This window comes from Henckelia pumila, chromosome 3 (genome assembly GCF_033568475.1).
Source record: "Henckelia pumila isolate YLH828 chromosome 3, ASM3356847v2, whole genome shotgun sequence".
NCBI classification, from domain to species: Eukaryota; Viridiplantae; Streptophyta; class Magnoliopsida; order Lamiales; family Gesneriaceae; genus Henckelia; species Henckelia pumila.
In genome coordinates this window covers 42,405,649-42,476,979 of record NC_133122.1, presented here as the reverse complement: position 1 = coordinate 42,476,979, position 71,331 = coordinate 42,405,649, and the positions used below count along the sequence as shown (strand labels likewise).

The 71,331-nt window shown below is 33.0% G+C and overlaps 8 protein-coding genes across 14 annotated transcripts; 6 read left to right on the top strand and 2 right to left on the bottom strand.

The window, feature by feature from the left end:
* Window positions 1-15,318: 15,318 nt before the first annotated feature.
* On the top strand, window positions 15,319-17,512 carry LOC140891492 (small ribosomal subunit protein uS14z/uS14y/uS14x). Its single transcript, XM_073300008.1, has 3 exons — window positions 15,319-15,521; window positions 16,616-16,715; window positions 17,253-17,512. Exons 1-3 carry the CDS (start codon window positions 15,460-15,462, stop codon window positions 17,259-17,261), a joined length of 171 nt encoding a protein of 56 aa, XP_073156109.1. The 5' UTR covers window positions 15,319-15,459; the 3' UTR covers window positions 17,262-17,512.
* A 7,041-nt stretch (window positions 17,513-24,553) lies between these two features.
* LOC140886793 (probable amino acid permease 7) lies at window positions 24,554-27,775 on the top strand. 6 transcript variants are annotated; one of them, XM_073293644.1, is made up of 7 exons: window positions 24,554-24,956; window positions 25,832-26,068; window positions 26,228-26,321; window positions 26,397-26,611; window positions 26,714-26,847; window positions 26,964-27,191; window positions 27,267-27,775. In XM_073293644.1, the coding sequence occupies exons 1-7, from the start codon at window positions 24,851-24,853 to the stop codon at window positions 27,654-27,656; spliced, it is 1,404 nt and encodes a 467-aa protein (XP_073149745.1). In that variant the 5' UTR covers window positions 24,554-24,850; the 3' UTR covers window positions 27,657-27,775. The 6 variants fall into 6 exon arrangements, with proteins under 6 accessions (XP_073149745.1, XP_073149747.1, XP_073149746.1 ...); XM_073293646.1 differs by adding an exon at window positions 25,573-25,721 and having other exon boundaries at window positions 26,228-26,611; XM_073293645.1 differs by having other exon boundaries at window positions 25,573-26,068.
* A 6,013-nt stretch (window positions 27,776-33,788) lies between these two features.
* Window positions 33,789-34,804, top strand: LOC140886795 (zinc finger protein ZAT6-like). The gene has a single exon (XM_073293647.1). It carries the CDS (start codon window positions 33,871-33,873, stop codon window positions 34,696-34,698), a length of 828 nt encoding a protein of 275 aa, XP_073149748.1. The 5' UTR covers window positions 33,789-33,870; the 3' UTR covers window positions 34,699-34,804.
* Window positions 34,805-36,400: 1,596 nt separating this feature from the next.
* On the bottom strand, window positions 36,401-38,127 carry LOC140893251 (GDSL esterase/lipase At5g03980-like). Its single transcript, XM_073302320.1, has 5 exons — window positions 37,837-38,127; window positions 37,531-37,737; window positions 37,294-37,442; window positions 36,827-37,088; window positions 36,401-36,700 (listed from the first exon to the last, which is right to left on the bottom strand). Exons 1-5 carry the CDS (start codon window positions 38,102-38,104, stop codon window positions 36,483-36,485), a joined length of 1,104 nt encoding a protein of 367 aa, XP_073158421.1. The 5' UTR covers window positions 38,105-38,127; the 3' UTR covers window positions 36,401-36,482.
* A 2,564-nt stretch (window positions 38,128-40,691) lies between these two features.
* Window positions 40,692-43,432, top strand: LOC140892310 (uncharacterized). Of its 2 annotated transcripts, XM_073301158.1 has the most exons (6): window positions 41,510-41,527; window positions 41,618-41,677; window positions 42,081-42,139; window positions 42,409-42,496; window positions 42,829-42,911; window positions 42,989-43,432. In XM_073301158.1, exons 1-6 carry the CDS (start codon window positions 41,525-41,527, stop codon window positions 43,248-43,250), a joined length of 555 nt encoding a protein of 184 aa, XP_073157259.1. In that variant the 5' UTR covers window positions 41,510-41,524; the 3' UTR covers window positions 43,251-43,432. The 2 variants fall into 2 exon arrangements, with proteins under 2 accessions (XP_073157260.1, XP_073157259.1); XM_073301159.1 differs by lacking the exons at window positions 41,510-41,527; window positions 41,618-41,677 and adding an exon at window positions 40,692-40,911.
* Window positions 43,433-52,712: 9,280 nt separating this feature from the next.
* LOC140888570 (uncharacterized) lies at window positions 52,713-54,442 on the top strand. The gene is made up of 5 exons (XM_073296259.1): window positions 52,713-53,198; window positions 53,338-53,589; window positions 53,715-53,780; window positions 53,954-54,019; window positions 54,338-54,442. Exons 1-5 carry the CDS (start codon window positions 52,713-52,715, stop codon window positions 54,440-54,442), a joined length of 975 nt encoding a protein of 324 aa, XP_073152360.1.
* Window positions 54,443-57,522: 3,080 nt separating this feature from the next.
* LOC140886319 (vacuolar-sorting receptor 3-like) lies at window positions 57,523-64,978 on the bottom strand. Its single transcript, XM_073292862.1, has 12 exons — window positions 64,487-64,978; window positions 62,365-63,057; window positions 62,201-62,289; window positions 62,011-62,080; window positions 61,856-61,939; window positions 61,694-61,770; window positions 61,541-61,622; window positions 60,082-60,164; window positions 59,927-59,993; window positions 59,313-59,441; window positions 58,952-59,061; window positions 57,523-57,873 (listed from the first exon to the last, which is right to left on the bottom strand). The coding sequence occupies exons 1-12, from the start codon at window positions 64,794-64,796 to the stop codon at window positions 57,775-57,777; spliced, it is 1,893 nt and encodes a 630-aa protein (XP_073148963.1). The 5' UTR covers window positions 64,797-64,978; the 3' UTR covers window positions 57,523-57,774.
* Window positions 64,979-66,227: 1,249 nt separating this feature from the next.
* On the top strand, window positions 66,228-67,985 carry LOC140891583 (F-box protein SKIP22-like). The gene has a single exon (XM_073300158.1). It carries the CDS (start codon window positions 66,343-66,345, stop codon window positions 67,864-67,866), a length of 1,524 nt encoding a protein of 507 aa, XP_073156259.1. The 5' UTR covers window positions 66,228-66,342; the 3' UTR covers window positions 67,867-67,985.
* The last annotated feature ends 3,346 nt before the right edge of the window (window positions 67,986-71,331 follow it).

The window sequence follows — 71,331 nt, the reverse complement described above, 5'->3', positions numbered from 1 at the left end:
TTTTATAAAGCCGCTCAGGGCTGCTCACGGCCGCAGCACAAAGGGAAATAGGGTTTCGGGTTTTAAGGTTATAGGTGCTTTCCGGGTCGGGTCATGGGTCCGGGTCGGTTTCAGTAAGACATGGGTCAATTCTAGTGGGTCCAGGTCCGGGTTAAGTTAGTCGGGCTCGGGTATTTTATTTTTAAGTTAATTATTAAGTTAAAGTGTTTTAATTGGGCTAATTAGATTAATTAAATTAATGGGCTACATTTAAGTTTTTTAATGAGCTTGAATAATTATTTTAAGTTAGTCCAATAATTTTTATGGGCTTTGGAGCCCACGGAAATTATTGGGCCAGTCTTTGGGCTTTTAGGCCCATTGGACCAGATTAAGTTGTTATTGGGCCAAGTATGTGCTAATGGGCTTTAATTGATTTATTGGACTTAGAAAGGTGTTAATGGGTTTAAGTATGTTAATGGGCCAGTCTCAATGTTAATGGACCAGAATTTAAGAAAATGGGCTTGAGTGTTAGGGCCAGCAGTTCAGTACAACCCATGAGAAATTGCATGTGTCCTGAATATATATTTAATTATTTTTATGCATGGAAGTTATTTTTATATCTATATGTTAGTATGAAATTAAAATTAAATATATATGAAGGACACACATTTTATTTAAGTACATGCATTCATGAAATAATTTTTTTTATGCATGATTTAATGTTTAAGGTTGAGCAAAAGAAAATATTTTATGTTGGAAGTTGAAGTAGTGTGACAATTTAAGGGGGATTCGTCCCCATATGTGAACTATTGAAGGGCAGTTTACTGCCAATTTAAGAGGTGATTCGTCACCGCCACGTACGTTGGTTTCCACGCTGATCAGTATTTAATGTATGATTTAAGGTTACACTATGGATACAACCATGCGATGTTAGAAAATAATTTGCTCAACAATGTTTATGTATTATGTATGATTATGATATTTAAGTTAATTTAAGTTATGTTATGTCATGATATTTTTTAAGCATGCTCATTCATGTATATGTTATGTATTAGTATTAAAGTGATTTAAATTATTTTTAAACCCTTGTTATGTTAGCATGTTGGGCCTCTAGGCTCACTACACTGGTATGGTGCAAGTGAGTACGTAGAGGATGACGTAGTACCCACCGGCGGCAAGGACATATGAGCGGACATGCAGTGACCCCGTGACCGTGATAGTCGTCTGAGTCTTTATGCATGTTTTGAATATTTTAACATGTTATACATTTATTTATTTATTTTCAGTGGTTGACAGTATGAGATATTTTATTTAAATATTTTCAGTGCATGCAAATTTTATTTATTTTTGCTTATGTCAGTATTTTATTAAATGTTTGACTCAGATATTTAATTTATTAAAGGTTGCATTTTTTTTATTTAGTTTATTTATTTTTAAATCTATTTATTCTGTGCATATATGTATGGGCATGTATGTACATACCTTTACTTAGTAAGTATATAAAAAAAAAAATTCCGCATATTTATTTATATTAGAGAGTTAGGGTCGTTTCAGCAACTTTCCCAAAGATCTCTGAAATTTCAATGAACTCATTTCTAATAAATAATTCAGAATGGTGAGTATTAGAAAGATCATAAGAAATTTGATATGTAATAGAATATGGTCTATTACCTTCCTTCATTAGTCTTTTTTTCTTGAAGTTTTGATGCAAAGTCAAGGCTCGACTAAAATCTCTATCAGCTAAATTGTAGGCTATTCTTGGATAAATAACTCCTACAATTTTTCCTGCACATAAATTTCCCGAGATAGTTTCTAGAACCGCATCTTGTATATTTTCCATTCTTTTATCGCATACTACGATATATATAGGTGAATCTATTCCCTCTTTAAAAATAGCCTTGATCATAATCTGGATTGCTCCAATATGAATCCAAGACATTGCCTTTGCTACTTCTGATTTTAATTTCTGTAATTCTTCTCGAATTTCTTCAAAGGAAATTAACTGCATTTCAATTTGATTACTGGTTAATTCCATAGGGATCGTTATTTCCCTTCTGGATACCTTATAAATCAAATTATGTCTTCTTTGTCTTAGTCCTAGGTTTCCTAAGACTCTTTCAACTTGTCCTGCCGAAAATCCTTGGTACTTCTGTAATGTTGGATTTTCTCTCATAATTCTTTGGACCATATTATGAGATATCGTGGTTTGGCTAAAGAACCCAGCCAAACTTTCATGTGTTTCATGGCGAAACACTTCCTCTTTACTCTGATTCTGATTCTGATTCATTCTCAGAAACTTCTCGACTAAACAATATCTCTTCTTCGTATATGCTTTCATCTGAGGGGATATCCTCAAATTGATATACTTGGACTAGATATTGAAAGAAGACTGCATCATCCATATCTGGTGTTGCTTCAAAGAGTTTAACTCCTTTTTTCTCGTTTTCTGGACAATTTGTAGATATATGTCCTCTTGCTCCACATGTCCAGCAGTTGCAATCCTTGAAACTTTCACTTGCTCTTGTATGAGTTCTTCTGAAAGTTCTTCTTGATGGTGTTCTTCCTCTGCTTTGTGATGAGCCTATTGCTGGGGATGTTCTTGTAGGTCCACTTCTTCTACCTGATCTATAGGATCTGGCCTTTTGTTTGGACCAAAATGTTCTTGGTTTCCAAGAACTTTTCATTCTTTTATTATAGGGATTATTTCTGAATTTCTTCCTTTTAAATCCCTGTGATCTGTTTCCAATGATCGTTGAAAGATCATTTTCTCTACAACACAAAGGTGTACGCTTATCTATACCCCTTATTTTCTTGTAGTTCTTCTGTAATGCTGTCATATGACACCATTCTGCTAATTTTCCTTTCTAAAAGGAGGCACGTCTTGCCAATGTATCAACATTGCCAGGAACATATTCTTTAATCAGCATTTCTCTCCAGGGACTTGAAATTTTTGCACAAAATAGCTGAATAGCTATATTTTCCTCAACTCTCGAATTTCATCTGTATTTAGTGAATAACATAATGTATTCATCAACTAAGCATATATCATGTAACTCGAGGCTATAAAGAGCTTGAGTATATCTTCTCTTTTTATCTGTATCTTGATTATTGAAATTGTCCACCCCTATGAATTGTGCTTTAAATAGGGTGGCCATTCTTTCTCCAATCTCGCTGAGGGATTCTCCTGCTAAGATTGATTCCTTAGTTTCTGGCATAGTCATCTCCCATGCGATCTTAACAGATCCCATTAAACTCATTTCTAGAAGTTTAATGAATCCTTCTTTATTGAGATCTAATGTCCCTGCTGCTATTCTCATAGCTGACATCCAATCATCTATAAGATCTTCTCTGTTTTTGAAGTCCAATACATCAAGGTTTAACATAACCCCGTAAGGATGTATTGGATCTAAAACAGTTTTTCCGTAAGGAGTTTGATGGAGAGGGATTTTACTTCTTCTTGATCTGGTTCCTACTGGATGTGAATTTTCTCCAACCTGAAACTCACTATATGGTTCTTCTGTTTTAACCACATATCTTGGGGGATTCCCTATGGGTTGTTCACCCTCAGGGAAATTCATTTTTAGATCTACTACTTTGAGATTCGCAAAAGAATCCGCAAGATCTTGTAGATCCTCGAGATTAATCTTTCTAAAGTAGTCATCAGATAGTGTTTTTTTCTGATACTGCTTTTATAAGATTAATCATCATTTCATCATTGGTTAAAGGTTTTTGGACCATTTTGGTTTTACCTTTCTGATGTAACAAAGGTTCGGTTCCAAATGAGAGTGGTAAATGTAGTAGCCCGGTTCCATTTTACAAGATTAAGTGATTTTAAACATGTTAGAAAATGACATATAATTTTAAAAGTGTCAAAACATGTTTAAGGAGTCCTTATTTGGTTAAAATAAATGGAAAATCAGATCCGGAACGTCCGAAAATGGTGGGGTAGGTCCCGGGGGTCCCGGAGGACCAAAACCAGTTCGGAAGCATGAGAAACAGTTCGGAGCTACCGGGCAGTTCGGAGCTTCCGATCCGAGAACGGAGCTTCCGATCTCAACCAGAAACAGGTGTCAAGGAGATTGAAACACGTGACCAGATGCAGGAGATCGGAGCTTTCGATCCTGCGATCGGAGCTTCCGATCTCGGCCGTCCAAAACGTGGCAAACATGCACCGATCGGAGCTTCCGATCAGGAGATCGGAACTTCCGATCGTGGCCTATAAATAGGTGTCTGAATCCCTCATTTTTAAGTGCAATTTTCCCTCTCCTCTCCCGATAATCGCTCTATTTAAGGGCTTCGGGACTCTTTCTTTAAGAGTTGGAGTAGGAAATAGTTTATTTTATAGCGGACAGTGTCCGCAGTAGCAGCCAGGCGGCGGATCCCTGGCGAGGCGTCTAGGAGTCGTAGCTAGGCTATGCCCAGGCTCTGGGGCATGCGACATCAGCGGGCTGACGATGGACGAAGGTATGGCTTTGGTTCCCTATAGTAAATAAGGAGTAGGCTATAGTTTAATTAAGGCTTTTAGAGCCTAGTAGGTGATGTTTGGCATGCTAGGTAATGCATGGTTATTTATGTTATAGTGTTGCATGGTAGGCTTGGACCTAGATGGAAGCTTCTAGGATCTGCCTTAGAAAGGTACGAAAGTATTATTCGAGATATCCAGATTGAGTATGCATGTATTATGTGTTTGCATGGATTATGTGATTGCATGTTTTATATGCCTTTATATACAGCATGTCATGACTGTATGTTGCATACATGAGCATATTGAGATTTTACCTTAGAGGTATCCTGTAGTAGGGCGCTCACCCTACGAGTTTGTGGATGGTTGGATACATAATTCTTGTGTCAGGTCACCTTTATGGTTGGACACATGTACTAGTATCAGGTCATCATTATCCACTGGGTATATGAGCCACCTCCTGATGCGACGGCGCAGCGTGTTATATACCCTGGGCCCGGTCTATGAGCTTGTTTCTTGACCTAAGAGTCTTGGTACCCAATTCACTTGCATACATGCACACATAACACCGTATACTCATACTCTTGTACAGAGCATGTTAGGCTCACTTCCGGTTATTTTCTGTTGGCTGGATGCCCTATTCCATGGGGCAGATGCAGGTAGTTCTCCCGGAGACAGGGAGGTTAGGTGGTGACCAAGGCTGGATAGCGGGGTTGACCACTAGATTTTGCTTACCTGGTATTTGACTTACTTTAATTCCGCAGTTTCTCTGATTAAGATTATTTTATTAATTAATTGCATGCTTAAGTTTTGATTAGTAGGTGATCACGGTGCGGGTCACTACATTTATGGTATCAGAGCATGCAATAAGATTATTTGGGACATAGTATTGATTTTGGGTTATCTTTGTAGGATTACAAGTTGGATTCAATAACGATTGCAGTATCAGGAATTGGAATAGAAGGATGTCTAGGCTTTTCCAAGATCGTCATTGCCAAGGTTGGCAGCGGAGGATCGTATTATGTGGATCCCAGCAGGATGGAGCTGGAAGAGAAGATTCAGTTTTCAACGCCAGGCACTTCTCCAGGTTGAACGGAATGTGTGACATGTAGTTATCCATTCTAAGTCGACCAAGGAAGCCACCCCGGAAGACTCTTCACTAGTAGTTGGAGAGATTGACGGGAAAATCTTGTCTCATATACCAGATAAGGAACCCAACAATATTGGAAGGATCCGGTAGATTAGCAAGATTTTATCTTAGAGATCTTGCGACGAAGAAGGTCTGCTGACCTGAGGAAAACTTCATGTTCAAGATCAGTATACGGAATGAAAGACTTCCGCTGGAGTTTAAATACTGTATTCTCTTGTAAACAGTATTTCAGTTGTAATCAGATTTATTAAAGATTTTAGTATTTGATGTACTCAGTTATTATTGTATTGTACATCTTTTAGTGTAATCTTTTGGTTATGTTATATATTACATGGGATTGTAATAAAGATTATATTAGAACCTGGATTTGTGGTTCAAGTGTTGTAATCTTTGAGATTAACTTGGTTATTTTGAATAAAAGAATGATCATTGTTTTAATGAGTACTTGGGATTTTGCATGTTTTCAATGAATAGTTCTAGATGTTTTACCTAGAATATTCTAGTAAATCAAGTGTTTTCAGAAATGATGTGATTCATCAGGATGCATGAATGTTTGTTCTAGACGGATTTATTTAGAACAATTGGTTGTTTTGATCTTTTAGGTTGTTACCTAGTGATGATGGATTTTCATCAGGATGACAGACTAAGTAATACCAAGATTTGGGGATTGTGACCAGTACTAGACATGAGGGGGCGCCACCCTTAGTCGATTATTCCTCTAGAAGGTTCTATACTTCAGAGATTTTTTGGAGGCCTTGGTGCTCCAGGGACTATATAGGAAAGACTACTCAGTTTGGAAATTTGGCAACAGCCACAACAGGGTATGACTTTGGATAGGACAGATACCAGGTGTGGTATCAAGGTTTAGTTATCGTTTATTTGAGATAAAGATGTTCCGTTGTCAGAACAGTCTTGGAATGGATTTTTCCTTGACAAGTAATTGTTCTGAGTAGATAAGTTTTTGATCTTGATTTGTGATATCGGGATTTAATCCAGGAGATTATTTGAATTGATATTCAACAGGATTTAATTATCAGATGCTTGCAGACTCGGGATTTGAGTTGTGCCTCTACAAAGAATTTTCCTTGACCAATGATTTTGGTCCAGAAAAGAATGATTGCATAATATCAGAGACTCATGGATGAGTTATGCCAGGGTGCTTTTGACTGTCGGGTTCCGAGACGGTATAGTAAGTGCGACCTTATGTCGGTCTACTCTGGAAGGATTCTTTTGTTCCAGTTTGGCATTATAGAAAGACTTACCTTAGTCTCGTTGTTTGTATAGTCATAGCAATGAGTATAACTATCAGGAGAATATTCAGGATTTATTTGAGTCTTCTGGAGTTATACTTGGTACTGGATTAGTTCCAAGGGATTTGAGTTATCGTCTGACTTCATCAGAGATATAGACTTTCATTTCCGTGGACAGAATAGTCTTGGAAAGGATTCCTTGACAAGTGAATATTCTGGACGGGTAGTTCTCGCACGTGATACTGGGGGAGAACCAGGAAGTTTTACCAGTATTGTCTGATTCTATCAGAGGTAATTTAGTGATCAGGATCTTGATTACGAGATGAACAGGAAATTCTAAGTTATGAGTTTACTTAGGTAAATTTTCCTATAAGAATTGGAATTCGATCGATGGATTGTCAAGCAAATAAGAATTTTATCAGGGCACTGTGATGACTTATACTAGGAGACGTGAACTGTGATCAACGATAGACATGGGAGAGTATATTTCCATTGATATTCTGGAAGTCTTTCGTACTTCAGGAAAGGATGAAAAATTTACTCAGTCTAGAGATCATTGCAACAGTTACGTTAAAAATATAGTTTGGTGTCAGTTTGATAACCTTGAAAAGATACTCGATTCTATTGACAGATGTCATGAGCCTGCTAAGTTACAGCATGGATTCATCAGTATGAGAATTCACTTGGTTAGTGAAAGCTGGGCACTTAGGTGTTCATGTATGTTTCAAAATGGTCAGTTAAATTGGTGCAAGTTTGGTGCCAATGACTATTTGCAACTATTTGTCTGAGTTAGATACAGATGTTATAACCCCGTGATGGAGGAGCTAAATATTCTTTTGCATAAAGAACGATTGGAATTATTCAATTTTTGGTAGACTGATAAGATGAGTATAGTACTCAGATATTCAGTTCTCAGGAATGATTTGAAGTAATTCTCGGACTTCAGTGACAGAAATTGATCTAGCAAGCATTTGAATTTTAATGAATACTAACAGGATAACATCAAGTGTTTAGACATGGAAAAAGGACAGCAGCTGAGATCTAAGGTTATCAGATCCAGCGAGATTGTTGTCACTGATTTTTCAGGATGTCTAATGGATGCATTGATAAGTCTGATTCGATGAGATCGATTCAGGGGTTTTTGCTAGGTTGTATTGGTTTTAGGACTTTGCCTAAGAGGGATGAAACAGTTTTGTTCATCTTGCACTAATCGATTTGTTAATCAACAGAATAATTGTATTGATGTTTTCCAAGAAGAGAACCTGAGAGGTTCAAGAAATCAAGAATTGTGGACAACGACGTTGTCACAGGTGTTATGACAAGTGTTAGTCATAAAGTATGCGAATCTTTTCGGTGTAGAAAGATTTGCGTCTGAGGTTCTTTCTGGTGGAAAGGAATGAAGAAAAATGTATATTAGTATGCTTCTATATGTTTGGTGTATCAGTAGGTCAAGGCAAAACACTGACAACTTGGAGGATTGCTTCACAGTTTATCCATTCCTGATTGGAAATGAGAGTTGATCATGATGGACTTCGTGACCCATTTACCGGTGAGCTCGAGGAATTATGATGCTATCTGGGTTGTGATGGACCGAATCACCAATTCAGCACATTTCATTCCTTATAACCTAGACTTCAGTTTTGATAGGATGGCACGATTGTACATCCAGGATATTGTTCGATTGCACGGAGTGCCTGTGAGCATAGTCAGCGATCGAGATCCCAGGCTTACTTCCAGGTTCTTGGGGAGTCTTCAGCGCGCTATGGGTACTACTCTTAGTTTGAGTACAACATATCACCCAGAGACTGACAGACAGTCAGAGCACACGATTTGTACTCTTGAAGATATGTTGCGAGCATGTTCTATGGATTTTGGTCCAGCATGGCAAGATCAGTTGCCATTGATTGAGTTCGCATACAACAACAGTTACCATCGCAGTATTAGGATGGCTCCGTTTGAGGCGTTGTACGGGCGATGATGTCATACTCCACTGTTCTGGGAAAAAGTGGGACAGATCAAGAAGAAAATTAAGGTTGCGCAGGATCGAAAAGCTAGCTATGCGAATGTCAAGCGCAGACCTTTACAGTTTGAGGTGGGTGAGAAAGTATTCCTGAAAGTCTCACCATTTCGCAGGATTTTGAGATTTGGTTAAGCTATCTCCTAGGTTTATTGGTCCATTTGAAATATTGGAAAGTGTTGGAGATCTGACTTACAGGTTGGCTTTACCCCGTATTTGTCTATTATCCATGACGTGTTCCATGTTTCACTGTTACAACGATATGTGGCGGATGAGTCTCATATCTTACAGCCATCTGAGATACAGTTGGACTCGGATTTGACATACGTGGAGAGACCTTTGCGTATCATAGGTCACAAGGATAAGGTGTTACGCAACAAGTCCATTCCTCTTGATTCCTCTTGTTCTAGTTCAGTGGCAGCGCCGAGGCACTAAGGAGGCCACTTGGGAACTTGAGAGTTGTATGCGTACAGATTATCCAAAGCGATTTTGAATTGTTGTACTTTCAGATTGTAACTTGTAATATATAGATATTTATTACTTCTATAAGAATTATTAAATTCAATTTAATAATAAAGACCAATTCATAATAATTACAATTTTGAATTATAATTATTGTAAGATATGATATAAAAAAAATAATAACAGGTGCAAATAGTAAATTGAGGTACCCCATTTTATGACAACTTTCACTTTTCCCTCTGTTTTTGTGCCTTTAGTGGGCCTAGTATTTCCGGCAATTGCAATGGCTTCTTTATTTCTTTATGTTCAAAAAAACAAGATTGTTTAGATCTGAGGGGATCCCACCTCATCCATTTTTTTTTTGAACTTCTACTTGCTAGCATAACACAGATATTTATTTCTTTCGGGAAATGGAAATATGGTATGACATGTGATTTCTAAAGGAAAAAGCTATTATGCCTGCAGAAAATGATCTATGGGTAAATAAATTCCAGCTAGTTTCAAATAGAGCAGGATTGTTGGATACCTAAAGTTGGTGGATCTATCTGTAATATGTATATTGGGATTTAAGGAAGGGTATGTTATTAGTTTAGATCTAACCAATTTGATAAATTACTCCTAAGGGTTCACATCAACTAGCACTAGTTTGATGTGAACTAGTGCTAGTTTGATGAGAGTTCCTTCGGAAATAAAAAAAAGTAAAGTCAAAATAATTTGGGGTGTTCTCTCAATTCCAATAAAATGAAATCGGATGAAGTATGAGTTGGCGATCAGAACATATATGGATAGAACTTATAACGGGGTCTCGAAAACTAAGTAATTTTTGCTGGGCCCTTATCGTTTTTTTAGGTTCATTAGGATTCTTATTGGTTGGAACTTCCAGTTATCTTGGTAGAAATTTGATATCTTTTGTTCCGGCTCAGCAAATTGTTTTTTTTCCACAAGGGCTCGTGATGTCTTTCTACGGGATCGCTGGTTTCTTTATTAGTTCCTATTTGTGGTGCACAATTTCCTGGAATGTAGGTAGTGGTTATGAAATGAATCAGTTTGAATAAAAGATGTTTATTCAGTATTTTACTGCATTCAATACTTAAGATTGTTCGAGGACGAAATATCTTAAGTAGGGGGAGAATGTAATAGCCCGGTTCCATTTTACAAGATTAAGTGATTTTAAACATGTTAGAAAATGACATATAATTTTAAAAGTGTCAAAACATGTTTAAGGATTCCTTATTTGGTTAAAATAAGTGGAAAATCAGATCCGGAACGTCCGAAAATGGTGGGGTAGGTCCTGGGGGTCCCGGCGGACCAAAACCAGTTCGGAAGCATGAGAAACAGTTCGGAGCTACCGGGACCCCCGGGCGGACCAAAACTAGTTCGGAAGCATGAGAAACAGTTCGGAGCTACCGGGGAGATTGGAGCTTCCGATCCGAGAACGGAGCTTCCGATCTCAACCAAAAACAGGTGTCAAGGAGATTGAAACACGTGGCCAGATGCAGAAGATCGGAGCTTCCGATCCTGCGATCGGAGCTTCCGATCTCGGCCGTCCAAAACGTGGCAAACATGCACCGATCGGAGCTTCCGATCAGGAGATCGGAGCTTTCGATCGTGGCCTATAAATAGGGGTCCGAATCACTCATTTTTAAGTGCAATTTTCCCTCTTCTCTCCCGATAAACGCTCTATTTAAGGGCTTCGTAACTCTTTCTTTAAGAGTTAGAGTAGGAAATAGTTTATTTTATAGCGGACAGTGTCCGCAGTAGCAGCCAGGTGGCAGATCTCTGGCGAGGCATCTAGGAGTCGTAGCTAGGCTATGCCCAGGCTCTAGGGCATGCGACATCAGCGGACTGACGACGGACGAAGGTATGGCTTTGGTTCCCTATAGTAAATAGAGAGTAGACTATAGTTTAATTAAGGCTTTTAGAGCCTAGTAGGTGATGTTTGGCATGCTAGGTAATGCATGGTTATTTATGTTGTAGTGTTGCATGGTAGGCTTGGACCTAGATGGAAGCTTCTAGGATCTGCCTTAGAAAGGTACGGAAGTATTATTCGAGATATCCAAATTGAGTATGCATGTATTATGTGTTTGCATGGATTATGTGATTGCATGTTTTATATGTCTTTATAGCATGTCATGACTGTATATTGCATACATGAGCATATTGAGCTTTTACCTTAGAGGTATCCTGTAGTAGGGCGCTCACCCTACGAGTTTGTGGATGGTTGGATACATAAGTCTTGTGTCAGGTCACCTTTATGGTTGGACACATGTACTAGTATTAGGTCGCCATTATCCACTGGGTATATGAGCCACCTCCTGATGCGACGGCGCAGCGTGCTATATACCCTGGGCCCGGTCTATAAGCTTGTTTCTTGACTTGAGAGTCTTGGTACCCAGTTCACTTGCATACATGCACACATAACACCGTATACTCATACTCTCGTACTGAGCATGTTAGGCTCACTTCCGGTTATTTTCTGTTGGCTGAATGCCCTATTCCATGGGGCAGATGCAGGTAGTTCTCCCGGAGACAGGGAGGTTAGGTGGTGACCAAGGCTGGATAGCAGGGTTGACCACTAGGTTTTGCTTACCTGGTATTTGACTTACTTTAATTCCGCAGTTTTTCTGATTAAGATTATTTTATTAATTAATTGCATGCTTAAGTTCTGATTAGTAGGTGATCACGGTGCGGGTCACTACATAACCTTCCTCCTGTATTTCTTTTTCTAGAACTCGAAGTGTGTTCTAGATTTATGATTTTATTTTGAAGATCTTTTAGGTTTCCAAGAATTTCTTCTTGTTTCTTAAGGACTTCTTCAATTTTTCGAGGTATTTCATACAGCTGATTGCTGTAATATTGTACCGTCTTTTGAATTTCTCTAAAATCTCCGGAGAGTTTAGAGGAATCTGGGGTAATCTCTAAAAATTGAGAGTTAGAAATCATTTTTTCTTTATCTCTTCAAAATTAAGAGCATTAATCACAACCTGTTGTAAGTAATCTATTGTGAATAGATTAACTTGTTTATAGGATTTCATATGAATAAAATCCTCTTGATTCAAACCTTTGTTTGAAGTCATCTTAAAAAAAAAAAACTTCTCCTCAACAAAGAAAAACATGAATTAACGAATAATATTATGTCTGAATAATTAACCTAAGGCTCTGATACCATTTTTGCGGATAATTCTTTGTACCATGAATAAGCACAAAATCTTCAGATTTTAGCATAAAGTCTTTAGATTTTTAGCATAAATCCAGTACAAGAATTAAACAATTAAATATTCAAGTTTTGGTGTTCTAGGGAGCTATTGCAAAGAATCTTATGAGTAGAAAGATAGGGCAAAGTCAAGTTTGAATTTGGGAATTTATCACCAATTTGCTCATCCAAATTTTCTCACTTCTCCTTGATTGAAAATAAATAAATAAAACTAATAACAATATTAAAATGAAATAAAACCCCCCACGTCCTCCGAAAAATACGGAAATACGATTATTTTCTTTGATTATCTGTTTAGGACTTAGGTTGTCTTTGTATTGAAAAATTTGAAATTCATTTTGACTAATGTAATTATATTATAAATAACTATGAAGATTAATTTGAATTTCTTTTGTATACGTAATCCAAATAATAAATATACACATTTAATAAGTTTTGTATCATCTTTGCTTTGAGCTATTTTTCTGCGAGACTTAATATTGAAATTATTTGAAATATATTGTGATTAGTATAACTAAACTGTAAACGGAACGTTATTTGATTTTCCTCTATTTAACAATGAAAATAAATTCGAAATCATGGATTTCAAACGACCACTCCAAATACAACCTTAAAATCATTTTCCAAATTATCGTATTAGTTTATTACACTGTAATCCATTACATACATCAGACATAACATGATCCATTCTCGTATTTACACAAAAAAAATTATATGCCCTAATTTTGTTTATCAAACAGACAAGTTATTAACTATTGACCTGCCCACATGCTAGATCAGATCACTGATCAAGTCTATGATTTTTTTTTATTTTTTTTTTTTTGATCAAGCCTATGTGAGTGTGTGTGTGACCAATATAAGGACTGTGAATCATATAGTTGATATTTGACACGTCGAATTTTCCTACGATAAGGGGTGACGTTATATTTTAATTTTTTTTGTGACTTTTAAAATTGTACATATTTTTTTTTGGAATAAAAACTGTACATAATAATTATTAAAAAAATTATCTTTATTTTTGTTGTTAGAATTCATTTATGTTGCTATTTGTCGATATTCCAACCAAAGTTTCATCGATTAATCGAATGGAAAAAGAATATTTGAATGATAGTTTAATTATTTATATTAAAGTAGATATATTTCGTAAATTGTTGACTACATTTATTATTAATGATTAATTAGAAAGTTTCAAGTTTGAGGGTTAAATTAAATATGAATAAAAATATATATATTATTTATATTTAATATATTTTAAAACATTTTTATGGATGATTATATATATATATATATATATATATGAAAAATGCTAGATTTACACCTTGCAGTGTACACTTTGGCTTACACCTATTTATAATTAACCTCATTAAATACAAAACTATCCATGATTTGAAATAAATATCTTGTTGATCAAGGAAAGTTTTGTAATTAAGAAGCAAATATGTAAACCAAGGTGTACACTAAGGTGCTATATATATATATATATATATATATATATATATATATATATATATATAGAGTTTCTTTCAAGTGCCCACCTACCATGCCCACCAATGATGTGGCACTATTCTATTGGATGTGATAAAGATGTGATAAATTGTAGGTCCAATAGAATAGTGTCACATTATTGATGGGCATGGTGGTGGGCATGATAGTTGGGCACTTGAAAGAAACTCTATATATATATATATATAGAGTTTTGCTATCCTGCCCATCCACCGTGCCCACCTAATGTGCCTACCATGAGGTGGCACTCAACTATTGGACGCACAATTCATCACATCCAATAGTTGAGTGTCACCTCATGGTGGGCATATTAGGTGGGCACGGTGAGTGGGCATGATAGCAAAATTGTATATATATATATATATATATATATATATATATGAATCAGCCTCTTTTGACGTTTGCGATCTCTGGATCTCTACATCTTTAGACCAATGTTTTTGGAGCCGGACCGGACCGGTCGATTCAACCGGTTCGACCGAGAACCGGTCGATTTTCCGGTCCGTTAAATATATATATATTTTTGTCTATTTATATAATTTTGGAGTTTTTAAAATTCAAATATATTATTTATTATATTAAATTATATAAACGGTTTTTCGGTTCGACCGTCCGATTAAAACGGTCTGACCGATTGAACCGTTTATTTTAAATAGACCAGTTCAATCACCGATCTAATTATAAAAACACTGTTTTAGACAAAATTTTTAGATCCGTCCTGCTATAAAATTACAACGAGGATCACATCAAATATATAGGAGGTCTGACAAAATTCCTGACCCGCCAAAGTGCGGGCCTCCTCTCGTCCTCTAGCAAATCAAACACAAAATTGGACAGCAACATATGAAATAAATGAATTGGGTTGGTAACATTGCGACCCACGGAATCAAGTCAACATTAGGGTTTGACTTTCGGGAGGCTGGTTTTTCGGTTCGACCGTTCGATTAAAACGGTCTGACCGATTGAACCGTTTATTTTAAATAGACCAGTTCAATCACCGATCTAATTATAAAAACACTGTTCGATTAAAACGGTCTGACCGATTGAACCGTTTATTTTAAATAGACCAGTTCAATCACCGATCTAATTATAAAAACACTGTTTTAGACAAAATTTTTAGATCCGTCCTGCTATAAAATTACAACGAGGATCACATCAAATATATAGGAGGTCTGACAAAATTCCTGACCCGCCAAAGTGCGGGCCTCCTCTCGTCCTCTAGCAAATCAAACACAAAATTGGACCGCAACATATGAAATAAATGAATTGGGTTGGTAACATTGCGACCCACGGAATCAAGTCAACATTAGGGTTTGACTTTCGGGAGGCTCCAGCAATAAGAAGTTGTTCACAGTGTACCAGTATCACGGAGTCTCTCTTCAGCGGCGCCTGAGAAATTTTCGATCGATTCTGAGGAGGAAGATGGGACATTCCAATGTGTGGAATTCTCACCCCAAAACCTACGGCCCAGGATCCCGCACTTGGTACCAATTATCGCTTTTTCTTTATCTGAATTTTAGTTTTTTTAATGCAATTCCCGTTTATTCATGCTTTGATTCATTATTGTGATGCCGATGTTTGCATTTTATTCGTCTGTCTATCTGAATGTTAGCGGAAGTACTAAAATTGTATCTTGATATTTGGATCATTTAATTGTGCTTTGATTTTCTACCGATGACTTTGGGATGGCCAAATTTCTGTTTGTTGGCTGATATTGCGTTGATTCATTAGCTGCTAACATTTATTCGTGTTGAATTTCCTATCCTTGATGCCGGAATTGGCTGGTGAATTTACCTTATGTGTTTTAGCCATTTCTTGTTAATAACCTGTTAAGTACCTTCGTTTTCGTATGGTAACGGACACTTCTTACAAGCTACGCAGTTTAGAGTCAAGTCAACTGCTGGTGAAGTTCATATACAAGGTTTTGAGGGTTTTGTTCAAATGGTTTTAGTTGTTTAACCTGTAATTTGGGATATTAGTGGCTGTTTTTGGTACATCTAAGACTGTTTTTTGTTCCCTGAGTTTTTGTCTACTTATAGAGGTGGTTTTTCACTGGACCCGGAATCTTCATCTAGAGATTGAGAGGCAGGGTGTTGGTGTTATGAGGAAACTACTCTTATTTCTCTCAAATCGTTATTACCCCCTAGCTCAGTTATTCTTGTTGGTTGCTAGATCGTTGTGTTTCCATTTAATTTTTTAAATTCGATATGTTTCTTGCTTCAGATTTTTATATACAAGTTGTGATAAGTCTCAACCCCCTGTTAACTGGATGTCCTTCCCACTTAGAAAAAAAGTTGTAGTAGCTGCTTCCTAACCATTGATTTCTTTATCGTGTCAGTAGGCCCATTTTGAGCTTTTGGGCTATATTCTGTCACAAGGAATCAGTATTCTGGTAATTTTGGTGAAAAAGAAGATTGTTTGTATGACTTTGTGTCATTCACGTATAGTTGTGATGTTCGAATCTTTGCAGTTTTTAGTTCCAGGAGCCTTTATAACACTAGTCACTACAAATTTCTCATCCTTACTGCTGATTCTTGGGTGTTAAATTGAATTGTGTTTTCGTTTTTGTTTTTGGTAGTCGTGTTTGTGGGAATCCTCATGGGATAATTAGAAAGTATGGGCTGATGTGCTGCAGACAGTGCTTCCGCAGCAATGCTAAGGAAATTGGCTTCATCAAGGTATTTTAAGTGCATTTCTTTTTTCTGGTTAATGCCGATAATTTTCTCTAACAAGGTCAAGTTTTGATTCTGTTATGGTTGAATCGATCTTAGCCCAAATTTACTCCTTTACATCTCAACAGCTAACGAATGAATACGTTTAGTTTTTCAACATCTACGTTACAGAATAATATATATTAATCTCATCATTCTCAATTGAAGTAAGAAATAAAAGTGGGGCTTGAATTTAATTTATACAAATTAGGCAAATTTGAAATTATAAAATTTGAGTTGCTTATGTATATTTGGGATCGTAAATACTTAAGATCAGTTACGACCCCACGCGATTTTGGTTCCAAGTTTCTGTTACTGCAAACTGAATTCGAACTGTTATCCCATTAGTTTTAGTTCCAGGTCTAGAGCCGAACCCAAGATATGGTTCCGGTTCCTATTTCAATCGTGATTCGAACTCAACTGTCCATGCCTCTTGTGTCTAACTGATCAAATATCTACTTAAGTTTTCCATTGATTTCTTTTTATTTACTGAATCTTTTGTAGTATCGCTGATCCTTGGAGTTGCGAGAGCTCACGGATGTGTCCGTCCTTTGATGGAATGGTTTTTGAAGAACGCTTGTGTCCAACTTTTGAATCATCTTTTTGACTGCTATATCTCATAAATGGTGTGATGAAATTATGGTTTTGACCTAATGATGGAGGCTTATTTAGTTTTGAACCTACTTTTTTGTAGTATTACGCCATTCTATACCGGTTATTATGCCAACTCTGAGAAAAGATCAGGTTTGAGATCAATTTTTTAACACACAACCTTCACTAGCTTAACAATAACAAAAAATTATATCCATCTACTCTATACTCTCTGTTAAGAATGAGCCTAAAAGAGAGAAAAGTGTTTGTACGGTTGGTGTGGCCTTCTTTTTCCATTTTCTTTTTGTTATTTTTTCATTTTCTTGGTTTTGTTATGTTGTTTTTTCATTTTTTTAAATAATGTGTTATTTCGTGCACAAATAAAAAATGTTGTATTTTTTAATCGTTTTTGTTTTCGTTAAGAAAAAATAGACTCTATAAATACACAATTCGAGTGTCAAAGATGCTAGTATGAAAACGTAGGTGCCGTAGAGGACACTGGCCAATCGTTTTTTTATATCGGTAACAAGTTTTGCACAGGTTTTTTTGAAAAAGAATTGGGCATTCTTTTGTGCGTTTCTCAAAAAAGTTATTATAAAAAATTTAGATTAGATTTTAGATGTAATATATGAAAACATCAGGAGACATTTGAAGGAAATTTAAAAATTTCATAATAAGTTAAAACGTAATGACTAGTGAGTTTGGAGACAAAAGTCGTAACTTAAAAAAGTGGAATAAGTTAGTCTTTTAAAATGTTTTATTTATTCCCTCAAAAAAAAATGTTTTATTCATTATTAAAGAAAACAGAAACGGTTTCTTTCTTTTTTTTTTTTTTTTTTTTGAAAAAGAAAACATGCTGATATTAATTCAGAGAATCCAAAATTACAACATCTGATAGCCATTGAGGCAATCCACCATTCATGAAAATTAAAGAAGATGAAGAAGAAAGTGCTGTCCTAGCTAAAACAGAAACGGTTTCTGCATTTGGATCAATATTGAAATTTTAAGTATTTGTCATTATTTCAAATATTTGTTGATTTGTTATTTATGTAATATATATTTTTTTGTATATTTATGTACTATTCATCATATTTTTTATTTGCGAATCGAACTTTACCGTTATTATACAAAAAACTCATATTTGTTGTGAAAAGTAAAATTTATAAAACTCAAAAACTGAAAATATTCTCAAACTCCACACTTTAAATTTATTCTCTTAAATTATGTTTTTCTACACAAATAGAGAGACCTATTTATAGATCTCAATGGGAGATTAGTCCAAAAATTAAATCAGCATCATCTACATCATCACACACTAATTTTCAAAATAATACAACTCAATTTTCAACAATTCTAATATAATATAATATATTTTCAACACTCCCCCTTGTGATGATGATCGTCATATGATGATTGTCTTTATTACGTGTTTTATGCTGCCTCGTTAAAAACCTTACTAGGAAAAACCCAGTGGGATAAAAACCATAGCAAGGAAAAAAGAGTGCAGCCACGTAAACTCCCCCTCATGTTAATATGAGTGATTCTTCACATATTCCGTAGATTGCGCATCCCAATGTTGTATATATGCTTTCTGAATATCGTCGTGGGAAGTGCCTTTGTGAAGAGATCTGATGAGTTTTCACTTGATTGAATGTAACAGATATCAATATCTTTATTTTTCTCAAGCTCTTGAGTGTAGGCAAAGAACTTTGGGGGATATGTTTGGTTCTATCACTTTTGATGTATCATTCTTTCATTTGAGAAATACATGCAGCATTGTCTTCATACAACGTCACAGGCTTCTTGTCTACTGATAATCCACAAGAAGTTTGGATATGTTGTGTCATTGATTTTAACCACACACATTCACGACTTGCTTCATGTAATGCAATAATCTCGGCGTGATTTGATGAAGTTGTTACGAGTGTTTATTTCTGTGAACGCCAAGAAATTGCGGTGCCTCCACGAGTAAATACATATCCGGTTTGGGAACGTGCCTTATGTGGATCAGATAAATATCCAGCATCAGCATAACCAATGATACTTTGATTGGTGTCTTTTGAGTACAAAAGTCCCAAATCTGTCGTTCCTCGTAGATACGGAATATATGTTTAATTCCGTTCCAGTGCCTCTTTATTGGATATGAACTGAATCTTACCAATAAATTTACAGCAAAAGATATATCAGGTCTAGTGCAATTTGCAAGATACATAAAAGCACCAATGGCACTTAGATATGCTACTTCTGGACCAAGAATAACTTCATCATCCTCACATGGACGGAATGGATCTTTTTCTATGTTTAATGATCTTACAACCATTGGAGTACTTAATGGATTTGATTTATCTATATTAAAACGTTTAAGGATCTTTTCTGTATAATTTGCCTTGTGAACAAAAATTCCACATTCTTTTTGTTCGATTTGCAAAACCAGACAGTACTTGGTTTTTCCAAGATCCTTCATTTCAAATTATTCTTTCAAGTATATCATAACTTCTTGAATTTCTTTATTCGTTCCAATGATGTTTAAATCATCAACATATACAGCAATAATTACATATCCGGATGTTGTTTTCTTGATGAAAACACAAGGGCATATTGGATCATTTACATATCCTTTTTCATCAATTGATCACTTAGCCGATTATACCACATTCGGCCTGATTGCTTCAACCCATATAATGATCTTTGCAATTTTACAGAATAAAATTCTCTGGGTTTTGAACTTTGTGCTTCAGGCATCTTAAATCCTTCAGGGATTTTCATGTATATATCACTATCAAGTGATCCGTATAAGTAAGCTGTAACAACATTTATAAGACACATTTCCAAATTTTCAGACACTGCCAAACTAATCAGATATCGAAACGTAATTGCATCCATAACAGGAGAATACGTTTCTTCATAATCAATTCCAGGCCTTTGAGAAAAACCTTGTGCAACAAGTCTAGCTTTATATCTGACTATTTCATTTTTCTCATTTCGCTTTCAAATAAAAACCTATTTGTATTCAATAGATTTTACACCTTCAGATGTGAGGACTATAGGTCCAAAAACATTACGTTTATTCAGCGAATCCAATTCAACATGGATGGCATCTTTCCATTTAGCCCAATCATGACGAGTTTTACATTCACCAAAAAATTTTGGTTCAGGATCCTCATTTTCATTTATGATGTCACAAGCCACATTATAAGAAAATATCTCATCAATATCTTCTATGTCTTTTCGGTTCCATATTTTTCCAGTATTAATATAATTGATATAGATTTCACGATTCTCGTCAGTTTGTGGTTCTGACAGAACATTTTCATCATCAGGTGTTTCTTCTAGAACACCATTTTCTATTTTATGATCATCGTGCTTCTCTATGCCTTTTCTTTTCCGAGGATTTTTATCCTTGGAACCGACTGGCCTTCCACGCTTCAGGCGTTTAATGACATCATTAGTGTCTTCAATCTGTTTCTTTGGAATTTCAATTCGAGCTGGGGCATTTACAGCATGTATATATGATTTTGTCACCCCTTTTGTGTCTGCAAATGCATCTGGCATTTGATTTGCTATTCTTTGAAAATGTTCAATTTGCTGTACATCTTTTTCACATTGTTTGGTCCTTGGATCCAAATATAACAATGATGGTACATACCATGTGATTTCTTTTTCGATGTGTTTCTTTTCTCCCCCTAACACTGGGAATATTTCTTCATTAAAATGACAATCAGCAAAGCGTGCTGTAAACACATCGCCTGTCTGAGGCTCAAGATATCGAATTATTGATGGACTATCATAACCGATATAAATACCGATTTTTCTTTGAGGACCCATTTTTTATCGTTGAGGTGGTGCAATAGGCACATACACCATACATCCAAAAATTCTTAGATGAGAGATATTTGGTTCTTTACCAAATGCAAGTTGCAATGGATAGAATTTATGATATGCACTTGATCTGATGCGAATTAATGCCGCAGCATGTAAAATTGCATGTCTTCATATAGAAATAGGGAGTTTTGTTTTCATAATCATTGGTCTAGCAATCAGTTGTAGACGTTTAATCAATGATTCAGCTAATCCATTTTGCGTATGAACATGAGCTACATGATGTTCAACAGTGATTCTCATTGACATACAATAATCATTGAAAGTCTGGGATGTAAATTCTCCAGCATTATCAAGTCTTATTTTCTTGATTGTATAATCGGGAAATTGATTTCGCAATTTTATTATTTGAGCCATCAATCTTGCAAATGCCACATTCCGAGTTGACAATAAGCATACATGTGACCATCTGCTAGAGGCATCGATCAATACCATAAAGTATCGAAATGGTCCACATGGTGGATGAATTGGCCCACAAATATCACCCTGAATACGTTCAAGAAATATGGGTGATTCAGTTTGGATTTTAGCTGGTGATGGTCTTATAATAAGTTTTCCAAATGAACATGCTTTACATTGAAACTTATTATTCTGAAAGATCTTCTGGTCTTTCAGTGGATGATGTGTATTTTCAATAATTCTTCGCATCATTGTTGAACCAGGATGTCCCAATCGATCATGCCAATATGTTAATATTGATGAATTATCTATCACCATATTTGATTCAATTGGACTTATATGTGTATAATGCAATCCAGTAGGGAGCATTAGTAGTTTCTCAACTACAAATTTCTTTCCTGATTTATATGTGGTAAGACACATATATTTCTGATTTTCATCAGTCATTGTCTCAGTATCATACCCATGAGAATATATGTCATTAAAAATCAACAAATTTCTTTTCGATCGTGGTGAATATAAAGCATCATTTATCAAAAATTTTGTACCATTAGGTAACAAAAATTTCGCTTTACCAAAACCTTCAATCAAGTCTACAGGACCTGATATTGTATTCACCATTGTTTTTGTTGGTTTTAGTTCCAAGAAATATCTTTCATCTCGCAGAATAGTGTGCGTTGTACCACTATCCGGTATGCATATTTTCATGATATTATTTCCATGTTTGCTCATAGCATTTTTCATATCAAACTTCACAAAAATGTAATAAAAAAAAATTAAGTACAATACAAATGTAAAATATAACATGCTTTATAATACAAAAATGCATAAAAAATACAAATTTATTACAATCTAGTCCCACCAATCTTTTAATCAATGTCTTTAAAATCATTCAAAAAATCTGCAGCACTGAAACTAGTTGAACCAATTAAATGGTCACTATTTTCAACAAAATTGGTCTTTTTTCCTTTTCCCTTTATCGATTCTTTATAGAGCTTACAAAGGTGCTCGGGGGCTCGACAAGTTCGTGACCAATGTCCCGGAGTGCCACATCTATAACAAACACTCTCGGTTCTTTTTTATTGATTTTCATTTTCACTCATGTTTTCATGCTGCCTTTTTAGTGGGTGGTGCGTGACGCTCTTTTGAGATGAGTTACTGAAATAACTATTTCGATTATTTTCATATCCACGACCGCGTCCACGACCACGGTCATTTCTACGTCCATGTCCCCGCCCACGTCCTCGACCTCGTCCACGACCAAAATCTGGTTTATTCCTTTGATTTTTGTTTTCATTTTTCATTACGACATTTGCTTCAGGAAATGCCGTTGATCCAGTGGGTCGGGATTGATGATTTCTTACTAACAATTCGTTGTTCTTTTCCGTCACAAGAAGACATGCGATTAGTTCGGAATATCTCGAAAATCCACGCACTCTATACTGTTGTTGTAGAGTTATATTCGAATGCGTGAAAAGTGGAAAATGTTTTCTCAAGCATTTTCATCTCTGTGACTTCAAGTCCACAGAATTTTAATTGCGAGACTATTCGATACATCGCAGAATTATAATCACTGACTTTTTTAAAGTTTTGGAATCTCAACGTATTTCATTCATCACGGGCGGTCGGGAGTATCACTTCCCTTATATGCTCAAATATTTCTTTCAGCCATTTCCATAAAGTCATTGGGTCTTTTTCTGTGAGATACTCACATTTTAACCCTTCATCAAGATGTCGGCGCAAGAAAATCATAGTTTTTGCTTTATCTTGTAAGGTTGATATATTATTTTCTTTAATGCTTTCACTTAGACCCAATGACTCAAGATGCATCTCAACATCAAGAGTCCATGACATATAATTTTTTCCAGTGATATCGAGTGCAACGAATTCAAGCTTTGCCAAGTTTGACATGGTGGTACTAGAAAAATAACAATGCATTTTATTAGTTAATTTCCATTATTATGAAAATACAAAATAATGGATAAACGATGAGTACAAGTAAGTGTACAAATAGAGAAAAATCATGTGGTGAAAAATTGCTGGTGAGTACAAAACTCGTGAGCATGATGATCATAATCGTTATGAAAAATATCCTTAGAAAAGCCAAAAACTCCATCTTCTTCTTTTTCGAAAAAAAAAACCGAGGAGAAAATGTTTTGAGATGAAGAATCAATTTTGGTGTGATTGAAAATGAGTTTGAGTGAAAATATTTATAGGCCAAAAACTAGCCGTTTGTGACCGTTGGGGGTAAAGAAAAATCGAGTATGTGTTGAATAAAAATTTTTGATAATGATACAATGGATATAATGATAATCATAATTAAATAATTATGTATATCATATCACATTATTATAAGATCGGTGTCATAGACAGCCTTTTATATAATAACATGACATTATACAAATATGATTATAATGTTTAAAAACCTTAGAGGCTTTTATACTTGTCGTATCCCTTACCGGGAGTGTGGGATGTCGTCTTAACATCCTCCCAGGATTTATAACAAGTTTTTTAAAAAATTCATAACATGATATTATATATTAATATATACACAATAAAAATATATAAACAGTAAAATAAAAATTCTTACTTGTTGAATATTTTTGACTTCTTCTTGTATTTTGGAGCGTCGGAAATTATAGAGAATGTTCGAGCGATCGTGCTGATAACGTGTTATGAAAAGTAAAATTTATAAAACTCAAAAATTCAAAATATTCTCAAACTCCACACTTTAAATTTATTCTCTCAAATTGTGTTTTTCTACATAAATGGAGAGACCTATTTATAGATCTCAATGGGAGATTAGTCCAAAAATTAAATCATCATCATCTACATTATCACACACTAATTTTCAAGATAATACAACTCAATTTTCAACAATTTTAATATAATATAATATATTTTCAACAATATTTTATTTTTCGACTCAACCCCAAATTATTGTTTCTTACCCTCAACATAAATCGACTATTTGATTTGTCAAAGGAATGTGGTTGGCTGGTTGCACTTAGTCAACGTGTTTTTTTACGATACTCCAACCTTTATTTATGATTTTTTGCTCCCTGATTGTAGGCATTTCTTTAAATTAATGAAGATTTGATTTGTTTGCCAAAAGAAAAAAAAAATAAAATTAAGACTTAGGAAACACCTCACAAAAAAAACCATAATCCTGCCAAAAATGAAGTGAGAGAAGGACCTTGAAAAGTTGTGGCATTTGTTCTTGGCCAGTGAACATGGATTCCGCAGGTGGTTATGATAATCTGAGCACATTACTGTTAACGCACTCAAATATTCCTCCATTATCATCCTCTGCAATCATGAGGCATCCCCACAAGCAAGGTGAGTCAATTTCTTGGCTTTTTCCACACTAGCAGTAGACTAGTAGTTGTGTATTTCTTTCGACTTTTATTTTCTATCTGTAGCTATAATTCTCGTTTCTCAAATTCCTGGAAAATTTTCAGTTTAGGGTTGGGAAAATCAACGACTTTATTAACCAGCAGAACGAGTCAAAGAATCCAGTGTTTCATCTGGGTTTTTCCCTTTTTCTAATGTTTCTCGTTTCTCAAATTCCTGGAAAATTTTCAGTAAAATCAACGACTTTATTCACCAGCTGAACGAGCCAAAGAATCCAGTGTTTCATCTGGGTTTTTTTTTTTCCCCCTTTTTCTAATGTTTACGCTGTTTGAATTTGTTGAGGAAGATTGAATGCAAGTGCAATGTAGGTAAAGATACAAGAAGGCTCAAGCTTTTCAAATCTTGGCTGTAGGATTTTCAAAACTTTCTTTCTTTCTTTCTTTGTTTGTAATTTTGTTTTCAATGAAGATCGAAAAAGGCCTGATCTTTTATCTATATTGGCTGTAGGATTTTCTACACTCGTCTGTTTATTAGTGCTGTAGTCATAATCGAATTTGCCCTCTACCAAACTTGTAGTTTGATTGTTTTTTTCCTGGTCAAGTCTTAAATTATGCTTATCCTAGGGGATAAAAATGGAATCTTGGAAAAAAAAAGCTTATGGGTTGACCCCTAGTCTCGCTGATATGCTATAAACTGGACCCAATCGGTTACTTTTCAAGCTTGGAGGGCAGTGGTGCATAGTGTAGCCTGGTAGATATTTTGGCCTCTGTTCTCCCTTCCACAGCTTATGAGCAAATGCAAATTTCTTAATCGAAATCAAGTATTAGTGAATATGTGTCTTCCTCCGGTCGAACGATCAGGGACGCTATGGACTGCTTTGGCACACATAATAACTGCGGTGATCGGTTCCGGGGTACTTTCCCTAGCCTGGAGCATGTCACAGCTGGGATGGATTGCGGGTCCATTGACCATGTCGGCATTTGCATCAGTCACCCTTACTTCTGCTTTGTTTCTCTGCAACTGCTACAAACATCCAGATCACAACCATGGACCTCACAGAAACGGTTCATATTTGGATGCTGTGGGGGCAATTCTTGGTAAGAGTGTGTTTCAAATTCATTGCTTCGGGTGCCTTAGTTCTTTTTCTTTGCTGCCGGTTTCTGTGAAAGTTTAAATGTTTGCTTTGGTCCAGCTTAGTATCGTTGGAAAACTTCTCTGTTTCTTGAATATTATGTGTGTTGTGCACTTTATGTCAGGTAAGAAGAATGCTTGGGTTTGCGGTATAATAGTGAGGATAAATTTCATCAAGCTAGGTATTGTTTATACTATTACATCCGCCATTAGTATGAGGTATGTTGATAAGCTTATGTTACCGAGTAGGAACGTCATGTACGTCTTGTTACGAATTGATTTCGAATGTGACAGAGCGATTCAGAGATCGAACTGTTACCATTACGAAGGGCATAATTCGGCCTGTAAATATGGAAACACTTATTACATGATCATTTTTGGAGGAGTTCAAGTTATCGTGTCGCAAATACCTGATTTCCGGAATATTGAATGGCTTTCTGTTATCGCTGCAACCATGTCTTTCATGTACTCTACCATTGGAGCTGCACTTGGCTTGGCCAAAATTATAGGTACTAATGTTTGAAGAGTAGTGTAGTGAGGACTGTTGAATATATTTAAAGTTTTGTGGCTGCCATTTTAGCTTGTCTTGTATTTAGACTGAATATTTACAGAGAATGGAGAAATCAAAGGTAGCATTGCTGGAAATCCAGCTTCTACCCCTGCCAGCAAAGTATGGGCTATTTCTCAAGCACTTGGGGACATTGCCTTCGCTTTCCCATTTTCTGTGATATTTCTTGAAATAATGGTAGGGGGAAATATAAAATCTGTATTTTTTCGTCGGAAACACGAGTTCCCAATAAGCGAAACAGAGTCGAAAAATGATTTGATGAACAAGTGATTGAACTTTTTGAATATGTGAAGGATACTCTGAGGTCAAATCCACCCGAAAAGGTCACCATGAAGAAGGCATCCATTTTGGCTGTCATCACCACAACTTTCTTTTACTTATGCTGTGGAGGATTCGGGTACGCAGCATTCGGGGATTCTACTCCTGGGAATCTCTTGACTGGGTTCGGGTTTTACGAGCCTTACTGGCTCATTGATTTTGCTAATGCATGCGTTGTTCTTCATCTGGTCGGAGGTTATCAGGTATGAACTTTCATCAGCAACACCCCTTTTAACTTAACGATCCCACGTTGTTTCAAAATATTCGCACGTGATCAGGTGTTCAGTCAGCCACTCTTCGCAAGTGTCGAGAAATGGTTTAGGGAAAAGTATCCCAACAGCAGATTCGTGACCGGTGATGTGAAACAAATATCAGCATTCAGATTGAATCCTTTGAGCTTGTGTTTCCGGACCGCTTACGTTGCATTCACCACGGGATTTAGTATACTTTTCCCTTATTTCAACCAAGTGGTTGGTTTAGCAGGGGCAATCAACTTCTGGCCTATTGTCGTGTATTTCCCGGTGGAGATGTACTTGGCGCAGAATCATATAGGGCGCTGGACGAAGACGTCGGTTTTCTTAAGAGTGTATTGTTTTGTAACGTTGATTGTGATACTATTTGCCTTCGTTGGCTCCATCAAAGGGTTGATAACTGCAAGGTTCAGCTAGGATATATGGTATCAGATTTATGTGTAGAAATTGTTGTGTTAATTGGACTAAATGAGCCAGAAGCTGTCATATGGCTTTAAATCTGAATGGGTTACAAACAAGCCCTTCTCAACATTGTGGTCTCGTACATAAATATATATATATATGCGTGTGTATGTATATATAATTATATGGAAAATTTAGAATATGATACAGAAAAAAATATGGTTGTCTACATATGATATGATAGTATATTACCTACGTTATCCGATGAGCAGATTCAGAGGTGGTATTTAAATATATGAATTTAGAACATTTTGTATGGTTGAGACAGGATCATCGATCGAGTTGGATATATACAAGTGAAATACAAATATTAGCTCTATATATTGGATCTCAAATGATATGGTTACGTTTTTTTCCCCTAAAAATATTAGATATACACATTCATTGAATACTCTTAGGCCATTTCCAACCACAAATATCATTTTGGTGCAAATTTTGCACTAAAATAGGGCAATTTCTGCATCAAATACAACATTCATCTCCAACCCATTTACACCAAATCTTATACCAAAAGAAATATTCTCGAAATATTTTTTTTATTTTACATATATTAATTATTATTATTCAATATATTTTAAATAAATAAATATTAAATTAAATGAATTATTTTAATAATTTTTTGATTAAAATTTAATTATTATTTAATAAAACAAATAAATATAATAATTAAAAAATTTTAAAAAAAATTAAAAAGTAAAAAGGACTGCGCCAAATTTGGAGCAGCCCCTGTCCTGCGCCAAATTTGGCGCAGGAGTGAGTAGGGCGCTATTTTGGTGTACCAAAATATAATAGTCACGTACCAATATTATTTTATCAAAATATATTGATTTATAATCTTTACATGAAACATCGTTCATTATATCTTATAAACGAACCAAACAGTGTCTACGTGAGCTAGCTAGCTTGGAAGCTGGTGTTTTGGCAAGTGGAAGATGGATGAATATAGAGCCAGAAATGAGCATGCAGGGACGGACAGGCTGCATGCCAAGATAGATTTGCTGCTCACGAGACTTCTTTAGACGCATGGATCCAACATTTTCAATTCGGGATTTATCGTGTCTATTTTGTATTATTATTATTATTATTATTTTAAGACGATAAAATTAGTAGTTGTTGTCTTTCAATATGTATTATATAAATCTTTCGACTTATATAATATTTTGTAAACTATGCTACCTAAATACACTGTAGTGGACAAATTCTGTGCGCTACGTAATAGAGATAAATAGACTTGAATTCTAAATTAATTAATAATTAGTTTGTGTGAATGTGTGTTATCTTTTGTATTTACATATAAGATGAAATCATAGTTAAATTTGATTTCTTTGGTGTGGTTTGTATAAATTACTGAAATTATCTTATTCTTTTGTTTTTTTTTTTTATACTAGTGAATTGTGGGCACATATACTGCGTGCAACACGCGCGTTTATTAATGTTAAAATTTCTGTATTGCATAATGTGTGTTAATCGTATTAAGGATACCAAAATTTTGCCAAAAAATAAAAATAAAAAAGGTAATTATAACAATAATAAATTAGTTATTTCAAGTAAATAAGAAGATTACTCGGTAATTAGTTCGTGGAAATCATAAATAAAAATCGAGGTTTCATATATATTATTTGCTTCCAATTAAAATATTGCTACATATGCTATATATAATCGCGCTTAAATTTATCTTCTTGAATTGGAGGAAAAATAAATATAGAATATAATATAATATAGAGAATTTAATTATTTTAGACCAATTCATGGTTTTTTTTTTTTTTTTGAAAATAGCCTTCTTTGCTATATGTTTTACAATATATAGTCTTGTATAATTAATAATTGTAAAAATACTAAAATGCCCTTTTCTACCCTTCTCTCAATCTAAATTCAATACTACTACGAGCTTAAAAAAGAAAATCAATACTAGTACGTGGTAAAATTTAAGATCTCATTTCAAAATTAAATAATTTTTTTCCGAATTAAAAAAAATGATTGAATTTTATGTTACCATATCAAATGACAATGAAATTAAAGTTAAATTATTCGAAATTATTGTATTTTAGTTTGCTGATAAAAATCAATGATAATGGTTTCAAGATATAGGACTGTGAGGCAATCTATATTGAGATATTGATGGTGAGATAAGTAAGAAAGAATTTAAAGGATAGATATTCGTGACATTTAACATAATTAGAAGGTTAATTTGAGAAATTAACTTAATTAAAGGCTAATATTAATTATGGTAATTTGATGGATGCCATGCATTTAAGAAAATCTCTCAAATATATATATATATATATATATGGAAATGAAACTTGTTTTGTTCTGATAGTGCGCCGCAGTAATACAGACAAAATCTCAAGGCAAGATGGACACATAGTTAAATGAGAAACAATAATAATATAATACAAGCAGAAAGAGCAGGCTTATCATCACACGTATATATCAAAGAATATTACAAATTTGGTATATATCAAACTGCGGCGGGCTTATTTTGGGAAATTTCTTCCTATTTTAAGTGTAATATCCTTTTGAAGTCAAGTGATATCCAACATGAAATGTTTAATAATAATATAAGATCGATTAAAAATCAGTAAATTTCATATAAATTGATAAATGTCTATAAGTTATTATCTTAAAAATGACATTTCATTAACTGTTTACAGTTATGCATTTTTTATTTTTTTTTGCTTGAGTTCTTTTGGGAACATTCATGTGAAAATTCCAAATTTTGTCTAAAAAATTAGCATAATTCCGATTTTCATAATTCATGTAGTCAGATTTCAGTATTTTATAATACAATCCCTTCCATAACCTGGCCGAACTTATAAAATAACGAAAAAACTTCATTGCACGCTTGAAGTATGAGTAAGCAAACTTAAATTTTATAATATTTGTATAAAAAAAAGATGGCTATAAAATACAAATCTTATCTTATGAATAAATGAATCAGCATAAACTCATCATCCAGCTAAGTATAACATTGGTCCAATAGCAATGCAAACTCATTCTCTCCGTTTACGTGTCCGCCCAAATATTCGGAGAAACCCTAGATTCATCTAATCTCGCCACGTGCCCCTCCGCGTATCCTAGCCGTCCGCGTGTCGCCTAAGGCCGCGTTTGCGTGTATGCTATCATTACCGGCCACCGAATTGCTTCGCCACCCCAACTTATGCGTTTGCTTCTCTCACTCACTCACTCTCTCCACACACTCTCTTTGTACACGTGGCACCTTTCAAGTAATTTTGCATCAAAATATTTTTAAAAAATAAAATAAACACTAATTTAAATTAATTTTGCAATAAACATTTCTTATTTCATCCAATTAATAAAAAAAATAATACTAGAGATACAACCAATATATTATATCGTGATATTTTGTTATTATTTCGTGAGATTTTGATATAATATCGTGAGATTTTGCATTTAATGTATCGTGATATTTGATAAATTAAAATTTTGTATTGAATTTTTTATGGTGTAAAAATTGTTGTACAAATTTGATTATACATATAACATTGTTTTAATAAAAAATATTATTTTATCGTAAATGTGAATCCGATCATCTTGACCGTCTCACATAAAACATACGCGAAATATTATTCGTGGCCATTAGCAACACTTTCACATTTGACTTTGCGCCTAAGTACGGCTAACACTCTTCAACTCGGGATAGAAAGAGATCCGTAATGTTCTAGAACTTAGAGCGAAGTGACAAGAATGTCCTCGAGACTAACACACGTGTCCAAATCAAGTTAGTGCCTTGGTGTTAGCCCAACAAAGGTGAAATCCCTTAGCAAAAATCCTCTTGCTTGTTCCTTGGAGCTTGAAGAAAGTCGTATGGAATTATTGGAATCTTATCCCGTAAAGTTTTTACCATGCCTTTTCCCAAGGGTAGCCACTTTCCATTCGAGTGGAAATACGGCGGATGCGAGTTTGATACATCTGGTCCGATGATAGTTCTTGGATCATTGTATCTCAAATAATTTAACGTGAGATTCATGTTGATTCAAGGCCGATGCGTATGCAACATAATATGTATCTGTTTATTAGTTTTTTTGTTGTAGTTATGATTTATCTAAAGTCAAATAAGTTTTTATGCGTGGTCCGTAAATTTATTGTTGATCTTATATCATGGAATAAATCAACTATCATATGTGCACATAGGGGTAGTTCGGTACGGTATATCGCATACCGTACAAAATTTTTGATATCGATATCGTACCAAAAATTTCGTCGGTATACCGAAATTTTGATATGACATAAATTTATACCGATACCGTATCGAATACCGATATTCGATACGGTGTCGGTAGGATACCGTGTATACCGATTTTTTTATACTATTTTTTTTAAAAAAAATATCGTATGATACCGTGTATACCGATTTTTTTCCGTTATACCGAAATACCAAAAATTCGAAAAGCTTATACCGATACCAATACCGAAAATTTCGAACCAAAATTTTTGGTATACCAAAATTTTCGATATATTCGATTTTTTTTCGATACGATAAAAACGGTATGTCGACATTTCGGTATTTTTTGTCATCCCTATATGCACATACATAACTCGAAAGTAAACTTAAAAGTTGGCACAAGTGTTTCTTTTACTTGTATCGCTTTGCAACTTTTAGAGTGGATCCTTATCAAAACTAGACGATATAAAAATAAAATAAAATTCATTCACCACGTGTAACAGATCGACCTCATGCAATAAAATAAAGTTCACTTTAGTATATATGCGAGATGTTTTAGTGGGAAGGACTGAATTAATTGAATTCAATCCATTTTAAATGGGAGGACTTCAATGCAATTACGCCAAAGTATAACTATCCGCATGCCAAATATTTGATTACGTTACACAAAAAATTAATAAAGGTGTTGATACATGCAAATATTTTTGTGTTAAAAAATAAAATCCATATATTAAATATTATAAAATCCTGAATATAAATGCGAATTTTCTTAATCATAAAGTCAATTATTAACAAAGTATCGATGCGTAGCCTTGTGCCCCACGCGTTTGATGTGCCAATAGTACGTACTTACTTTACAAGTTAATTTTCCATTAGTTGGTGTGTAAAGAGAAATAATTATATTCTTTAACTGACTTCAACAAAGACCGTGTACAAGCTGGCTCATGTCACTAGCTTATTTTGTTCACTCTACCTAAAAATTTCTTTCTTTTAAAGATCATGACATGAGACGGTCTTACAAATCAATTTTGTGATACATATTTCTTATTTGAATCATTCATTAAAAATATTACTATTTATTATAAATTTAAATAGAATTGACCAACATATCTCAAGGAGACATAATCTTAACAAAAATATAACACCATATGATATCTGACAATATAAAGATACTTTTTGAACTAGGTGTCCATAGCTCCACCGTTATATCAAATGAATTTTATGCAAGGTCTATACATCTATACATCTATAAAATATAATAATATATGAACTCCTTAGAATAACTGTTTTGATCAAATTAATGGATGAACAAATATTGCTCTTATTACTTATAATTACTCACTTTCAACTTAATTTTTCAATTTAAAAAGATAAAAAATGCTTATTATTTTTAGATGTGACATAGTAAATTATTTATGCACGTGAATTTTTTCATGAGTGGATTATTGATATATATATAGATATGAGTCGATTTCATTAAGTATTGTATAAAAGATTTGATATTTGAGTACGTGAGAGGTGACGTAGGGGATGTGTGGAGTAAGTATTCTTGCAAAAGAAGGTAATTAGAAGGACGAATCTTCCCACACAACACAAAACCCAACTCTCACTTCACTTTGACCAAATCACATTCATTCCCTTGATTTCCATCGGCCCAACACACTGCTGGATGCGTGTGAACCACTGACTTGTTTATATGAACAAAAAATAGACTTTGTAAAATTAAAAAATAAAGTATTATTTATTCGTATGATTTTATTTATTTTTTTTAAATCATTTATTAGTATTACTAAGTAATCATGACTTGTACCTATCTACATATAAAATCCACCGCCATTCCCCACGCAACTTCCAAACTCCCCCCAAACCCTTTAAATACACACTCCTCTTCCCCATACTTTCCTCAACAATTCACTTGCTTTCACTTCAAGTCTTTCACACAAGCCCACAATTACTAAACTCTCACACGCTACCTAAGCTAACGCCATGGCCCTTGAAGCTCTGAATTCTTCCGCCGCCGCGGTGCCGCCTGTTTTGACACGGCGGTTCGATGACTTTGATGACGGAAGAAAAGGGAAGCGAGCGAGGCGAGATAGGCCGTCGGATGATTATTTCCAATCTGATGAAGAATACTTGGCCGCTTGCCTTGTTATGCTCGCCCGAAGCGGCGCCGCCACCACCACCGCCACCGCCACCGCTTCCGCCGTTCGTCCCCTGACCACAAACGTCAAAGTCGAGAACTCTCCCACCGGATTGACCGACAGGGTCACCGCCTCTTCCACCGCCTCAGCCTCAGCCGCTAAGGCGACGGAAGAGTCTTCTGCCAAGAAGGCGGCGGCGGCGACGACCCAGAACCAGTTTTACAAGTGCAGTGTTTGCAGTAAATCTTTCGCATCGTACCAAGCTCTGGGCGGCCACAAAGCCAGCCACCGCATCAAACCACCAACCGCCGCCGCCGCCACGTCTTCAGACGACAGCAATCTGTCAACCTCGGCTTCCACAAACGCGTCGAACGTGTCCCCTCTGAACCCGAGCGGAAGGCTACACGCCTGCTCCATATGTCACAAGGTCTTCCCCACCGGCCAGGCTCTCGGCGGCCACAAACGCAGGCATTACGAAGGCAAAATCGGCAGCGCCGCCGCCGCCAAGACCGCCGGATCGAAAAGCGTCAGCGCCTCGAGTGACGTGACCACATCTCATGGCGACGGAGAAATCACCGCAGCCCACCGGAGTTTCGACTTGAACCTCCCGCCATCACCGGAACTCGAGTTGAACTTGGTTATTGGCCTTGGAGAAGTAGAAAGTTCCGTATAAATTATAATTATAAACATTTATTGTAATATAATATAATATACAATGTTAAACTTTAGGTTCATTTCAGCTTAGTTTTAATAATACTTTATATTTTCATGGATTGATATATAGAAATATAAATTATACTTCTTGTAAATCACAATTTCTTCATTTTCTATATTCTCTTTTCAGTTTATACATTTTCTTTAGAGTTTTTTGTATGGAAGATAAATTTAATTTTAAAATCATAAAAACATGAAAAAAAATAAGTAAAAGCCTTGTGGTTGACACGAACATGTGTATTCGAGTGGTACGTACTCGATATTGCACATGGCGTTCTCATACGCTATGGTGTAAGTTCGTTGAAATTTTATATTTTATTCTATATAATAAAAAAAAAATTAGTCTTAGCTAGCTCCAACTTTTAAATTAGTGAGATATTATTCATGTTTTGACGTGTAAATTCAAATTTCTAACTCGGTGATGTGCTTGAATATTTCAAATCTATTCAAACATGTATTTCTTTTACATTAACGCATTTGCTCCCATATACAGAATGACCCTTCCTCTATATATGTCAAATACGCGATAGATGTATTTTAAGATTTATTATTATTATTATTATTATTATTATTATTATTATTATTAAAAATTTAAATTAATTTATCCGAGTATTGTGCCGCAATAAAAACATTACCATACGTGATCGGTCAACGGTCAACCCAATTAAATGTTCAAAACAAGTGCTTAAATGAACTGATAAATAATAAGTGATTTTTCATATGACGCTGGACAACAGAAAAATCAGATATGACTCATCGTATGTCATTGGAATAAAAAAATAAAGAGTAATGCTACATGTACAACCAAATTTGTACAACAATTTTTACACCACAAAAAATTTAATACAAAATTTTAATTTATCAAATCTCACAATACATTGAATGCAAAATCTCACAATATCATATCAAAATCTCACGAGATAATAAGAAAATATCATGATATAATTGTTGTAAATATCATTGTACGATATATTGGTTGTACCTCTAGCATTATTCAAAAATAAATCTTGATGTTGAATTGTTTCTCAACCCATAACTGGGTTTTAATTAGCGTCGATTCCTAAAATTCTCTTAATATTATAAAATATTTTGTAATCTACGCATATATATATATATATATATAATATGTGAAATCTTTATTTCAGTCGATGCAGGATACTTTCCTTTTATACGTGGAGTATCATCAATATTGTATGTAATTAAAAGGGTATACGGTTGGACCATAGCACTTAATTAATTAATTATAATAATAATATAATAATCTAAAAATTCAATGTTCATTTTGAAAAAAAAAAAGAAAAGAAAGATTAGAGTTCCACTTGCAAGCCAAACCAAATTTACAATCTCACTTCTTGCAGCTTGCTTATCTAGTTCGACGCCACGTAGGAAATGAATCAAACATTTGAATATATTTGTTTATTAATGTATACGTGCCTAACTCTGTATTAGACCATAAACGTTTTCCGGAGATAAGAGGAACAACGTGGTCATTAAGTCATATTTGGACACCTCCAAAATTAATTAATTGTGAAATCTGATTACCAGAATGTTGAGATCCATCAGGATCGGACATGTGACATGTCTAGTTATAATAATCATAATATATTTATATTATTCTATTAATAACACTACATATATAGTAGTAACAAAACATATAGCTAGCTAGATCGAATCGATTCATTTTTTTTTTTTTGGTGATGAATTTTGTTAATAACACGAAGAAGAATGAGAATAAATATTGGATCAATTGGTGCATTTAATATGGGGATATATTTGTTGAATGAGAGACTGAGCAAGATCTTTGTAAGCTTCTTGAGTGAGATGAATGCCATCCCAATTCAAGTATCTCTGGGGCGAAGCGCATACGGGTACTCCAGGGTTCCCGCAAGATGTCCTCAAGTTGAAATTGTACTTTCCTCCGGTTCCGCAGCACGCCTTTAGCGCGTTAGCGGGGTCGAAACCTGTACGTTTTATGATTTGATTAAGTAGAAAACGAGTACGTTACTCGTGAAATTTTTTATATAAAAAAGTCATTAAATCTTTGCTATGAATGCGTTAAGAAATGAAATGTTATGATTAAACTTTACCTAGTCTTGATGCATCTCGCAGAATAGAAAGGTAGGGAGTGTAGTAATCCCCATAAACAATGATCACATTAGGATGCTCTTTTTTCACCTCCTCGATTGCTACTTGTAATTTCTGATTGTGATACTTTGCAAAGTCGTTGAACTCTTTCAAGCAATTGTATTCATCGTATGGACCTGTGAACTTTGTGAGGATAATTGCCCCACACCCCGTCGGGAAAATCCCCGGAACGACTATCCGAACCGCCCCGTATTCGATGACACTCTACAATAAACCATTTGTAAAAATGATACACACAATAAGTAGTCGGTAAGATTTTAGTTAACTATGTTGTCAAATTTCATTATTACTCTACTATTTATGTCACAATGAAAAAAAAAACTAAAATTGCCGAAAACCAGGTTTCACCAAACTCGTCAGACAAAAAAAAAAAAAAGAAAGAAGCAATTTTAAGATAATATTAACTCACTCTAATGGCCTTTTGGATAGCAAAAACCACATCAGGGACCAAGCTGTAAGTCTGCTGAAGTGTTTTGCCTTGCATCAATGCAAATCCATAATCATTGACTCCAATCTCCCCAACAAGAAAGAGTGAGTTTTTAAGCAATTCTTTGCAATCTATGCAAGAAGAAAATATCTCAATAAATAAATTAAACCATGTATAAACCCATCATTTTTAACCCAAAAAGTCATGAGTAAAATTTACCTCTGAGGCAAATAGAATTGAAGTGAGTAAACATCCAGTCGAGCTGTACATCAAGAGAGGTCGACGTAAAAGGCGAAGAAATGTTCTTGTCTTTCAAAAATTGCACAGGCAAAGCAGTGGCCCCTGCTGTAGCAAAGTTGTTGCCCTTTCTGAAGTCCGCATCTCTATCTTGGTAGGGATTCAAGTATGGCAAACCAGATGCCATAGCTACAAATGTATAAAAATCAACCCGATATGTCGATATCGTGAAATTATACAACATAACGTAATACTTTTCATGTCAAAAAATTCGTTCTGTTTTTTTACCGATATAGTCGATGATAAGAAGACCATTGGAGCATCGGCCGGTGGACTTCTTCCCATAGAAATCTTGGCCATAAGGAAGCCTTGCATATACGCTTTGAGCGCCGCCGCTGCTCTCGCGAATGTAGTTCCCGGTGTCCGACAAAGAATCCCCCAGTTGGTATATCTTGTCGATGTAGCATTTCTTCAAGTCAAGTGCATTGATGCAATGCACAAACACTAACACTGATAACACACCAAAAGTGAGACCAATGAATTCAAATTTGGCCATTTTCTCCAATGGAAAATCAAGAGTTATGTGTTTCCGTAGTGGTGATATATCTCGACCAAAAAAAGGTGCATGTATTTATAGCATAATGGAAGTGACAAAGGTGAATTAAGTTCAATTAAAATTATGAGAAATTTATAACTTCTATTTTTTTAAAAATAGCCTTGTTTACTAAAAATTTTATGATTTAGCCTTAATTTATTTAAAAATCCTAAAATACCCATAAAAATAGCCTTGTTCATCATTATTTTTATTTTTATTTTCATACCTTTTTAATTAAATATATTGTTATTATTTATTTAATATTTAAAAAGAAGAAAAGGGGAAAAAACGAAAGTTTTACTTTTTTTTTAACGGTAAACGAAAGTATTAATCAATTAATGGTTAACTATCTCATCCAAAATAAGAATTGTTAGCCATTTACTATTTATCTTTAAAAATGCTAACTTATATTTTATTTAACTACTAATTTTGGTAGAAAATTCCTTATTATATTTTAAGATTTTTATTTGTATAAACTTTCAGATTTTTATTATGAAATTGTACCTTTGGAATATAATATGTCTTTTGTGTTTTATATAGAAAAGGTTTAAAAGAAGGATAAATAAAAAATATATTTTAAAGGTCATTTTGGAACTTAGGGCTATTTTTAAAAATTAACTTAATTGAAGGCCAAATTCATTATGGTAGTTTAAGAAAGGCCTTTTTAAAAAATCCCTCATTAATTATTGCAATCAAATTGTTGATTTGTTTTCCTTATTCAAATAATGGAGCATCAAATTTTATAATTATTATGTGTTTAAGAGAGATTTAATTTAGAGGTTTCTTTCTTTTTTCTTTAAAAATCCCAAATCAATATTAAGAATTACGATATTAGAGTCTATATTATACTCATGTAATTTAATATGGATATATGTTAAATATACTTCTATAGATTACAGATTTAAAATAACTAGCCTTGATGTCATGATGTGTTTATTGATATAAACAAGAAATTTACTCTTCTCAAATTATATATATAATATATATATATATTTTTTATTAATAAAAATATCATAATTAAAAACCTACTTCATATATTTGACATTTAAATTATCTTATCAACCACAACATAAAAAATAATATAAGAAAACTATTTTTAAACATTTTGAATTTATCACAAATTTTTTTTTCACAAATAAGTTCAACAATAAAAATTTTAATGGGCACTAGTCTGGTTAATGTTTTTCCTTATAAATGAGGATGTATTTAAATATATGCTTTGATTTGACTTATAAATTTGGATGGGTTATCCTTGATTTTAAATTTAGATTTGAATAATATATATATTGATTTATTCTGCAAGATTTAATATAGGACTTTGATTTGATATTAATTACTTTCTAAACATGTTAGACTCTAAATCAATTATGCAAATTAATTTGTTCTGTGGATTAGAAATTGATTCTTCACACTTCGTTATGGAATTTCAAGATTATTATCTCAGTTAAATATATCACAAAAATTCTAGTAAAATAGTCTTACTGGTTAAGATAGTGTTATCGGTCAATTTTTGTTAGAAAAATATTTTATTTGAATCATCTATAAAAAAAATACTATATTTATGTTAAAAATATCATTTTTTATTATAAGTATAAGCATACTTAAATCTCTCTTATATTATATCGGTTGGGGCTATGCTCTACCGGGTGTTCTTCACCCGATGGAATCTTGGCCCTTCATTGGCCCGGGACCCACACAAATTTGTGTGGTTCCCGGGCCAATGAAGAGCAGATGCTGCTCCGGGTGAAGCACACCCGGTGTAGCATGGTCTGACCCGATTATATCACTAAAAAATACATTGATCATTTTCAAATCGGATTGGATTGGTGGATTTGACCGATAAAAGGTCAGAAAATATCCAAAACTTGTTTTAATAGTCAAACTGGTCAAAAATTAAAAAACGAACCGGTTTTCAATTTTTTTTTATATTTTATTTGAAAATTATTATTTTTTTGAAATATTATTCAAATTTTATTTTATAACCTTAAATATAATATTCATTACATATATGATTATTTAAAGTTATTTCTTATTAAAAGTATTATTTAATTTATTTAAAATTTATTCTTCATCAAATATATTATTTCAGTTATTTAATTTTTTTATATTTTTGCTAAAAATGTATAACTATAATAAATATTTTGAATATATTTATATAATAATTTAATTTTCAAAGTTTGCTAAATAAATATATATTTCCATACATCGTTTATGTTGTAAAAATATATTATTCATTATATTATAACACATAAATGGTTTTTCGATCCGATTATGCGATTAAAACGATCCAACCGATTGAATCGTTTTTCAAAATAAACCGATTTGAAACGTTGCTCAAAATATTTTTGCATGTTTTTTTGTTTATTTCGTTCTTCCGTTACCCAAAATTTTATGAGTTAATGAACCAAAAAAGTATTTTCCCAATCTTAAATTACGACTCCTAAATTTTATTTAAATAAAAAGTTGAATTACGATAATAAAAATTTAAAAAAAAACTTGATTTTCCATTTGCTTTTAATTTCCATGTTTTTTTTTTTTTAAAATTTTCATCTTGTCTGTAATTTCTTGTGTGAATTGTGATTGCAAATTTGCAATTACTCGGATCAATGTTAAACCTTTTACAAAAATCATTAGGGGAAGAAAAAACCCTAGCTTTTGGGTTTTTTCTCAAGGGACTGATTTTGACCCCTAGCCTCATTCTCGAGCTCCTGTTTTCCGAACAGATTTGCTATTTCTGAAGGCTGAAGCTAACCGTGTATCTTTATCAGGTATTGTTTTGATTGGTCTACTAGCTGACAAGTGAAAGTTATAATATTTTGTAGTATTTTGGTTTTTGTTTATGTTATGGATTCAAGGTTCTTGAACTTTAACCCGTGTGGACGTTATAGGGAGGGAGAGTTCTGATTGTTTAATGTTTGATGTAGCCCATGTTTCTGGAGCCATTAAGAGTTAGAGACAGTGAATTCATGTGGATTTTCGATAGTTGATTTCTTTTACATCGAATCGATGAATGTGTTTCGTTTTCCCTGTACATGATTTGCTCCATTCACGATCCACAAATCAAGCACGTTCAATCTCCTCTTTTTTTTCTTTTTTTTTTTGCATTATGATACGTGTCCCATTTGTTCCGTCAAATAAATAATTTTTTGGCTTTCTTTTTGTATTCCATTTTGTTCTTCAATTTGTCGTAAATATTGTACGCGTTGATTTGTAATTAGTTTTTGGGATTGTCAAATGACCTTTTGCTTTCGAATTCAATTAACTCATTTCGATAATGCGCTCATTTACAAGAATGCAATTGGAGTCAAATTTGTGATGCATTCACGCAACCGATCATGGAGCTAATTTGTTTGCTGTTGGTCATATTGTCGAGGAAAATAAATGGTTCGAAAGTGATGTAGGAATTTTTTTAGTGAGGGGGAAGTTGTGTGTTTCAGGAAAAAAATTGAACTTTATGTGTGAAATTTTTTACAGCTGACCCATTCACTCTGCTGTTTCCATTGGCTCTGCTCTTCTTCCGGATTCAGAGTTGTTGTATGTGTGATTCTATTTTACTCATTCTTTATTAGTGAACAGTTTATATTTTTTGTTAGAATTTTATGATTTATTGTATAATAACTGTTTATACAAGTCAATCATATTGAACCATAAACCTAATAGAAATGCGTGAATCCAAAATACCAGCCTTTTTGGTGGAAGAGATCCTCAAGTTTATTTATCGCTTCACATTTCATTGTGAGCCAATGTGGGATGTATCATGTACGCAATTACCGAATCCTTGAGAAGCCAATGCTTGCAGTAGCCCACCATAAATGACTTTCATTCACCCATCGGGGTTTGGTGCAGATACCATACTCCAGCCCCTAATGTGAACTCCGCTCTTGATCTGATAGTAGTTCTTTTCTAATTTGTCGCTCTCACCGTGTCGATTTTGTAGATGACTGCCAAATTTAGTCCGTGGGTTCAAGAGGAGAGTATAAATAGATTGAATTTAAGGTGTGAGTTTGAGCTAATTCGCCATGTTACATTTGATTGTCGAGCCAATATGAGACATACAATAAACCATGTGCTGATATTGTGAAAAAGATTGAATTAAAGGCATGTCTTATGTTTTTGGATTGGGACTTCTCATATTTAGTGAAATAATGTTTATACGTTCGAGAATATAAAGCATGCATTTAACTTGGTGTGATTTTAAGAAAAACAAAAACTTGGTGTTAGCGTACCAATTATAATCTATCTGCTCGTACTTGGTTGATGATTAGGTGTGAGGAAATTGCAATGAACCCGGTAGAGGATTCAAAGAAAAAATCTGAACCTAAATTGGTGAAGCTGGACAGATCATTCAAATTGGTATGCTTCTTGCTCTGTAACTGAAGGGGGTCTTGTCCATGGCAGGGATAAGAAATCAGTTGTGGAAAATGAATTATTTAGGAAAATGCTTTCTGAAAGTTGCCAAAATGGAGAAGTTTATAGGTTTGTATTTTCAATTAAAACATTGGTCTCCTAAAACCTTCCATTTGCTATCGCGGATGTTTAATTCATTTCTTTCCTGCGTACTAGATTCTTGCCATAATCCAATGGGCACCATAGTTTGCCGTCAAAGTTTTCTTTGTGCTATTGGCATGTAGAGTATTTGCAACATTCTAAAAGCTGTTCACAACGAACCGTGGTATTATATACAGGCTGAGCAATGGGTCAATAACATGAGTGCATCCTCAGTAAATGATAAGTCAGCTGTGGTGGAATTGGAAGGGCGGCCTGCAAGGTAAGTACAATTCTCCGCAGTCAAACTCATAGCATAACGATTTATCAGCATAGAATGACACCTTTAAAATTTTGTAGGCTTGGTATTGGCGCGACAGTTCCTAGAGAGTCCAGAGTTACGGTATCAAATGATCCTGTGGGAAGAAAATTGCTTGCCAAGTTAAATGCCAGCAAAAGAAAAGTCACTGAGAGAGCCGATGGTTTGGAGCCCTCTGCGAAAAACCGAGATGTGGATGAAGAAAGCGAGGAAGATGAGTCGGAGAGTAAAACCAAGGTCTTTGGAAAGAAGAGACCCATGAGTTTAATGCCCACTGTTATAGCGAAGAGGAAGCATGCGTAGACTTAGTTGATATGCATATCAAATTACCTAAAAATGATAATATCTTTTATGAGGTTATTATGGTGGGCTAAAGTAAGGGATGTAATCGTGTCGACCTGAATTCGTGAAAGTTTGGGCTTGAGTCGTTTATAATCGAGCCAATCTTGAGCACCAATATATCCATGACTAACGAGGTTATTTTATCGGGTCTAAATAAATTTAATAATATTTATTAAATTTATTAAAAATTACATATTATATTTAGAGAAAAATATAATATTTTTATTAAAAATTTGTAATTTTATTATGATAATAGATTTTTATATATTTTTCATAAGTAGTAATGTAAAATCTATAAGTCAAATATCAAAATTATTATTTTACATTTAAGAGTTGATTCACAGTTCTATCAATGAACATGTTCATGATCACGAGTTAACGAGTCAAATATTATAAAATTCAAACTTGATTCGTTTATCTTGAGGAGCTTCACTAAACGAGTTTAAATAAGTTTTTATCGAATCGAATTTCGAATAATTTACGAACCATTTGGTTCTTTTACCTCTTAGCTAAAATGGCTACTTCTTCAATAACTAGTCGATATTAAACAGTGCTTGCAAATGTTTTAAAAAACATGATTATAGATTCTCTTTACAAAGTTTTGAAAATTTTATAATTATATTTCAAGCATTTGCAAACACTACAAAAATAAATTATGTTTCCACTTTAGTTTAATTAAACAATGATTGGCCACTTGGCCCACTTCGCGTGTCACTATTATTTATTTACGGTTTGTTGTTGTTGTTTTTTTTTTGATAATAAATTAGTATCACGGGACAGACACGCTCTATCCATATAATATAATTGTTAAGCTAACTTCAGAAAGAGAGGAGGTTGATTAAACTGCAGTTATAGTTCTAATCATGATCCATTAGTGTGTTATTATTATATTGAATTAGTAACTAGCCATAAATACATTGAATCCTTAAAGCATCTAATTTAAAGCACTTACTAAATTCTGTATAAAAAAAAAAATCAGACAGCATTTCATATGCCTTTCTATTAATTTTGATCATGATTAATAGTTACGAAAATAATAAAATTACTTCGATTAGTTAAACTGAAAAGTTTAATGTCCAACAGTTAATTGTTAATTGTTATCTAACACATGAGTTTAAAATTTGAGACAAGATTTCGGGTTGAAGTCACTATCATTACAACTCTTTCTCTAACATTTTTTTTAAAGATTAGTGTGTAATTAAGGTAGTGTTAGGAACAGTTTGTAGAAAGTGCTTCTCAACTTTTTCTTAACAATCATTACAACTCTTTCTCTAACATTTTTTTTAAGATTAGTGTGTAATTAAGGTAGTGTTTGGAACAGCTTCTAAAAAGCACTTCTCAACTTTTCCTTAACAAAATTTTGAAATTTTGTTTGAGAAAAAAAATTGAGAAGTACTTTCTAAAAGCTCTCTCAAACACTACATAAATCGATTTGAAAATATAATTCCCTAGACTGATTCAGAAATAATTATTTTGTGATGTTATTGATGTCTGAAGGTTGGGAACATTTAACTTTCTAATATAATAGTTAGAGGTCCAAAGCATAAATGTAACAAAACGATGGGTGGATTAATTATATGTAGTATCAATTGGTATCTGTTATGTTTTTATAATAAAAGGTAGTACAATTTAATTTAGGGATATATAATATAGAAGGAAAAATATGCTAATTATTCTTTTATTGACATCTTTTCTTATAGTTGTGGGAAGAACATGAATTCATATATATTACAAGAGAAGTCAGCAACTATATTTTTTTATATATGATTGTAATTTTAGCCTCTAACTTGTATGTGCCAGATATATGTTTTTTTTTTTTCCTTTTAAAAAAAAAAATCGATTTAAGTAAAATCTTTTGTCAGATGATTATAATTACGTCACGAGATCATTCTGATTTTTGTTTAGTGACTTGACAAGAATTTTAAAATTAGATGGATAAAAACTTTGATAATTTATAGGTATAGGCTAAATATTGTAATGTTTATGATAAATAGATATTAATATTTGTGTAAGATTGAGCACTTGCAGCTTTGCAAATTTTATAATTAGTGATGACAATACAATTTAAATATTTTAAGTCGTACATCAGTTCAAGCATTATGTTTTGATTACTCTATACAAAATATAAATTATTGTACCAATAAGTTTGTGTCTAGTATCCAGTTTTCGATAACATTTTGTATTGTGAATACTTTTGTACTAAGATGAAATTTCACTATTTTAGTATTTGGAGAAAAAAAAACTCAAATAGAGATGGGGAAATATAAGAGAATACGAGCCTTTTTTAACAGAAAAAATATGTGTTCCGTATATCGTATCGTCTCGTTTTTATTCTTATTATTATTATTATTATTATTATTATTATTATTATTATTATTATTATTTTATTTTTTATTATTATTATTATGTTTTTTTTCCCCTAAACTTGATCAATTTTTCATGTTTGGACTCATCACAATTATTATTATTATTATTATTGAAATTTGTTAGTTAATAAACAGTTGGGTGATTGAACTTGAAATATCTATATTAAACTTGCTAAAGTCTACCTTATCTCATGCCGTGAGACAAGATTAGCTAATAAATTACGCCGCATTATTATCAAATAAAGACTAAATACCACAATTAATTAAAGCTGTCAGAATTTGGCTCCTTAGTTTCTGAGAAGCTACCAATTATTTACATGAATAATAAATTTTCATCTAATAGTATTTTATATCCCAAAAATGATTTGATACGCGATTGTTGAAGACATATATATAGCCAAGGAATTGGAGAAGCTTTTTATAATATTGAAAGCTAATGCGAGCCACCAACAAACTAAATTGGCCCGAGATTATCATGATAATTTTGGATCGAGTAATTTGAAATCATATTAATTATTTGGACAATTTTTATTATAGAAATTCGCTATTCATTATATATCTGTAAGATCGAACGTTTGTCGTTTTATCAAAACTTATAGAATCAACACTAATATTTCATATCCGTTGCTCTAATGATTATAATATATTTGAAATACATCCAAAATCAACGTCGTTTTGAAACGATCGCTCAAATTATATTTCAAGCAGATCGGAGTCATCCGGCCAAACAAAGACTTACAAGATTTCAAATGGCAAGGAACAAAGATCATGTGGACGGAAGTAGGTCATCAATAGATCAGGAATTCATATAACTTAGCTTAGATGATAATATGTGTTGAAATTTTGATTAAAAAATATCTTAGAATATTTTATTGAGAATCTGTAAAATTTTAATTTTTCAAAAAATTAAATAACGAAATGCGACTACTGTGCCTATTACTTATAACTTAATTAGATGATGATGCTTTGTTCTTGAATCTTGACTCGATCGAGTTATCATAAACCCAAAAAAAAAAAAAAAATTTATAAAAAATATATAACCCTCCATGATTGGTCAACATGTATTAAAACCCAAAATTTTAAATTTATATTATACTTTAGACTATATTATTCAACTTGAGACATTTTATAATTATCACGGTACATCATTTTATTAAATATCAAAGTTACTTAATTTGATTTTTAACATTCATTATTTACGAAAAATTTTATTATAAAAAAACCAAAATCATATAAAAAAAATAATCTATATAACCTTTTATTTTAATTACTTTTGAAAATTTAACTCTTTTTTTTGGATGTACATGTACACTTCGCGTGCTATGGATGCTTGTATATATATACTATGTACTCACTCGTTGCATATATATATATATTATTTGCAACTTATTCCGCGTAATTTGTACTTTCACGTCGTTGTACTATACCAATACACACATTAAATATTTGTTAACTGTTATTAAATTGGTGGAGTCAAATGTGGCGAATCGTTTTAATTGAATCAATAAATAAGTACATTATTATTTTGTAGTACCGATTAAATTGACTATGATCACCACCCTGGTATTCCCCACTCACCCTCACACTCTTTTGCATCAAATATATATATGTATATGTTATATTTCTTTTTTCTGTTATCCCAAAGATATAGTTCATTTTCTATGTTTAGCAGCATTTTTTTTTTCAAGACTAATATATCTCCATTTAACTAAATCTTAGAATATGTGAAATCGTTTTTAAAATGAATTAAATAATATAGACAGAACAAGAAGATTGATAATGACAATTAACTTTATGTTTACCATGATTTTCTTAATCTTTGTACAAAAGAAAACAAATTAACTTATATAATCTTTCGATTTTTCCACAAAATTACTTGACCTTAAAACAAGCTATAAGGATACTCGGATTATAAGATGGAGTACTCCCCGATTTCTCTTTTTGCCATTAAATAAACATCCACACACACACACACACACACACACACACACACACACACACACACACACACACACACATATATATATATATATATATAATTATGTGGTTTCAAAAAACAAAAAAAAAATGTATAAGATCTATAGTAATAGCATGAAATTAATCTGAAACTTAATGCGACTTCAGATTTAAGATAGATTTTACAAAATGTATAGTTCTTGGCCCTTTCACGATAATTATACTGATTTAAAAATCGATTTAATTATATATTTCTAAAAACATCCCAAAATAATGGAAGTGAGATTGAAATAAAATGATTAAGGTGGAACAATCCAAACGTGCGAGGCGGTCTATTATATTCTCTGTCTCAATCAGGCAACAGTACTACTGCGATATATATGATTTAGCTAGGTTCCAACTGTTAATTCTTATATATATATATGTTATAATTAAGTTGCAAGTCATATTTTATATATTTGTGAGATTTTATTCTGTATCTTAAATATGCCAAAGTGATCGTGCGTTGCCGGCTCAGATCTCCAATTATACATGCGTACAAGAATAAATAATAATGCTCTCAAAAAAAAAAAGAATAAATAATAATAACAACAACGTAGGTATACATAATTTAAATACATTTTCCTTTCAAAAAATTTTTTTAATACATTTTCGTGATATTGTTTTATAATATATATGATTAACATTATTGAGTGCGAATAAAAATATCTTTAAATTTTTACAGGCTGGTGATTAACTTGTAAATATACTGAAAATCAGCGCGCGTGGTTCTATGTGCTCACATAATTTTAAAAATTCAATATTTTTCAAAAAGATATAAGGGATTAAAAGACATGGAGATAAAATAAAGAAACATAGGTGAAATGAAATAATGGAAAAAGAAGATGAAGAGAGGTATGAAAATGAATATTATGCGAGCACCATTAAATTCAATAACAAATATTAGAAATAAACTTGGTGTCATATCTACACACCAAAGTGTTAACTATGACGTGATCAAGTATTATATAATAACTAGTGATCCGAAGCACGCGTTGCGTGCTTTTACAGTATTTTTTTAATAAAATTTATTTTTTATTTCTGGTTTGAGGGAAAAAAACGTTCTTTGGGAGACATGTGAGAGAGACGTGAGATGAAATTAGAATTGTGAAAGTTGTCAAAATGTTGTTTTGCCCTTTGCCTTCAAAAAAAAAAAAAAAAAGTTATGCAGAGAACTCTCAATAAATAAGGGTAAAATGGAAAAAAAATCGATGTCATCTTGACACACCAAAAATAGTTATTAAAAGGTGTCCAAGTTTTATATAATAGTATAGATAATAATAACTAGTAACTTATCGCACGCATGTGGTTTACACATGCTTAACTTAAAAAAAAATGAGAAGGAGATGGAGAAATGTGTGAAGATTACTAATTAATAAGCGCACACCATCAAAATTACACAACAAATTATGTAAGGGTAAACTTGAAAATAATATTTGGTGCCACATTGACATAACAAAGTCGTTACTATAGTGTGTCTCAGACTCTCACATATATTTATATAATAGCGATGATGATGATATATAGTGTGTGTCTTTTGTTATTATTTTTTCATTTATTTTTTCTTAGATGAGTTTTAATGTGTATAACATGAACTTTTATTTTGCATCTTATGAACCACAAAAAAAGATCAAAACAAACAAAAAAAAGAATCCAAGTTATTGAATATAAATCAAATTTTTATAAGTCATGTGACTAAATCCAAAATAGGTGAACTAACAAGATAAATCGTCATTTGCCTCGTATGTCAAGTTTCATAATCTTACAACTTTAAATTTTTGACAGTTTTAATTTTTTTTCCATGAGACGTTGATGTGGTATTGCATAAATCATCGTTACATCATCACCATGGCAATCCATGCCACAGTTGTGTGATCTCGGAAAATGATAAAAATTATATAAAAAAATTAGCAAACTAAAACTGAAATTTAATGATATAATTAATAACAGATCAAATCGCAAAGTGTCAAATATTCATTGCAAAAACTTTAATTTTCCTTAAAAAATTATTATCACAGCAATTTTCATATATTTTTAGTACAATCATATACGCAAAATCTATTTGTTGTGGGTGTTATTAATGACGGTTAAATTTGGTTTTGGCTCTTAAAAAAAACAAATCTTGACATAAAAATATTAAGGATGCCCTTTCGGACTCGCTCGAATGCTTTGATTCTTGTCTAGTTGCTAGCTGCAACACGTCTTTCTCTTTCAAAGTGGAAAAAAAAAAAAAAAAGGTGCATGTTTTATGTGAATTTTATATTCACAGCTCATGCCAATCTGGTTCTATGTTATAAATTTACAATCTTGTATAAAATAATATAAATATATAATGACCACAAAGAAATTTGTTACTACATAAATTAGATATTTTGTTTTAAAACTTAAACTTAACAAACACATTATATAGATAAAATTTACTATATATATGTTGCTTAGAAGAACTTAATTATACATACCAAATTAAAAAAAAAAAAAAACCCCCTTCCATGAACTTCAATCTACACCTTTTGGATTATATGGTATTTTTAATCCAAGAAAACACTTTGTTTTCATGTGAAGTGGCATATTAATGCTTTTTTTTTTTTTTTTTTTTTAAAAAGGACACATTGATGCATTAAAAAAAGGACACATTAATTGATTCCAATGTTTTTAAAATATTTATAACTATACATAGGCAGACAGCACATGTAAGTGTGATATACATATACATACATATATATTGATCAGTTTGGCGTAATATTTAATATGTACAAAAACTCTGTGTATTATATTATTAACTAAAAAAATTTAATCACCCTAAATTTTTTAAAAATAAATATAGCACGGTTATTTTAAATAAAATAAAAAAGAGTTTTTTTTGAAAATAAAAAAGAGTTAAAGTATATAAAAATTCCTAATTTGGACAGCTAAACAAGTCGCGTCCTTGGAACTTTTTCCACACACATCGTAATTCGTATGTAGAGTAGGTGGTGGTGGTTTATTATTATTATTATTATTATTATTATGTATTATGCGTATCTTTAATTCCTCGAAATCAAACATGGATTTAGATTTTATTTTTTTAAAACATAAATATCATGTTACATGTACGTAGTCAATATTCTTTACAATATTCCTTGCCCAAAAATGTATTTCTATATTAATCAAACACTTGTCGGTTGGAGCTATCTAGCTATTGCTCCGATTTTCTTAAACATGATGTCAAGTTCAAATCTTGTACATTAGAGTGTTCTTTGTGTATAACAGATGTGATCCAACTTGACTCAATTTAAGCTCAAGCCTCAATGTGGCTTCAATGATCTGAAGTCTTATATAGGAGTTGAAGTTCTAAATATATTATCAATTTCGTCATCGTCTGATATAAAGGATGTGACATTAGTTGATTACATTTCCTTATAATTTTGATCGACTTTAATGTTGACTCAAAGCTGTACAAAATATTAGACTTATATATTAATCTATGATCATACATTCTTTGATCATCATCTCATCTCACAAAAAAAAAATGGTGTTTAATAGTATTTACTGTTCAGTTTTCAAGCACGAAACGTGATAAAAGTTCCATGGAGTACTATTTCATTTAGCACATTCTTGATCTTGTCATGCAGTTGGACTAGTTCTTAACATTACACACACACACAGTAAGTGTGTATGTATGTGTGTGTGTGTATATATATATAGGGTAGGATATATATGGAGATTTAGATATTTTTTTAGGTATTTTTGGGAGCATTGGGACAGGAGCCAAGCTGGGAGAGATCATGTCTGGTGGGGTTGTCCGACTCATCTCCACGTTCAGTTTTCTGTTGTAGATCGATGATGTCACCAGATATGTACAGCATCTACGGATTAACGAAATATTAATTATTTAAGAATAATATTGTTTCTGATTTAGCTAGGCTTATGCGAGTAATGTGTCTCTTATATATTTATATATATTGCTCCTCCGTGAGTTGTGTAGGTCCCAGACAATTATTATTAATAATTAATAGATGAAGAATTGAAGATGGTATATATATTAGTTTATTAATTACTTATAACTTAATCGGAAAAAAAATGGGGAAAATTGCAAAACAGATTGTCCCATAACTTGGTCTATAATTTTTTTTTTTTAATTTTGTAAGTAGTCAATTTTTTTTTAAAAAAAAATTGATAAGTATATTCAAACTTCGTCGAGTATAATTACATCATAAATTAAATAAGGCGAAGATATGAGTCGTCCTATAAGATCCGAAAAAAATAGCTGCCCTTTACTAACTCATGAGCAACATGATTCGTGGAGTCAAGATTAATTTGATCTTAATTCAATATATAAGTATTTATATTTTCGCATTTATCGTTGGAGTGTTCATGTGATGTAAAAATATTGTAATGTGACACTTAACCATTATTCACACGTTATCCAAGATTAGAAATGTCGAAACGGGATTTTGCAGGGCAGAACACGCCTTTTTTTGGCAGGTTGAGAAATTATGTGCTTGCCAACCTAACACATGCACCTATATATTATAGGTGTCAGGCAGCGTCCGGTGGGCGTAGAAAATTTTGTGTTTAATTCAATGTGTTGAATCGGCCGAAGGGTCTAGCGATCAAAGGGGTTAGCCTATTTTGACATTTCTGTGTCGCAATTTTACTGGTGAATACGACGTCGAAAAAGAAAATCCAACTTATCGGAATACTTAAGACTAGAATTTTAGTGGTGTATATATTCTTTTTTTTTTTTTTTGGAGTCATTTTATACAATCTTCTAATTTTATAAAATGCCAAAACACTAATAATGCATGGTTTGATAAATTAGATTATGATTTTCAGATATGTTAATAATAATGCTAATAAGTTAATTATGAGCACTTATTGCTTGTATATTCCACAAACAAGTAGTATATATAATAACTAAACCAAATTAAATAACATATTTTATCCTAGTTTGTAAGCTTATAAATAATATTGTTTTCGATCACCACCTCTCAACACTTTCAAGAAACCTAGCTTCCCTTCAGCTGCTAAGAACCAAGACACCGTACCCATCCATTATTTACGCTAGTATTAAAAAAACTCTATGGAACTTCTTGGTGCAGTGTATGAAGGGGAATGGGGTTCATTCAATGGAACGTGCTCAGATGAAGGGGATTTCATGTCGAATTTACTTCGAAACTCCTTGGATCCATTCGACTACATGTCCGCCGGTAGTTCTAACTTCACGATTACTTCTTGTTTTTGGCCCGATCAGGACTCGAATATGGCACAGGGGAATGACATTCTTCTTCCCTTCTCAAGTCATGAAACGCGCTATCCGATGGCAATATTGGATTACGGTTTGAAGGAGAGTAAACACGACGAAATATCCCGGTGTCATTCATTGACGTATGATAATCATGTCATGAATGGGGATCATGGGATGTTCTTATACCGGGAAACAAGCAGAGACAGTGTAGGATCACTACACGAAAATCCGTCCGAACCGCCAATGTGTTTGCCATCAGAACAAGATAGATTCAGCAACCCTAGGGAATCATCCAAGAAAAGACCTAGAATGCCTACAGAAGTAAGTACCGCATGCATTATTGCCACTTTTTTTATATTATATATGATCATATATATATGGATCATATACTAGTGTCAATTCAAAGGAGATGATTTTCACAATTTGATTATCGTTTTCATTTCTTTAATTTCTTATTTAGGTCAACAAGAACAAGAGAAACATTAAGATGAAGATTCTTGACGACGACAACAACAACAACAACAACATCGATAACATGAATACCGAACTTGTGAGGCATGGCTCAAGTAGCTGCAGCATGGAAGATGATTCGGCCTACGGTTCACTCGAACTAAACGGAGGGTACTTGCCTTCGAGTTCAGACTCGAAAGGCAGTGGAAAGGCTCGGGCCAGCCGGGGTTCAGCAACTGACCCTCAGAGTCTTTATGCTAGAGTAAGTATCCTTAGGGTAATTAATTGCATTAATATTGTTGAATCTTAAAGTCTCATTCAATGATTTGTAGATGTTAATTAAGAGTAGTTAAATTTTCTTACTTTATATTTTCACAATTTTTACAGAAAAGAAGAGAGAAAATCAACGAGAGATTGAAAATCTTGCAGTGTCTGGTTCCCAATGGAACTAAGGTAAGTTGCAATATTGTTGATCAATAAAACTGGTACTGTTCCATACATTAAGTAACTATAATCCCAAAAATAAAATAAAAAAATATATTCAAAATTTTTATATATTTTCTCTAAATATTTATGGTCTATGAGAATCTGAGAAATAACAACGTTTTTATTATATAATATAATAGGTTGATATCAGTACTATGCTTGAAGAGGCTGTGGAATACGTAAAATTTTTGCAACTTCAGATCAAGGTAAGAAATATTTTCGAATGGCATCGATTTTTTTATTTGTTTTTCTTTTTATTTCTCCCTTTTTTTCAATGTAATACAAAAATTGATATATCGTCAAGAAAATCAATGCACTTGAATATTTTGATTATGATATATATGTCTAAGTTGATTTGCCAATAAATACAAGATTGGTTCAAAATCTAAAATTTGCATAACTTATTATAAGTTTGGAAGTTGAAATGTATTTTTAGAGAAAAATTAAATCACACATAAAATAGTCCTTTGCATCTTTCAAGATCTTAATTAATATTGGCTTTCTTTGTACTGTTTGTGCTGCAGCTTCTGAGTTCTGATGATCTGTGGATGTATGCTCCCATTGCTTATAATGGAATGGACATAGGGCTTGATTTAAGGATCAAAGCTGCAAAATCACAAGAATCCTAAAATATTAATGCAGGATTCTTCCTCGACACCTACCGAACCGGCCGGATTATTGTAACCCTAATGTGGCTCCAAAACCGGGATCCACGCAGGATATAAATTACATTTTTACGCAAATAAATATCGCATACCATCCATGCATGCATGCATGGTAACCATTTACCAATGATTTTTTTCCTAATTTTTTTTTTTTTTACTATATATGGAGAAATGGATTTCATCGATCATCCTATATATATTTTTTTTAAAGAGAAATTGTGGTCTTGACCTTTAAATTGTACAAATATATGGCTGAGTTAAGGAAAAAAATTGTGGAGATAGTTCAAGTAGTTTTCATTAACTGGTATATTAATTAATATAATTAATTGATCGACATTTCTTTATCAATGCCTAATTAAGAATCAATAAATGGGTCCATGATTATAATAAATTATTATATTTAAGAGTAACTGGCTTAAGAGCAAGAAATTTAATAGTAATTAGTGTGTGTGTGTGTATAATTAATCTGGATAAAAGTATAAACTATATATTATAATTATATTCGATATTATCAGTTTTACAACTAATTACGGAATGATATTCATTTTGAAAATTTATCTTTTTATACTTCTACCAGCATCGACATAATTAATTAATTTTTTTTACAATAAAAACTAATCTACTTAGATTTAGATTGTACTCAATACGTGTTTAAACTCCATTCTATACTTATTTGCCGTAGGTCTACATAAATATTAAAATAGCTAATAAACCTTAACTATTGTTTGATGTTTATCAATCAAATTAATTAATTAAATCTTTCATATATATTTATATATTCTCTTAATTGTACGTGTGTCGACATGATCTTGTAACTTCCCCTTTGAAAGCCCTTAAATTATGACCAAATATACCACCATCATGCACTTCAGCACTTGTAATATGTGTGTCTATATAAATTATATTAATATATAAAATATAAATAAATAAAATAGTAATTATTTAAAAAACAATGGTGGTACGTTTTTCCCTTTGCTGTATTAATTAATGTTTCTCGAGAATTGAGACACTGGTACGTTTTTCCCTTTTTTATAAAAATAAATAAATAAATAAATTATTTTTTAATTTAGTTTCTGACTTCTGAGTAATTGTCTTCCCCATGGCCATGATTGAGCATTTCCTCTTTGCTCTAAGGTTGCGTTTGAATTCATTTCAAATTCACGTCTCAAAAATTCAAATCGCATTTTATTCAAAATTAAAAAGAAATTTTTGAAATCTTTTATGTTAGCTAAATATATTTTTATGCTTGAATTTCAAATTAACTCGTCAAATTTAATTTGTCTTTTCAAATTAATAGATTTCAAATGTTTTCGTCAGACAAATCCAAATACGCATTAATCCAAACACAACCCATGTGATTTTAGATAATCATGAATCATCTTTTATTAACAAATTGGGAAATCTTTTATTTTTACTTTTTGGAAAACAATCATACATATCCAAAATAAAGCTTAATCTGCTACTTTTATTTTTTACTTTTTTGGTGGTTAATCTGTTACTTTATCTAACCCAATACCAAATAATTTTTTTTATTCTCGGAATAATATTTGCCAACTTGATTTACAATCCCTCAAAGGTTGACATAAATTTTTTAATTAAATGTGGCTTTTTTAGATAAAAATATTAGATATATAGACTATAGGAACACAATCATTTAAACCTTGATATCAAAGTTAAAACTATCAGTTTTAAACTATTGTTTTTTTTTTTTGCCTTTTCAAAAAAAAATTATTTATTTTTATTATTTTATGTTATTATATGTATTTGGTTCATTTTAAGCAAAAAAACATTATGTACAAGTAAAATCTATATTAGTTGACTTATTTATTTGTTTAATATTGCGAATAAATATATGTTAAAAACATGGTGAATAAATATATGTTAAAAATATGGCTTTAATCAAGATTTTATGTAATGTATGGGCAAGGAATCAGGAACGAGTTAGGGACAAATAATGCATTTAAATATTTTGAGTTTTTTTAATTTAGACATTATATAGACATGTAATATTTTGATATATATATATATATATTATATACACACGAGCTTGCACACACACATAATTATAAATATATTTTTTCCATTTCGACGCCACTTCTATCTCGAGTTAATTAAGGTAACCAACATATTATCATCATTTTTCTAAACCGGAAAAAGCTTCTTAACCTGTACTTATTTATACAATTTTATCCTCAACTTCTTTTTTTTAAAATAACAAATAAAAAAAAATGGCAATTACAACGTCAAAAACAACCATGCTGTAAAAAAATGGCTGCTTCTCTGCTACCACTGCCATGGATGGTTCGCCGAGAATGAAGAAATCAATGGTGTTCGCGACATAAAACGACCACAATCGATTCATAACAGCAGGAAAAGAGGAACAAAACCTTCTCACAAACGCAAAAATGCCTCTCTTTAGGACTGCTGATCTTAGACATTGATGCAATAATATCATGTAAAGTTACATGGACTATGATACCACAACACTAGCGACCACCGAGATTTTAACTATCTGCGTTTTCGCATAAAGTCTACACCAATCTCCTTAACATACATCAGGTCATCTACATCATAATTCATGCAAGCAGATGGTGGTCACATTGCATAATGATTACTGACCCTCGGAAACTTATATTCTAAATTTATTTGAATAGGAATATAACTACTGTCTATATGTGAATATAAAATCTAATTATGACACAAATAGAAATGGAAAATCTTGGACATCAAAGAAAGCATGCAGATCCACTTTCCTTGCAGGTAGTGGAACTGATACCCTTTTAATTGAGTTTTATATATAGTTTAGCAGATCCAACTAAATTTAGTCATATGCTTCAGAGCCAATACAAGTTTCCTCTGTGTCAGCAATTCTTGAGATCTATGCAATTTAATGCTCAAAACAACATTATCTGAATCAACAAAATTCTCAAGCACCATCATTCCAAAAACACACATGCTGTATATTAAAAGATTTCAGATTTTGGCTAAGAGATGCAATGTTTGACTCTCCTAACATGAAATGTGCAGTCCGTGTACACAAAAGAGAGAAAAAGACGCGTACAACCAAGGGATCTCGATTAATTAAAGAGGGCACAACCTGTCACATGATAAAATTTACAAATTTATGACCTTTTCTTATACCCTAAGAAGATCGTGATTCGGACATGTTCACTTATTGTGAAACAAGTTTTTACAAAACCAGATAATTATACCTTCAAAACCTTCTGATGGAGACAAAAGTCAGTCCAACGAGTCCCCGCATCACCCTTGTGATAGAATGATTTTTAGGATTCAGTTCAAGCATGATTGTCGTTAACATGATTGGGAACTTCGTTTTGGCTGTCTAGAGGCATGTATTGTGCCATTATAGCCCTGATCTCCGAGTCCATATACATCTGAAATTGAAAAAAGGCAAAAGATGAGCTGACCATAAAATGACAGGAGTTCCAATTCTAATTAACAAACCATCAATAATGTTCAACGTTAGAGAAATAGTAAAAAGAAAGCAAGGAAATACTGCACTGAGTATAACTTCTGTCCGTACACAAGAACTGTCAAAATGCGATAAAATTAAAACAGGACTTCCCAAAATTTGTTTTTTTCTATGCTCTGAAAACATACTATAATGAAATTCAAAACAATACCATTTAAGAATTTTGAATGTTCATTATAACCTTAATATTTTGATGTCTGAGGATAAACAAAGCAAACATGAAGAAACATATTTTCTTTGAATGATCAAATACGAAATCTTTTATGGTTGCGCTTGGATTGATGGATTTCAAATCCATTGATTTCAAATATATTCATATGTATTTTTGTTGTTGAGAGGAGTGTATAACTTCAAATCCACTCTTTAGTCCTTATATGCTTATATAGTATTACATGCTAGTTACGAAGGATTTTAAGTTCACCCAATAATGTAGTCATTTGAAATTCATTCTACTTTTTATTACTAATGTTTAAAAATCAATGAGTGGATTTAAGATATGATCTATTGTTTAATTATAAATAATAAAAGTAATCAAAATCCATAGATTCAAATCCATCCATCCAAGCATAAGCCTAAATGAAAAGTTTTTCAGATTCAGCTCATGACCCCTGTGTCCCCAAAACATAAGTCAGTCATTTTCGAAGTTGATGTCTGACAGAGGTGTTTAGAACACAAGTAGAAAGAAGCATCTTTCAATATTAATGACATCCAAGTTGTTATTGGCAGTCCATGGTAAAGATCTGTAACAAAACTCAACAATTTCAAGGCAATTATTCCTCTAATGATCGTTTATGTCACTGACTTCAGCCATTCATCTTGTTTCAGCATCTCCCTAAAAAACCTACTTGTTATCTACATTAACATGTTTGGAGTCTACATATCAAAATAAGGAAGGGCAGATTATACAGAGAAATTTTAACTTCTGAGGTCAAATAGCTAAACTAAAAGTTTTATTGAACGTTGATGCATAGAAAACTCACCCTCAACCTATACTTGTAAATGAGATAGGCCCCACCAGCAGCCATAGCCAATGCAATCATAACGATCCAAACTGCTGTCCAAGCAGACTTCACTTCGGTCGCCCTCTTAGCTGAACGAGAAACAGAATTAGAAAAAATGTGAGTTTCAGACAATGAACCTTAGATACCATAGAACCGAGCGTCTGCTGCTAGTTTGCTACACCAAATGACATAACCCAATACTGATCATACAACTCAAATATTTTAAAATGTACAGTAATCTAAACATATTTGACCTAGTCCACACGAAAAATCATGCATCATAGCGAGGGCATTCACTGCTTTCCTACATGCACAGTGGGTGACGTGCAAATGAACTCACTTATGCATGTATCATGGTCCCAGATATACAATAGATCCCCACTACAGGTACATTCGTAACTGCCCCACAAGTTCTTGCAGCTGCATTCTGGGCATTGGCATGCTTTCTTTTCTTTACATTCATCAACATCTGTTTGTTACAAAAAAATCAACATGGAAGATGTTAAACCAAGAAAATATGCTGGTACTCTAATTCAAAGTCTCAGACCCATGATGAACATTAAATGACAGGGAACTTGGTGTCTGCTTGAAAGACATCATTGCTAACAACTTCAGGAAATTATTGAAATTCTCAAATATATTTTTTCATAAATATAATTCCACAATGTCCTTTTAAAAATGTGAAATAAATTCCAAAAATACCGAGTGAAGATAGGTTCATTGTTCATGCTAGTAAATGGTATTTTGTAACTTATTGTTCATGCTAGTTATGGTATTTATGACTTAGTATATGGGTATCGGTATTAGGCGCCAGGGAGTCATGTTACTTTAAAAAGGAACATTGTAATAGTATCTGTGTTGCATTGCATTTTAGTTAATGACAAACAGTGGTTTAAGATAAATTTAAACATGGGTTATTAGGTTCATTAGTATGTTATATGAAAAGCTCCTTACCGTCACATGTTTTAACGCCATCACCTTTAAATCCTGGAGGACATGCACATTTTCCCTCCTCGTCATCCTAAATATATAATACAGGGTTTCTGCCATCTGAATCAATTTTTGTCTGGCAAAAAATAATAGAATTAGAATATTAAAAAAATACAAACCAAACAAGCAGAGAAAGTGGCTCCATTTCTGGTTTCGTGCCAACAGCCTCCATTATTGATTTTGCACCGCCCAGGCCCACTTGCTGCATGGGGAAAATGGACAATAAGAGTCTCATTGCAATGCCTTGAGATACTCATACAAAAAGGAAACAGGTATTTATCAGAATCTAATCAAATTTTAAAAATAATCTCATGAAAATATTTATGACCCTAAATATTTATAGTAAATTTACCATTTTCATGATTCTTAAAATAAATTTACATATCAAACCCAAAATAAATTAAGATAGAGAAAAGTGCAGAATATGGGTATTTTATTTTTAAATAATATAAAGCTATATTGTAAATTTTTTAGTAAACAAGGCTATTTTTAAAAATTGAGGTTGTAAATGGGTCATTACAACTAATTTCTCAAAAAGAGGGAAAATTATAAGTTGAGCTTCACAATGTCCAAACTGCTTGAAGCATCCAATGCTTCAGCCAGAGACGAGATTCAGAATTACAAGTTAAATCTTCAATTAAGGGATTGTGAATCGGGACATCAAGGATAATGTAACCTGTTATGTCACCAAAATAAAATATCTTGGTTCTTAAAAATTAGGGATTAAACTTATTTTCTAGTCCTTAGATTAAGCCAGTTTTCTCATATAGGTAGTTTTGGATATAAATTGTAATTATTTCGTGGATAAATCAATATATGAAGAGAATTATTTCACTCAACCTTTTCTCACAGAAATATATACATACAAAACAGACGTGCACACCAGTAAACAATCAAGTAACTTTGCTAAAAATAACAAAATAATTCAGAGAGATTTGAAGCAATAACTGTCATTCTAGTTAGCAGCAATCAAAAGACCCAATTTGTGGTTGCATGGTGTCATATAAGGTTTATGTGAAAATAACATGATTCTAATGTGAGAAACACCGTCGGCCAAATAGAACTACGTATTCATGTCAACTCAGACTGGCCAATCTCTCTCTATTTTGGTTCACTGTAATACCAAAAGAAGCGCGAAAATAGTGGAATAATAAATCACATGATTTATGGGCTTTCTGATGTCCAGTTTATTTTTCAACTTTATCTCCCCTTTAATTTTAGTTTTCAGCTGGAAAGAGCACCAGACTGGGTTCTCAAGGCATTTCCATTAAAATTTTCTGTTGTTTGGATACTATTCCTCCTATTGAGTCGCACGGATGTAACCAGACATAAGTGGAGAAAATGTTGACGAAGAAAATCTCCAAGGTGGAACAGAATAAACATGTTTAAAATACATTCTAATTCATATTTTACTAATGTATATCTGAAGCAAAATGCTAATTCCTTAGCAAAGTAAAGCATAATTTGTTGCCAAAAATACTTCCAACAACTAGCTGCTTATAGAAAGCAATTTCTGATAAAATTATATAACTAACCATATCCACTAATCCAAGAAAAAGAACAAATTGCATTACATACCAACACAAGAACTGTAGCCATCTCCCTTAAACTGCACACCATTAACTACGGGGCATTCACACACTCTTCCTCGAAAAGTGTCCTGAATATACACAATCGTCAAAACCAAATACCATAACACTCTTTCTTATTAGTTAGCAATTGAAAAAGTACCTTGCAAGCTGAAATATTAGCTGTCTTGTCTTGCCAGCAGCCACCATTATTATCCAAGCACTCATTTGTTTCTACATCTGTAGTTAACAAAGCATAAGCTCCAACTTTATTATAAAACCAACTAAGCTAAAGACATAAAATTTGTGAGCAGAGATTACTTACCACCACTCAGACAAACAGCTGGTTCAGTTGTTTCCTCAAAACCGGCACAGAGAGCCTTCAAAACAGAACCTTTCTCCAATTTCCCTGAAAAGTAACCATATAAGACAAGATAATAATTTTACTGCCGGAAAGGGAAAATACTAGTACAGTCTAACCTCGATATTGTCGATTATTAACAACAAGCGTGGGCAATATGGTCACATCACCTCGCGATCCTTTTCCGATCTATAAGTAAATATTTGAGTTCTCGGACAATGAATCATACTTACATTAAAATATGAAATAAACACATTGCAGCAATATGATGAAAAAATGATGTCAAAAAAGTTGGTCACAAAAACTCACTTGTGCATCCTGTTCTAACTTAAGAACTGGATTGTCTGAATCAACCTCAGGATCACCCATGCACGTTTCAATTTTTTTCAGATCAAGACCTGAAGAATGAACAACAGTATGTTGGCACTAAGCAATGAAGGTGGCAATTTAATATGCGAAATGAAAAACATTACCTAAAGATTTTATTACGCCGTCTGCACATTCTTTGTTGTACTTCTTCTCTTTCATGGGACATCTAATTTGAAAGTCAGTAACGTAGTCCCACCATATCCATGGTTTATTGGTCTCATTGGTCACTTTGAACACGCAAAGCTGTCTCAAATTTTCAAGAACCACATCTCTTCCTTCATAGCCTGTGCTAAAATCCTGTTCAGGGTCCGGAGCACAATACCTTCCATGGTTTATGCATTGAGACTTGCACTGTTTGCTAATGGTAAATGCCTGCGGGCAATACCAAGTTATATAATGCGGTGTAAATTGAGTATAACCGCCTTTCTCAAGAACTTGAGCTGCTCCCTTAAAACTTTTTACAAACTCCATCAACATATCACATTTAACGCCACATTCGTCATTGCTATTAGTCCACAGTTCATATTCCACTCGATCATCTGGGTGTGGAACAGCTTCCCTCCAGTCAAGATTCACATTCACCATATCTCCCCCACTGATTGCTTTCTTCAATTTTTCTCCAAAACTTTTGTCAATAAGTGCTGATGGAATTGTTATGTTCTTAATATAATTTGCCGATGAACCATCCTCTTCAGGAGAGTCCATAGTTATTAAAGCTTCCTCAACGTCATCAGCCACTAGAACTGCAGCTGCCCCAGCATTTTGGGCATTCCAGACTTTTAAAGCGAAAAAGCAATCTGCGTTCCATGGTAAACCAAGAAAAAGATCCGTGAACTTATGTCTTTTTTAACGCATGTACAATTGTACCTAGTGGAGTATCTTAAGAGACTGACATGAATCAGAATTCCTCAAGCGATGGCATTAAAAAGGCAATCAACATTCAACATTTCCATACATTACTTAATAACAGGAAAGGTGAAAATGTGGAAAAACTGAACATTTTAAACTAGTGGAAATCAGGACATGGTGGATTTCTCCCAAGAAATAAGGGATAGACTGCACAAGCTTTTTATTTGACAAGCTATGCTTACACTTTCTGAATTTATTTTCATGCTTTGAAGGAATCTCCGAATCCTTAGGTAATAAGAAATTATCCAACTTTAAGCAAATGTAACAGTAGTTTAACACTTAGTCCTGCAAAGAATCCAATTTGAGAAGTTGCTATAACCCTGGAGTAACTAGTCAGGAAGAGTGGTTCTTGTTAGCTCATCAGAATCACCTCCTTCATCATCAGAATTCCATTTTGCCAAGAGACTGAACTTATTGCAATCACAAAAGGGAACATATCATGTCCGTAGCATTCAACTTCCATGTATAAATCTTGAGAAGCTCAATCCACTTCATTGAGCCTTCAATACCAGCATTTCATTTAAGAGAAGTGTGAGAGTGGCAACATGTATGTGGGTTAGTTTCTGTCCTAGCCTCAACCGATGGACATTCTTACAAAGAGCTTACTCAAAGAGATATTTAAAGAGCTATAAAAAGGCAAGTCAAGAATGATCCCCGCTGTACACATGCTTGAGGGAGAGTTTTCAAAACCACTACATTTGTGGATTTCTACCCATGAAATAAGAGATAAACTAGCAATCTTTTCACGCACATGATTTGATAAGATAAACTTCAGAAATATTCCCCAACTCCATAATTCAAACAAACCAAATGATAATTTTAAAAATAAAACATAAAAGTATTCCTCCAAACCAGACAATTATTTTGCCCGAAATGAGAATGTGATTGAAAAATAGAGGGAGAAGTAAATTAAAATAACAGAGATTATTTATTTAAACAATGAAAAGGGAGATTTATCAGAAATTACCAAAAGAATGTATTTTCGATCAAATCCACTTCAAACAAACAGTTATCCTCTACAGACGAGCGTTCTCAAATTCAACCTCTCAAACCAGCAAACTAACGAAAATGGACTAAAGGACGTGCACACAAAAAAAACAAAAAACAAAAAAAAAAACAATTTGCAGCTCAAACAAGAAGCTCAATCTCTCTATACTTCTTTGAAAGTAAAACTAACCCACATCATAAACTGAAACAGGGAAATATCCAAGATAATGGAAATGGAACCTCTAGATATCACAATGGACATTTAGGATAAAAGTAACCGACGAGTGAAAAACAAAACCAGAAATCTCTAACAAGTAAAAGAACAGATACCTCCACGATCAACAAGAACAAAATTCGGCAGAGCCCCAGCCTTGGCCTTGAAAGAAACCCCAAAATCATCAAAGTTTTTACAGCCTTTCCTGTTGTCTTTTGGGTACACTACAGTTCCTGACATACTTCCCCCATATTGCGGAATCCCAAAGTTTCCAATAGCACTGTCTTGAGTCCCCTTTATGCTGTCCGGTGACGTCACCCTCAAGCTGTTCTTCTCCACAACAAACCGACCCGTCACTGATTCTGCGAAAGCCAGCAGCAAAAAACCCAGCGAGATTGCAGAGCTTGGAATTTTAAAACAACCCATTTGCTCTAGCAGAATCAAGAAGAAGGAAGTTCCAGGCTTTTTGCAATTGCAGCTCAGCTATATTTTGAATACTCTATATTTCCTCAAAATTAATTTCATGGAGTTTCTTACAATGGGGCGGCGTTTGTGAAACACGCGCTTTTGTGCGTGAGTGAAAGTGGTTTGACAGGGAAGGAAGTCGGAGTTATAGCGAGACCTGTCCTCTCTCAATATTGAAGAATAATAATATTAAAAAATTATGATAAAAATAAATAAAAAAATATTTTTTATTTTATTTTAATTTTTACTATTAATTATTGAGTTTCATATATTGGAGAATTGAGCGTATTATCAACGTTTTTTAATTCCTAACTTTTTTTTGAAAAATTATGACTCGATTACTTTTATTACTAAACAATGTTGTTTTTAAGGAAAATAAATTAGAAAATCAGCTAAAGTAATTTTGTTTCATTTGTACGAAAGATATCAACATATTGTCATACTTGATTTTTTAAGGCTTTATCTTAAATAATTTATTTTGTGGCCGTTGATCTTTAAATGATTTGATTTAGAATAAAAATGGGCCATTGATTATGAGATTTTTAATGCTTTATTTTAAGTACTTCTCATTTTGTAATGGAAGTGATTAACATACTTCCAAGTAAATTTAGATTGATGAGGTGTTGGAAAGTGTAGAGTTACGAACAGAGGTATCGAAATAAGTTGAGCCTATTGGGTTGATCTGTCTTGTCTCGCTAAATAGACGGGTTGCAATTGGATTGACAATTTTCTAATCCGTCCAAATGACGGTCGATTCACCTCAGTCCTGTCAAGTTGTGGGTTGTGATGACTGGTGAGTTACGGGCCAACTCACCAAATATAACTAAGAATTAATGGTCAGTCCATCTCGTCCTGTCAATTGGCGGATTTTGATGAGTTACGAATTGACCCGTTCCATTGGTCCATTTTGACAGCTCTAGTTACGAACATTAAGTTGTTAATATGTTTAATTCCTTATACGATTATTCCATTATTTTTTCCTATCAAAATGAATATATTATTTTTAGATAGAGTCGATTGCAAGATACTTAACATATTTCAATATAGATTTATCCAAGAAAGATAAAATATAATTAGAAAATATTTCAATATAGTTTTATTAAACTTTCATCATAAACAAAGTTATAAATTAAAGGCTATACAATCTAGAAAAGTTCAAGGAGATAGATTGAAAACATTTACCAGAATACTAATATCACCCATAAATCATTGAGAAAAAAAATAATATTAATATAATGATGGCTTTATGATAATTTTGAATATGATATCATTTAATTTTAATTTCATGGTTGCTACATTCAAAAATATTTTTTTTTTGAAAGAACATTCAAAATTTTTAAAAAACAATAAAATAAATTATGCTGATTTCAAATTTATATTAAAATTTTTTAGCAATTTTTATTTTTATTTAAAAAAAAACCGTCAATGTTTGGATAAAGATGAAAACTTTCCCTAAATCCAAATCATTTCCTGCTTCACAAGTTTCAGATTCTTGAAGCTCCGAACCATGAAACTCAGGCTCAGATCAATTGAATCCAAAGAAACCCTAAAAATCGAAGCCCCCAATCCATGTACCCTTCCCCAACTCAAGCAGATTCTTTCTCAAAACCTCCCGAATTTCCCTTCACCCGCTTCGATTCGCCTATCCCTGAATCGAAAAGACGAGCTTCGATCCGCATCGCCTGGTGTCGAGGACTCTCTCCAGCTTCTAGGGGTCACCGCCGGTGATCTTATATTCTTTACCCTCGACCCTGATTTAGTGCATAGTTATCCCCCTGTTTTGGAGCAAGAAGTTGGTAATGATTCAAAGTCCGAAGATATTCATCCATCCCGGGAATCTGAGGCGTCTCAAGATTTGAATTCCGGTGACAGCCTCAGCGAACCCAAGATTTCGGAGTTTGATGGGCTGAAAAGGAAAACACTAGATACGGCAACCCAGTTCGAGGAATCGACAGAGTTCATGGAGTTAGATGATGGTTGTGATGACCATTACAATGATAGTGATGGGATTTCAGCAGACGTAGTCGACAAGTCATTTTCCGTACCTGGGTATTTGAGGAAAGTATTCATGGACGAGTTGAATGGTGATTGTGGCCCTGATCACAAATTGGCTGTAGTGGCAATTCATGCGGTATTTTCAGAATCTGGTTTTGTGGGATTTGACCCAAATTTGAAAAAGCAAATAGATGGTTTTCAGTTTAAGAATGATTGGCCTTCTGGTGGTTTTATGCCGTCAGTGTCTTACACTTTACCGGATATCGTTGGCCACGGTGATGGAATTGACAGCATTGTCTTGAAATTTCAGAGCTTAGGGAAGTACATGACTGTTTATGGATCATTAGGGAATGAATCAAGGGGACACCGTACTCACTTTTTAAGATTTAATGAGGATCAACTAGTGCCACTTTTGAATGTTGCTTGGGCGAATTGTGGTGTGACCGAAAGTGTCGAAGGATTCGATGGCGGTGTTTCAAGTGCATCACCGGAAAAAGAGCTGTTTAAGTTTTGGAGAGATGTGAAAGATAATCTTGCATTGCCATTGTTGATTAGTTTATGTGAGAAAACTGGTTTAGAACTACCTCCATGCTTTATACGACTACCCACTGATCTAAAAATGAAAATCTTGGAGTTGCTGCCTGGAGTTGATGTGGCTAAAATAAGCTGCGTGTGCTCGGAACTGCAATACGTTGCGTCGAGCGATGACTTGTGGAAGTTGAAGTTTAATGAGCAATTTCAAAATGAGAGAACCGAGGGATATGCTAGTTGGAAAAAGGCGTTTGCCGTGGCTTGGGAGAGGGAGAAGTCCAGGAAGGTCTTGGAAAGGAGGATCGGAGCATTACCTAGGAGGACAAGGCCTTTGAACCCATTCTTTGCCCCTCAGGTACCCCGTGTAATAGGCGGTCCACACGATATTTGGCCCGTCCTTGGGCGTGATACGCGCACTAGGCTCCATGTTCCAATCAATCCTCGGATTCGGAATTTTTCTCCTCACTGCAGACTTGGAGAGCAAAACAGGAGGGAACGTTTTTGAACTCAGAAGGTGGTTTAATGGACGTTAGTTTAGCTTTTATGCTTGTAATAACGTAACTTGTTGAAAGCGAGTAAAGCCATATCATGTCTATGTTTTGTAATAAACAAACATTTTAAAGATTCTAGCATATTCCCTTTGATGTGTGCGCCTAGGCTTTACGATCTACATGTGCCTTTGTATGCTTTGATAACTATGGTAATAAGCAACAGCCAAGAAGTAACCGAGTTTTCTTAGACCTTAGCTTACAATCCATACTATTTATAGTATCATATATGTAGTAAATTAATGTTGACTAGTTTAAATTAAAATAATATATATATATAGCTAGATGTGAAAAGTATTTTATTTAGTTTTCTTTAACAAAAAGTATACGTTTGAATTCGAACATTTTTGTAGAACTGTTTTGAAAATTATTTTTAGAAATAGTTCTCTAAATATAGTTTTGAATTATTAAGAGATGTTTTTTAAATGTTTAAAAATGAAAAACAATGATGGAAAAAGATTCTCTGCTGTGGAGTGAAAAACAGCATAGGATACCGTGCATTGAAATGGACATGATTTCAATATTTTATGTGTGTAATTAATTAATTATTTATTTATTTAATCTTGTGATATGAATTACAGAATACTATTTAATGCACAGTATGTTGTGTTATTTTTCTCTCCACAGCAGAGGATCCGGATCCAGACAATGATGCGTATCAAAATATATTATTTTTTAAATGTAAAAGTGTTTTTTCGAGTTGTTCAATACATATTTATTCTTAAAAAATTTATAAAAATCATTTTGTTTAAAAAAACATTTTATAAATATTTGCCAAAACGTAAATTTTAATTTGAACAGATCTGGACGAGGAGTCCTATGATTCAAGCTATTCATCTTTTATCATGTTAGGAGAAGGCTTATACCAAAAGTGTGAGGATCTGTGATCGTGATTAAGATTTAATGACCAAACGACCACAATTTATTAACGTAAACAACGAAAATATGATTTTTCCGTAAATTCAAACATTTTGTAGAACTGCTTTGAAAATAACTTTTAGAAATAATTCTCTAAATATAGTTTTTAAAGAATTATATAGAGATATTTTTTAAATGTTTAAAAATGAAAGACAATGATGTGTATCAAAATATATTATTTTTTAAATGTGAAGGTGTTTTTTCAAATAGTTGTCCAAGTGCATATTAATTTTTGAAAAAATTTATAAAAATATTGTAAAAATCATTTTGTTTAAAAAAATATTTTATAAATATTTGTCAAAACGTATTTATTAACGTAAACAACGAAAATGAGTTTTAAAAAATGATACATAAATTTCAGCATGATTTTTTCCGAATAGAGCATCCCAAAAATCTGAACAACACTATATATTAAAAAAATAGAGTCATATCATGTTTATTTTTTAAGAAATTGTCCAAAACGGAACCTTTAAGTTTTAGAAGGTGTGTGAGAGGGTGTTTGGCAGAGTTTAAAAGTTTTTTCAAACAATTTATAAGCCGTTTTAAAGCTTTTAAGCTCTCAAATTTTGTTTGTCAAAATTTTTTAAAAACAACTTATAACCTGTCAAAATAAGTTATTTGACAGCTTATAAACTGTTTTTAAAAAAGTAAGGGGGGAAATAATTTTTTCAAAAATATCTTATTTTAATATTCTATCTCTCTAAAATATCCTTGAATATTTTCATAAATCTTCATCATATTCTCCACCCATTAAATATTAAATATTATTATTTTAAAAAAATTACAAATCACATAAATTTTTCTAAAGTAAAATATTAAAACAATTTTATTTTTTAATATATGTTTATTCTAAAACTATTTTCGTATGTGTATAACTCAAAATTTTATTTTCATATAATTATACCTTTTTTGGTAATTTTGACAATAAAAAAGATCTTATAATACCAAACATATCAACATCTTTAAGTTGTTTAAAATAAGTTTATTCAAACACTTTAACAGCTTATTTTTAAAATAAGTTCTAACAACTTATAAACTCGTAAAACAGCTTTTAAGCACTAAGAGCTTATAAGCCCTTAAATTTGTTTGATAATTTTTTCGAATAGCTTATAAGTTTGTCAAAATAAGTTGTTTGAAACCTCATAACCCGTTTTTTTTAAAAAGTAAGGTCACTTCTATTTTTTAAAAAATATTATTTTGATATTTTACTTCTCCATATTATCTTTGTATATTTTATCGAATACCCACAATGTCACCTGTCCATTTTTTGTACATAATTTATCTTATTTTTTTCCCCTAAAGTTTAAAAAAATAATATTTTTATTTTTAAATATATATTTGACATTTATAATAAATTTTAAAACTTTTATATATATATATAGGGGTGATCACGGTGCGGTTTGGCGGTTTTTCATAAGAAATTCAAACCGAATTGCCAATTGCGGTTCGGTTATATTATAATTTTTTTGTTGCGGTTTTATATGTAAAATCGTTTTCGCGGTTTTCGTCGGTTTTAAGGGGTTGCGGTCGGTTCGCGGTTTTTTTAATGATAGGTAAAATGAAAAAAAAATAAAGCTATTCAAATTATTAGAATAATGAATGAAAATTATAATAAATAAAATAAAACTAAATAAAATAACAATCAAGCGAAAAAATAAAGTTAATCAACTATAATATGTTTAGGCAAGTTGATGATTAATATTAGTATAGAGAAGTAGTAAATAGATTATGAAGAGAGAAAGAGGGAAATTTTTTTGAAGAAGAGTTGGGAGAGAAGAGAGTGGAGGCGTCATAGGATCGAATCTATTGTGTATAATGTATATACAATTTTTTATAAATATAACCCTAGTTAAATACCACTATACACGGCGGTGCGGTGCGGGGCGGTTTGGGCCAAAAATTATAACCGAACCATAGCGGCGGGGCGGTTTTTATTTTTTTTAAAACCGTGGTTATTTCAAAAAATGAAAAACGACGGTGCGGGGCGGTGCGGGGTGGTCGGTTCGGGCGGTTTTTGAAAAAATGTGATCACCCCTATATATGTATATATATATATATTACTATTTACATTACTTTCATAATATTATACCATTTTGGTAATTTTGACAATAAAAAAACTTATAATACCAAACACATCAACATATTTAAGTTGTTTAAAATGAGTTTATCCAAACACTTTAACAACTTATTTTTAAAATAAAATCCGACAACTTATAAATTTCTAGAACCTATAAGTTGTTTTTAATAAATTTAGTCAAACATCCTCTTAATTTAAACAGTACTTGGATGGGGGTCCTATGATTCTTGTTATTCATCTTTTTCCAAGTGAGGAGAAAACTTATATCAAAAGTATAATTAGTTTAAAAAAAGGGTAAATGATTTAAAAATCCCTACCAACCCTTTAAACTTTATCTTAACTCTCTAACCACAATTTTTTTTTATTTCAACTCCCTAGTGGTCCCTATTTTTTAATTAAATATTATTTAGCAACTAATCCTTTGTAC

What these genes read in the sequence shown, in the direction of transcription:
- LOC140892310 (XM_073301158.1), top strand. An exon ending in CTTCCGGATTCAGAGTTGTT is followed by an intron (nt 41,678 to 42,080) that starts GTATGTGTGATT and finishes TCGATTTTGTAG; the next exon opens with ATGACTGCCAAATTTAGTCC. An exon ending in ATAAATAGATTGAATTTAAG is followed by an intron (nt 42,140 to 42,408) that starts GTGTGAGTTTGA and finishes GTTGATGATTAG; the next exon opens with GTGTGAGGAAATTGCAATGA.
- LOC140886795 (XM_073293647.1), top strand. Translation starts at nt 33,871, where the DNA reads ATGGCCCTTGAAGCTCTGAATTCTTCCGCCGCCGCGGTGCCGCCTGTT.
- LOC140893251 (XM_073302320.1), bottom strand. Translation starts at nt 38,104, where the DNA reads ATGGCCAAATTTGAATTCATTGGTCTCACTTTTGGTGTGTTATCAGTG. An exon ending in CTATCCAAAAGGCCATTAGA is followed by an intron (nt 37,089 to 37,293) that starts GTGAGTTAATAT and finishes GGTTTATTGTAG; the next exon opens with AGTGTCATCGAATACGGGGC. An exon ending in GCGAGATGCATCAAGACTAG is followed by an intron (nt 36,701 to 36,826) that starts GTAAAGTTTAAT and finishes TAAAACGTACAG; the next exon opens with GTTTCGACCCCGCTAACGCG.
- LOC140891492 (XM_073300008.1), top strand. Translation starts at nt 15,460, where the DNA reads ATGGGACATTCCAATGTGTGGAATTCTCACCCCAAAACCTACGGCCCA. An exon ending in GGCCCAGGATCCCGCACTTG is followed by an intron (nt 15,522 to 16,615) that starts GTACCAATTATC and finishes TGTTTTTGGTAG; the next exon opens with TCGTGTTTGTGGGAATCCTC.
- LOC140886793 (XM_073293641.1), top strand. Translation starts at nt 24,851, where the DNA reads ATGGATTCCGCAGGTGGTTATGATAATCTGAGCACATTACTGTTAACG. An exon ending in TGATATTTCTTGAAATAATG is followed by an intron (nt 26,848 to 26,963) that starts GTAGGGGGAAAT and finishes GAATATGTGAAG; the next exon opens with GATACTCTGAGGTCAAATCC. An exon ending in ATCTGGTCGGAGGTTATCAG is followed by an intron (nt 27,192 to 27,266) that starts GTATGAACTTTC and finishes GCACGTGATCAG; the next exon opens with GTGTTCAGTCAGCCACTCTT.
- LOC140886319 (XM_073292862.1), bottom strand. Translation starts at nt 64,796, where the DNA reads ATGGGTTGTTTTAAAATTCCAAGCTCTGCAATCTCGCTGGGTTTTTTG. An exon ending in CGGCGTAATAAAATCTTTAG is followed by an intron (nt 62,290 to 62,364) that starts GTAATGTTTTTC and finishes TTCATTCTTCAG; the next exon opens with GTCTTGATCTGAAAAAAATT. An exon ending in CTAATATTTCAGCTTGCAAG is followed by an intron (nt 61,623 to 61,693) that starts GTACTTTTTCAA and finishes GTGTATATTCAG; the next exon opens with GACACTTTTCGAGGAAGAGT.
- LOC140891583 (XM_073300158.1), top strand. Translation starts at nt 66,343, where the DNA reads ATGAAACTCAGGCTCAGATCAATTGAATCCAAAGAAACCCTAAAAATC.
- LOC140888570 (XM_073296259.1), top strand. Translation starts at nt 52,713, where the DNA reads ATGGAACTTCTTGGTGCAGTGTATGAAGGGGAATGGGGTTCATTCAAT. An exon ending in GACCTAGAATGCCTACAGAA is followed by an intron (nt 53,199 to 53,337) that starts GTAAGTACCGCA and finishes TTTCTTATTTAG; the next exon opens with GTCAACAAGAACAAGAGAAA. An exon ending in CTCAGAGTCTTTATGCTAGA is followed by an intron (nt 53,590 to 53,714) that starts GTAAGTATCCTT and finishes CAATTTTTACAG; the next exon opens with AAAAGAAGAGAGAAAATCAA.